This window comes from Eubalaena glacialis, chromosome 9 (assembly GCF_028564815.1).
Source record: "Eubalaena glacialis isolate mEubGla1 chromosome 9, mEubGla1.1.hap2.+ XY, whole genome shotgun sequence".
Classification (NCBI taxonomy): Eukaryota; Metazoa; Chordata; class Mammalia; order Artiodactyla; family Balaenidae; genus Eubalaena; species Eubalaena glacialis.
In genome coordinates this window covers 82,422,540-82,494,628 of record NC_083724.1, presented here as the reverse complement: position 1 = coordinate 82,494,628, position 72,089 = coordinate 82,422,540, and the positions used below count along the sequence as shown (strand labels likewise).

General features: G+C 41.7%; 1 protein-coding gene across 1 annotated transcript; it reads left to right on the top strand.

Moving 5' to 3' along the window:
* The first annotated feature begins 23,706 nt into the window (after positions 1-23,706).
* Positions 23,707-64,266, top strand: DCAF12 (DDB1 and CUL4 associated factor 12). Its single transcript, XM_061200507.1, has 9 exons — positions 23,707-24,097; positions 25,184-25,438; positions 46,540-46,746; positions 47,823-47,883; positions 56,845-57,038; positions 58,023-58,088; positions 59,480-59,642; positions 61,449-61,627; positions 62,153-64,266. The coding sequence occupies exons 1-9, from the start codon at positions 24,020-24,022 to the stop codon at positions 62,309-62,311; spliced, it is 1,362 nt and encodes a 453-aa protein (XP_061056490.1). The 5' UTR covers positions 23,707-24,019; the 3' UTR covers positions 62,312-64,266.
* Positions 64,267-72,089: the final 7,823 nt, after the last annotated feature.

The following is a 72,089-nucleotide window of genomic DNA, read 5'->3' as shown; positions in this document are numbered from 1 at the left end:
AGGGAGGAATAGATGAAGTTGAAAGGAGTTTGCTGCTCAATGGCAAAAAAAAAAGCAATAATTTAAACCAACTTTCTCCTCTTCCCAAACAGCCCACAATCAGTGTCATTCTAAATGGTAAATAGGAATCCGAAAAATTCATTTTTGCTCATGATTTTCATTATAGAGAATCAATTTTAACCAGATCAATATACTATCGTTTCTAGAATTCTGCTGTAATGTCATTAACCTGCATTTGAGTGTAGAAAAGATATTTCCTTGCTCACCCTGATGACTCAGGCTTCAACTTAAGTCAGGTCTGCAAAAGGGAGATAAAGAAGTCTCTGTGGAGAGAGGAGAAAAACACTCCTTCAGCCAGAGTAGGTTTCCACCCAGATGCAGCTCTTGGATATTGGTTGGTGGCCAAGAGTGGGAGGATGTCAAACGGTCCCCTGATGTTTGCCAATGCCCAGGGTATTGGGGCACAGCTGGATGGGAAGGATTTCTGCCTAGAGCTGCATCTCCCAGCCCGACTCTCTGACAAAAGTGATCCCATAGCCAGATGGTAGGGAATGGGGAGTAAGGAAGGCTGGAGAAGAGGAGGACTGGCCAGATTAGCAGGCAGTCCCTTCACCAGAGCAGGGGCTTATGTGTCAAAGCAGGGCACAGATGGTCTTCCAAGTAATTAGAGAAATGAAATCCCCAGCATTTTTTAATCCCTGTACAGCCAGACTGCTAAAAAGAAAAAGAAAAAGAAAAAGAAAGGAAGGAAAGGAATGAGGGAGGAAGGAAGGAAGGGAGAGAGGGAGGAGGGTGAAAGGCTCTTTGAATCACTTGGGCAAAAGGGTACATCTTGGCATTCCTTCCCAGAAGCACTAGGGTTTCTCATCTCCCTCTTTTACAATTTCCTGAATCATGTTTCATCGTTTGTCTCTTCCTCTAGCCCCCACCCTCTCCCATCCGGCTCATACAATTAGGAGAATTGGCTGAAATATAATCTCTTGGGTGAGGCCAGAAATTTCTCTCTTATAGGTTCTTGCTGATTGTTTCAGCTGAATTCCCATTAATAGTAGAAAAACTTCATTATCAACATCCTCAGTAATGTTACAACTTGACCTGAGAGCCTGGGATAGTGATTACTGCTTGATTTTGACCCCATCCTTAACTAGTCGTGAAGGATGAGTGAACCCTTTGTCACTAGCTCTGACTGCACATTGATGGTGACAGGTGTACAGGATCTAGTGTAAGAGGTACCTCTTGGCTCTGGCCAAGGAGAAGGGGCTTTACAAAGAACCAGAGGGACGGATGCCCTTAACAGAGCTACCTGTTCCTAGAATGAACTTCCTAGACTGTGATGGGGCTTTGTGAGTATTGCTCTCACCACTACAGAAGGTGAACAGTGTCCCTAACAGTGTGATACAGGGGAAAGACTGTTGGATTGGGTGGCAGTTGATATGGTTTTAGTCCTGCCTCTGCCATAATTCACTGTGTTGCTTCTGCAACTTGCTTTACCTCTCTGAGCCTCAAATTCCTCCTTTGTAGAATGGAGATGATATTGTCTATTTCTCAGGGTTTTTGAAAGGCTTAAGCAGAATGGTGCTGTGATAGTGTTTTGAAAAGCATAAAGAGTTATAAAATAGAATAGAATATTATTTTATCCATCTTTTCCCCTAATCATTCTTTTATATTTTAAATGTATGAATAGATCCCTCATCCCAGATACTTACTCCTGGGAGAACAAAGTTGAACTGAATGATTTCAGAAGTTACCAGGCATGGACCGAAATGGATTTGAAGAGATGTGGATCATTGGGCCATGATTTAGCAGGTTCACTGAGGGCGTGTGTTCGCTCATTCACACAACAAATGAGGCAGAAGTGAAGCTGTCCTTTTCTGCTGCCACAACAGCCTGTAAAAGCCTCTGGCCAACTATTTTATCTAACTACCATGCTGAACAGTCAGCTGGTACTAGGGCAGGAGAAAAGCAGTTGCTGCTCTGCTCTTTGTGCAGATTTTAGGATGCTGGTTTGGAAGATTTTTAAAAATATCTCCAGCTGCCTGGAAAGCACCATTCACAAGGCTAAAATGTAGCAATTAGCTGCTTTTTTCAGACTAGCAAATATTTTAAAAATTGATAATACTGAGTGTTGGCTGGGATGTGGGAAAATAACCACTCTCATAAGGAAAGTGTAAATAGCAGAATCTTTGGAGGATGATGTGGCCTTTCTACTCTACCCCAAATTTCACAACACAATCAGGCTATGGAAAAGAAGGATTCCCTAGATCCTGAAAGTCCACTTGATAATAATTCTTAACATGTTTAAAGCATTTTATAATTTATATATGTGATCTTACGTGATCCACAGTATAAGTCAATAACATGTATGTAATCATACATCAATTTGACAAATAAGGAGACCAAGGTTCAGATGTATTCCCTTGATTTGTTCAGAGTCTTACTGTTAGGAAGTGGTGGAGGTGGGATTAAAAACCCTAAATTCCAGTTGGTGCTCCTTTTCCTACACAGCAAAATGGACAGAACACAAAGGAGGGATCTTCTTACTAGAAGGGACCAACAATACTTTCTGGAATAGGATGGAACATAAGTAAATTTTTTAAAAAGAAACACCTGGTTAGGCATAACATCTGCCAAAGTGGCACTTAGACAGATGTTTTTGATATGCCCTGTGGATTGTCAAGACTTGTTTGGTCGCAAGTGACAGAAACTCTGCTTAAACTGCAGCAGGTTCCCAGACAAAGTTATCAGGCTTGGCTTTTATCCCTCGGTTCTGTTTTCCTCAGTTCTGTTTTCCTTGACTTTATTTTTAGTTAGCCTCCCCCCATGGCAAACTGATCCCAGCAGCTCCAGCCTTATACTCTTCTAGTGTAGTAACACCAGCATTATGAAAGCCTTTTTCCCAATACCTCCAGCTTTGACCAGAACTGGATTACGTATGCAATCCTAGGGTCAGATGACTGGGTCAGCCCCAGGCCAAACCCCATGACCTGAAATTGAAAGTAAAAACAGGATTCTGTTACCAAAAGCATGGATACTGAGAAGACCAAAACAATACTTACAATACTCTGTAAAGTAACATAGAGAAGTTAGACATTTTGATTGGAAAAGGGGAACATAAGACTTTTGTGATTCCCACATTGAAGACTTCCTCAAAACACCCTTTTACGGAAAAAGAGAAAGCTTCCCAGGAAAAATACGGTTCCTCTATTCCCTACGAATCGATTTGTACAAAGAAAGCAATACCCTCTGCCCACTGTGACCAAGAAGACGTCCTGTCCACTGCTTGTCCAGATGCCTACTGCCTCACTGTGCTCTTTGGGGAGCCTCTGAGGAAGGAAATGGTTTCCATACTTAGAGCTGTTTCACTGGTGGCTAGATTAAGCAGGAAGAACATAGACGATGTGAATCTGTTGATATGTCTAGAGCTAAAAATCTGGAACCAAGGGGATATGGAAGAGCAAATGTGTGTTTGTGTGTGTATATACATTTATGTATAACTGTAGGAAACAAAGGATAGATTAGAAGAGAGGAAGGGAAGGAAAAAAAAGAAAGAAGAAAGGAAAAAGTGAGAGTTTGTCTTTCTAAGTATGTTTCATATCCTCATTGCCTTTCTTCTCTTCTTCCTGCTTTTATTAGTTAGGATATTGACTAGATGGAGACAAAAATATCCATGGCTTAATCAAGGTAGAAGTTCTGTTTCTCTCCCAGGTAAAACTCTGAACTAGTAGACTGTGCAGGGCTGATCAGAAACACTGTTCCCCAAGGTCATCCTGGGACTCAGTTCTAGCCATCTTGTTACTCCACCCATGGGAATACACTCATCCACAGGGTCAATGTTGACTCACCATTATTATATCCCAAAGAGAGGATGAGAAAGGCATGCAGCTTCCTGTTAAAGGTATGACCTGGGGGTTGCCAGCATCGCTTTGGCTCACTTCCCTTTTGGCCAGAATGTAGTCACATTGTCATAGCCAGCTGTAAGAGAGGTTAAAAATGTATTATAGCTGACTGCCAAGCACCCAGCTAAACTTAGGGAGAATTCATTACTAACTAAAAGATGGGGGTATTGGGGAACAATTAGCAGTCACTCTCCTTCACCCCTCCAAACAAAGCCAGCTTCTACCCATCTGTCTCCCTACATCCTTCAAGAATTAGCTTATATGACCTCTTTTAAGAAGCCATTCCTGTTCCTCTCCCTCTGTTGAGCTCCCATGGTCCTTTCACACATCATACGGCCCTTAGACTGTCTGGCATTTTAGGTAGATGGATTCCTCTACTAGTCTATGAGTTCCTGGAGGACAGTGATGAAGTCCAAGTCAGATCTCTGCCATCCACCACACCCATCACACAGAAGGGCCTAAGAAATGATTACTAAATTAGCAAACCTGCTTCTCTTTTCTGAACCTCTTGAGAGTAAGTTGGAAATATCATTAGAATGTTGGAAAGTTAGAAACCCCAAAGTACTTGAGTGTTTATTTTCTAAAAGCAAGTAACTTCTTCTACATAACCATATTTCTTTATTGTGGTTTACAGGGAGATGTCCTTACATTCTTGGAGGAAAAGAAAGAAGGAAGACAAAACAAAGCAAAAAGGAAAAAAATATATCTCCAAGTCTTTGCAGTGATCTATGTTGGATCACTCCCATGCTTAGCCAGGATGTTTGCAACCCCAGCTTAACCTCCACTTTCTGCTCGCCCTGAGCCTATAGAAGAGCCAGAGGTGAAAATGTACGGTCATCTCAGTTCTCCTCTAAGCATGTGTCCTTCCCTTCGCATGTATATGGCTTTCTAGATTCTCCAATATATACAGGAAACTTTCAAAGCCCTTATTCCCTCCCGTCCCCAAATATCACCTCCGGGATTTTCCTCCCAGGATTTTGGTGTGTCTGTTGTTTGCCCCAACTATTATTTTTTGCCCACGCAGGTGCTAGTTTGTTCATTTGCCTTTCAATGTTTTTAGGGAAAGTCCTCTGTGTAGCTTCTCTGCCCTGATAGAGTTCCAGGTTAAGTGAAACAAAAGAAAGCCCTTTGCATCAGTCTTTGGGGAAACCCCAGTCAAGTCAAAAAGACAAACTCTATTCCTTTGGAACAAGGTCCACTCTGCTTCTTCCAGAAGCAGGCACCCACACCAGGAACATTGCCTGCCATCTTTAAGACTGCCGCTGTACCAGTGAGCAGGGAGGATGGTGGGGCAAGGGTAAGATAAAACATCACAAAGATCTGCTGTGTTTCCGTGGCCTTCCTCCTGGGTTAGCATTTATTTGCTAAACTTTTAACATTTAGTTGCTTTAAACTTTTGAATATCTCCCATTTAGTTGCTTTAAACTTTTGACTATCTCCCAAAGTTCTGGTGAGATTGAGACAGTTTTTGCCAAGTCTTTTCAGAGTTTCTGGAGACAGAACCCATACTTTGCCATTTTTTCACTGATGCCCCTTCTATCCTCCATGTCTTTTTACTATACCGTATCTTTTTGTGCCATCCTCTAGGTGAATTCCTCAGAACAATATTCCAATTCACTAAGTCTCCTTTGACTGTGTCTACTTAAAATTGTGTATCTTGTTTATTGAGGGTTCCCCCCACCTCCACAACTGTACTTTTCCATTTAAGGAAATCCTTTTAAGGATTTCTAATTGATTCATTTGTTTATATTTTTTAAACTTTCCGTTTTGAAATAATTTTATATTTACAGAAGAATTATGAGATCATATAGAGATTTCCTGTGTATTCTTCACCCCGCTCTGCCTAATGGTAACATCTTACATAACCATGATACATTTATCATGTCAGAATGTAAGAAACTAACATTGATACAATGTTATTAACTTTATTCAGATTTCCTCAGTTTTTTCACTAATGTCCTTCATATGTTCAGAATCCACTCCAAGATACCACATTACATCCAGTAGTCAAGTCCCCTTAGTCTCCTCCAGTCTGTGACAGTTTCTCCGTCTTTCCTTGTCTCTCACAACCTCAGCGCTTTTGAAGAGTACTGGACAGACTTGTAGTAGAATGTCCTTTAATTTAGTTTTTTCTGATGTTTTCTCATTATTAAACTAGGGTTATAGATTTTGGGGAAGAATACCATAGGCGTGAAGTGCTCATCTCATCACATCACATCAGGGAGTTTATAATATCAGTCTGTCAATATTATTGAATTTAACCCTGATCACTTGGCTAAGGTGATATTTGCCAAGTCCTTCTACTGTAAAGTTACTATTTTTCCCTTTCCATACTATGTGCCTCAGAAGTGAGCCACTAAGCCCAGCCTACACTCAAGAAGAAGGAAATTAAGGTCTACCTCCTGGAAGGAGAAGTGTCAAATAATTTGTGGACATTATTAAAACCACCACAGTACTTATTAATTAAATTGATTGATTTTATATATACCTGTTCATGTTTTATTTTTGCCTGTTTTAATTTCACAATATTTTATTCTTCTTTATGCTTTATTCAATTTCTTATTCTTTCTTTATTCCTTTGAGGATCCAAAGCATACTTACGGATCTTAAAGCATAGTTAAACTCTTTTCAAGATTGTTCTTGGGGCTTCCCTGGTGGCTTAGTGGTTAAGAATCCACCTGTCAATGCAGGGGACATGGGTTCGAGCCCTGGTCCAGGAAGATCCCACATGCCACGGAGCAACTAAGCCCGTGCGCCACAACTACTGAGCCTGCATGCCACAACTACTGAAGCCCGTGTGCCTAGAGCCCATGCTCCGCAACAAGAGAAGCCACCGCAATGAGAAGCTCATGCACCGCAACGAAGATTAGCCCCCGCTCGCTGCAACTAGAGAAAGCTGTGCGCAGCAACGAAGACCCAATGCAGCCAAAAAATAATAAATAAATTAATTTATTTATTTATTTAAAAAAAAAAAGATTGTTCTTTTTACTTTTTCCAGAGAAAAAGACAGATGAATTTATTGTTCCAAATTACAGGTCCTCCGCGTTGGATCAAAAGCTTATTAGGACATTTTCTTTTAAAGATAAGGTAACTCAAGATAATGGTGGTACAATTTCAACTAGTTACTGTCATAATTTAGGGCTCCTTGGAAGCCTCTAAGCTGGTAGAGAGGTGTTGTGATTCAGCCAGAAAGCAACAGCTTCTTTGTTGTATGTGTGTGTTATGTTTGTGTGTGTGAGTCTTGTGTATTGTGTGTACGTATGTGATGTGTGTCCTGTGTGTTGAGTGATGTGCTGTATGTCTTGTGTGTATTGTGTGTGGTGTGTATATGTTTCTTGTGTGTGTTGTGGGTATGTGGTGTGTGTCTTATGTGCTGTGTTTGTGTGTTGCTGTCTTGTGTGTTGGGTGTGTATGGTGAGTGTCTTGTGTCTTCTGTGTGTGTGTCTTTTTTAAGTACAATTGACTTACAATAATACATTAATTTCAGGTGTACAGCATGGTGATTCAATATTTTTATACATTATGAAATGATCACCATGAGAAATCATTACTATCTGTCACCATACAAAGTTATTACAATATTACTGACTATATTCTGTATGCTGTACATTACATCCCCATGACTTACTTATTTTATAACTGAAAGATTGTACCTCTTAATCTCCCTCACCTATTTCGCTCATTCCCCAACCCTCTTCCCCTCTGTCAACCACCTGTTTGTTCTCTGTATCTATGAGTCTGTTCCTGTATTGTTATGTTTGTTCATTGTTTTGTTTTTTAGATTCCACATGTAAGTGAAATCATACAATATTTTTCTTTGTCTGACTTATTTCACTTAGCGTAATACCCTCTGCGTCCGTCCATGTTGTCACAAATGGCAAGATTTTATTCTTTTTTGTGGCTGAGTACTATTCCATTGTGTGTGTGTGTGTGTGTGTGTACATACATCACATCTCTTTATCCATTCATCCATTGATGGATACCTAGGTTGCTTCCATATCTTGGCTATTGTAAATAATGCTGCAATGAACGTAAGATGCTAATATCTTTTAGAGTTAGTGTTTTTATTTTCTTTGGGAAAATACCCAAGTGGAATTCCTGGAATATATGGTGTTTCTATTTTTAAGTTTTTGAGGTACCTCCATACTGTTTTCCATAGTGGCTGTACCAATTTACATTCCCACTAACAGCACATGAGGGTTCTCTTTTCTCCACATCCTCACCAACACTTACTATTTATTATCTTTTTGACAATATCCATCTGACATATGTGAGGTAGTATCTCATTGTGGTTTTGATTTTCATTTCCCTGATGATTAGTGATGTTGACCATATTTTTATGTATCTGTTGACCATCCATATGTCTTCTTTGGAAAAAAAATGCCTATTCGGGTCCTCTGCCCATTTTTTAATCAGATTGTTTTTGTGATGTTGAGTGGTATGAATTCTTTGTATATTTTGGATATTAAACTGTTATCAGATATATTATTTACAAATATATTTTCCCATTTAGTAGGCTGCCTTTTTGCTTTGTTGATAGTTTCTTTCACTGGGCAAAAGCTTTCTAGCTTGATGTAGTCCATTTGTTTATTTTTTATTCTATTTCCCTTGCCTGAGGAGACATATCCAAAAAAACATTACTAAGACTGTTGTCAAAGAACATACTGCCTATGTTTTCCTCCAGAACTTTTATGGTTTCAGGTCTTACATTTAAGTCTTTAATCCACTTTGAATTTATTTTTGTTCATAGTGTGAGAGAGTAGTCCAGTTTGATTCTTTTCTACATAACTGTACAGTTTTCCCAACACTATTTACTGAAGAGGCTCTCTTTTTCCCATTGTACATTCCTGCCTCCTTTGTTGTAGATTAATTGCCCATAAAAGTATGGGTTCATTTCTGGGCTCTCTATTCTGTTCCATTGATCTATCTGTCTTTGTGTCAGTATCATACTGTTTTGATTACTGTGGGTTTGTTGTATAGTCTGAAGTCAGGGAGCATGATTCCTCTAGCTCTGTTCTTTCTCAAGATTGTTTTGGCTATCTGGAATCTTTTGTGTTTCCAAACAAATTTTAGAATTATTTGTTCTAGTTCTGTGAAAAATGCCATCAGTATTTCAATAAGGATTGCATTGAATCTGTAGATTGTCTTTGGTAATATGGTCATTATAACAATATTAATTCTTCCAATCCATGAGCATGGTGTATTTTTCCATTTGTTTGTGTCTTCTTTAATTTCCTTCATTAATGTCCTATCATTTTCTGAGTACAGGTCTTTTACTTCCTTAGTTAGATTTATTCCTAGGTATTTTATTCTTTTTGATGTGATAGTAAATGGAATTGTTTTCTTAATTTCTCTTTCTGGTAGTTTGTTGTTAGTGTATAGAAATGCAACTGATTTCTGTATATTAATTTTTTATGGTGCAACTTTACTGAATTCATGTATTCATTCTGATAGTTTTTTGGTGGTGTCTTTAGGATTTTCTATATAGAGTATCACATCATCTGCAAGCAGTGACAGTTTTACTTCTTCATTTCCATTTGGATTTATTTTCTTTCTTTGTCTTGTCTGATTGCTGTGGCTAGGACTTCCAATATTATGTTAAATGAAAGAGGCAAAAGTGGGCACTCTTGTCTTGTTTGTGACCTTAGAGGAAATGTTTTCAGCTTTTCACCATTGAGTATGCTACTAGCTGTAGGTTTGTCATATATGACCTTTATTATGTTGTGGTATATTCCCTCTATACCCCCTCTGTTGAGAGTTATTATCATAAATGGATGTTGAATTTTGTCAAAATCTTTTTCTGCCTCTATTGAGATAATCATATGATTTTGATTCTTCAGTTAGTTAATGTGATATATCATATTGACTGATTTGCAGATATTGACTGATTTGCAGATATCACATCCCTGGGATAAATCTCACTTGATTATGGTGCATGATCCTTTCAATGTATTGTTGAATTCAATTTGCTGATTTTTATTGAGGATTTTTGCATCTGTGTTCATGAGTGACATTAGCCTGAAATTATCTTTTTGTGTAGTGTCTTTAGTTTTGATACCAGGTGATGCTGGCCTCATAGAATGAGTTCAGAAGCGTTCTTTCATCTTCAGTTTTTTTAGAATAATTTGAGAAGAATAGGTGTTAACTCTTCTTTAAATGTTTGGTAGAATTCACTTGTGAAGCCATCTGGTCCTGTTCTTTTGTTTGTTGGGAGGGTTTTGGGTTTTTTTTCTGATTCAATTTCATTACTGGTAATTGGTCTGTTTATATTTTGTATTTCTTCCTGATTCAATCTTGGAAGACTGTTTCTAGGAATTTATCCATTTCTCCTAGGTTGTCCATTTTATTGGCTTATAATTGTAGTAATCTCTTATGATCCTCTGTATTTATATGGTGTCAGTTGTAACTTCTCTTTCATTTCAATTTTACTGATTTGGGTCCAGTCTGGCTAGAGGTTTATCAATTTTGTTTATCTCTTCAAAGAACCAGTTCCTAGCTTTTTAATCTTTTCTATTATTTTTTTTGTCTCTATGTCATTTATTTCTGCTCTGATATTTATGGTTTCTTTCCTTCTACTTTGGGTTTTATTTGTTCTTCTCTTTCTAGGTCCTTTAGGTGTAAGGTTATATTGTTTATTTGAGATTTTTCTTGTTTCCTGAGGTAAGCTAGTATCACTATAAACTTCCCTCTTAGAATTGCTTTTGCTGCCTCCCATAGATTTTGGCTCATCTATTTTCATTTGTTTCCAGGTATTTTTAAATTTCTTCTTTGATTTCTTCAGTGACCTATTGGTTGTTTAGTAGTATATTGTTTAGCCTCCATGTTATTGTGTTTTTTGCAGTTTCTTTATTACAGTTGACTTCTATTTTCATACTATTGGGTCAGAAAAGATCCTTGATATGATTTCTATCTTTTTAAATTTATTGAGACTTGTTTTGTGGCTTGGCATGTGATCAACTCTGGAAAATGTTCCATGTTCACTTGAAAAGAATGTGCTGTGCTTTCTGCTGCTTTTGGATGGAATGGTCTATATATATGTCTATATAATATATTAAGTCCATCTGGTTTAATGTGTCATTTAAGGCCAAAAAATCTTATTGATTTTCTGTCTGGATAATCTGTCCATTGATATAAGTGGGGTGTTGAAGTCCCCTACTCTTGGGACTTCCCTGGTGGCTCAGTGGATAAGACTCCCTGCTCCCAATGCAGGGGACCCAGGTTTGATCCCTGGTCAGGGAACTAGCTCCCACACGCATGCCACAACTAAGGAGCCCGAGTGCCGCAACTAGGGAGCCTGTGAGCCGCAACTAAAGAGCCCTGGAGCCACAACTAAGGAGCCCTGGAGCCTCAACTAAGGAGGCTGACTGCCACAACTAAGACCCGGTGCAACCAAATAAATAAATACTTGAAAGAAAAAATTTATTTATTTTATTTATTTATTTTTGGCTGCATTGGGTCTTCGTTGCTGCATGCATGCTTTCTCTAGTTGCGGACACCAGGGGCTACTCTTTGTTGTGGTGTGTGGGCTTCTCATTGCAGTGGCTTCTCTTGTCGCAGAGCAAGGTCTCTAGGCATGTGGGCTTCAGTAGTCGCGGCACGCAGGCTCAGTAGTTGTGGCTCGCGGGCTCTAGGGTGCAGGCTCAGTAGTTGTGGTGCACAGGCTTAGTTGCTCCGCGGCATGTGGGATCTTCCCAGACCAGGGCTCGAACCCGTGTCCTCTGCATTGGCGGGCGGATTCTCAATCACTGCACCACCACCAAAGCCCAATAAATACTTTTTTTAAAAAGTCCCCTACTATTTTTGTGTTACTGTCAATTTCTCCCTTTACTTCTGTTAATATTTGCTTTATGTATTTAGGTGGCCCTATGTTAGGTGCAAAAGTTATGGCCATAGTATGTGATAAGTGCTCAGTTAAGATGGAAAAGGCATTAAATATGTACAATAAGATATTTTGAGAGAGACCACATTCACATAACTTTTATTATAGTATGTTGTTATAATTGTTATATTTTATTATTATTCTTGTTTATCACTTCCTGTGCCTAATTTATAAATTAAACTTTAGCATAAGTATGGATGTACAGGAAAAAAACATAGTATATATAGGGTTCAGTACTATCCACAGTTTCAGCCTTCCTCTGGGGGTCTTGGAACATATACCCTGTGGATAAGGGGAGACTGCTCTATATCCATAAATGTTTTATTATCCATTTCTTTTTTTAAAAAACCCAGAATACTATTATCAATAACACTTGAAAATAAAAATAAATTGTTAATATTATGAAAAATTCATACTATGTTAAAACTTTGAGTAGGGCACTTTTAATCCATGTTACCCTACATGAACAGATTTCCTACCTGCCTTTTCTGCTTCCAGACCCTTAAGTTTGGTGTTTTAAAACTCTATGATCAGAACTTCCCTGGCAATCCAGTGGTTAAACCTCTGTGCTCCTGCTGCAGGGGGCACAGATTTGATCCCTGGTCAGGGAACTAACATCCCGCATGCTGCTGTGTGATACAGCAAAACAAACAAACAACAACAAAAACAAACAAACATCAATGATCAATTAGGCAGATATATAGAAATGAGAATAGACACAAGGATCCTTGTTCCAGTTCCAATTCCCTGTTCATTCCGTTCTGCAAGATACACTTGAACTGCCTACTTCATCACAAACTAGTTTTTTTCACCTATAAATGGGTCTTTCCAATCACAAAGCTAGCTTTTGTATGATCATTTTTTTTTATTGGCCACCAGCAAACAGAATGAGTGCTGCCTGCTCTAATGAGGTTGGAGGTGATGATATTCAGTAGAGGGTAAGGTAGCTTCGGAAATTTCTTTATCATAATTTCAGCAATTTTCCAACAAGTGCAGCAATTTTCCTGCCAGAAAGACCTTGCCGGTCTTTCTCTATCAATGTACTATACCTAAAAAAATCTGGCCCATGTTGGCTATAAGATTTTTGATTTACCTCCTCAACAGAAAGCTCTTCTGAGAACAGTTTATCCAAAGTAGTTGACAATGATAATATGCAGTAGCAGTAATGATAACAATGCTTTGAAATAGATAATACTCATGCTGCTAAAGGGTACAAACTCTGACATGAACTTTCTGAAGGGCAGTGGGACATAATCTATCAAGAGCCTTAAAAATGCTTATACCCATTGACTTAGTACTCTTACTTCTAGGAATTTATCCCATGAAATCAGAGATATGCACAAAGATTTCTCCAGGAGCCTGCATATTCTCTAAATCAGCATCTAATATTTAGTGCTGTTTCTTCAATATCCAATATTCATAGGTCCAGGAATCAAGGGGTGAAAATAGGAGTGGCACCCTCACTGTTATACCTAGTAATCTACTAGCAAAATGTTTGCTTTCTGTCCCCATGACCTAATGCTCTGCTTGTCTAGAAATCTTAGTTCCAAAGGGAAGAATGCATCTGCTGGGAGATACAACGATTCCATTGAACCAAAGTTAAGACTGCCACCTGGCTAATTTGAGCTCCTCATGCCTCCAATCAACAGGCAAAGAAGGGAGTTACTATACTGGCTGGGGTGATTGATCCTGATTACCAAGGGAAAGTTGGTCTGCTACTATACAGTGGAGTTATGGAAGATTACATTTGGAATACAGGTGATCTCTTAGGGAGTCTCTTAGTATTACCAGGCCCTGTAATTAAAGCCTATGGAAAACTACAACAACCCAATTCAGGCAGGACTACTTATGACTCAGACTCTTCAGGAATCAAGGTCTAACTCCTCCTACCACAAAATACCACAACCCGCTGAGGTGCTTGCTGAGGGCAAAGGGAGCATGGAATGGGTATTGGAAGAAGCTATTAGCTATGACCACATGACCAGTTGCAGAACCAAGGAGAAGACTGTAAGTTTATGCATAATTCTTCCCTTTTTTGTTCTGAATATGTTTGTGATGTGTATCAAATATCTTTGTTTCTTCCCTCTCTTATCCTTCTATCATATAACATAAGATGCGTTAATAAAGTTACCTTTACACCAAAGTATTTCAGTTACAGGATATCAAAGAGAAGAGTGAACATCACCCAGAGATTTTGTGTCCTCTTCTGGGGAAAGAGTTGGTGTATTTTTGGTTGTATGCAGGATAGTTGTATTATGTTAGGCAAAAGTATGATTTTGTTATTGTCCTTATCTGGAGATTAAGTATAGCTTAAGGAGTTAAGTATAGGTGTCAAGTTGACAAGGGGTGGACTGGGATGATTAGTTTTATGTGTCAACTTGGCTAGGCTGTAGTACAGTTATTTAATCAAACATTAGTCTAGGTGTTGCTGTGGAGATATTTTGTAGATATGGCCAATATTCTACTCAGTTAACAATACTGTGTTGTACAGTTGAAAGTTACTAAGATAGTAAATCTTAAAAGTTCTGATCACACATAAAGAAAGGTAACTATGTGAGGTGATGGATGTGTTAGTTAGCCTTAATTTAATTGTGGTAATCTGTAAAGAAAACTGCAGTCTTCCTCCTGTGTTTTTTTTTTCCTAACAAGCAATTAACTCAATTCTGACACTATAGTGTCAGATCCCACAGGTTAAGGGCTCAGTCCCTCAAACTGCCCCCTACTTCAGATGCGAATCACAAGTAGTAGGTCACCAGGTTACCCACAACTTCTGTTCGACTTGGATACAAATTGGGGGTTCCCATGGCCTCCACTGCCTTGGATTTGATTATTTGCTGGAACAGCTCTCAGAACTCAGGGTAATGCTTACACTTACAATTATTATATAACAAAGGATATGATAAAGAATACAGATAAACAGCCAGATGAAGAGATACATCAAGGTGGTATGGGAGAGGCCTGAGCACAAGAGCTTCTGTCCCTGTAGAGTTGGGAGTGTGTCGCCCTCCCAGTGTATGGATGTGTTCACCAACCTGAAGTCCCCTGAACACTATACTATTGGGATTTTTATGGCAGCCTCATCATGGTAAGCATGATCAATTATTAGCTTCATTCCCTCCTCTGGAGAATTGGAGGTGGTAATGAGAATTCCATGCTTCTAATCATGGCTTGGTCTTTCTGGTGACTAGCCTCCCCCCAGGAACCAACCAAGAGTCGCCTCATTAAAACAAAAGACATTGCTATCACCCAGAAAATTCCAAGGGATTTAGGAAACAGGATCAAAGACTAACTATTAGAACAGAAGATGCTCCTAGTACTCTTATCACTTAGGAAATTACAGGGTTTTAGGAGCTCTGTGCCAGGAACTAGAGGCAGAGATCAATATATATTTTTCCTATTTTTCACATAATCATTTTGCAATATTTATGTATATCAAGTTATCATGTTGTATACCTTAAACTTACCATAAGGTTATATGTCAATTATGTTTCAATAAAACCGGAAAAAATTTTTTTCAATTCTACAATCAGTTGATTTTAAGTAATGAAGCTTACCCTTGATAATGTGGGTGGGCCTCATTCAGTCAGTTGAAAGCCCTTAAGAGGAAAACAGATTTCCCTGAGGAAGAATTTCTGCCTCCAGACTGCCATAACAACTCTCGCCTGAGCGTTTCCAGCTTGCCCTGCAGATTTCGGACTTGCCAGCCTCCACAGTCACGTAAGCCAATTCTCTGAAATAAATCCCTCTCTAATATCTCTCTCTCCCTCTTTCTCTCCTTCTGAGATATATATGTATATATACATATATAATATTAATATCCTTATATTATATATAAATATATACATATATCCTCTGTTTCTTTTTCTCTAGAGAACCCTGCCAGATACACAGCCTAAAATCCAACAATAGGGAATTCCTTGGCCGTCCAGTGGTTAGGACTCCACGCTTTCACTGCATGGGGCACGATTTGATCCCTGGTCAGGGAACTAAGATCCTGAAAGCCACGTGGCCAAAAATAATAATAATAATAAATAAAATAAAATCCAACAATTAAGGAGTTAAAGTATGATATATTCTTTCATTGAATTATTTTTCAGCATTAAAAACGATGTTTTCAGAAAATATATAAATAACACGGGGAAGTTCTCATAATATTATGTTAAATTTGAAGAATAGGAGATGGGACTTCCCTGGCGGTCCAGTGGTTAAGACTCCTCACTTCCAGTGCAGGGGGCACAGGTTTGATCCCTGGTTGGGGAACCAAGATCCCACATGCACCGTGTTGCAGCCAAAAAGTTTTTAAAAAAAGAAGAAGAAGAAGAATAAATAAAGAAAGAATAGGGGAAATTTATGTCTGCAATTTTATTTCAAAAAATAAACACACCCATAGATGGAAGGAAATAAAAAAATATTTATTGCATTTATTTCTTGGTAATGATTTTTTTTTTAATCATTTTAATTTTTGGCTGCGTTGGGTCGTCGTTGCTGTGTGCAGGCTTTCTCTAGTTGTGGCGAGTGGGGGGGCTACTCTTCGTTGGGGTGCTTGGGCTTCTCATTGCTGTGGCTTCTCTTGTTGCGGAGCACGGGCTCTAGGCTCGCGGGCTCTAGAGTGCAGGCTCAGTAGTTGTGGCGCACGAACTTAGTTGCTCCGGGGCATGTGGGATCTTCCCGGATCAGGGTTCGAACCCGCGTCCTCTGCATTGGCAGGCGGACTCTTAACCACTGCACCACCAGGGAAGCCCTTGGTAATTATTTTTTAATTATTTTCTGGAAATTTGCTGTTTTTGTTATCAGAACAAAAATGTTATTATGTAATTGCCTAATGATAAGAGAATCCTTGCTCCACTTTGTAAGTCATTTTACTTTTCCTTTTTTTTTAAAAATAAATTTACTTATTTTATTTATTTATTTTTGGCTGTATTGGGTGTTCACTGCTGCACGTGGGCTTTCTCTAGTTGCAGCAAGCGGGGTCTATTCTTTGTTGCAGTGCGTGGGTTTATTGCAGTGGCTTCTCATTGCAGAGCACGGGCTCTAGGCGCGCGGGCTTCAGTAGTTGTGGCTCACAGGCTCTAGAGCACAGGCTCAGTAGTTGTGGCGCACGGGCTTAGTTGCTCCGCGGCAGGTGGGATCTTCCCGGCCCGGGGCTCGAACCCATGTCCCCTGCATTGGAAGGTGGATTCTCAACCACTGTGCTACCAGGGAAGCCCTACTTTTCTATCATTAACTGGTGCCTACGTGTTTGTTTTTATGCCAAGATTTCCTTGAATTTGAGACAACAGATATAGCTGGTAAAAGATACTTCAATAAAATTGTACATAATATTCTTTTTAAATTCTTACATTTATATTTAACTCCCAATTAGGCATTTGGGAAAAGTATAAAGGAGGTAGAATGACACTGTGAAATGTATTTTTTAATGAGACATTTTTTGCTTATCTTTTTCCAAATAAATTACTGAGTTTTTAAGTGGAAAAGTTTCATCTCTTCTTTGTCTTTCTTATCTTATTGAGATTACAAATAAAAGTGAGATTGTTTAAGGGTAAAGAGGAAGAGAAAACAAGGAACCTGGATAATTTAAACGCTATTTCAATTCCTAAATGGTTAGAAATTGTCTGTATTTACAAATTCTATCAGTGTGTGTCAAATTATACATAAAATGCAGAAACAGAATTTCTGGTCTCAAAGTAGTTGATATTCTGGCTAAAATATTTCAGGTTCTGAATAAAGAGAAAACATAAGAATACTAGGAAAATACTAAAATAAATACCAATTACAAGTTCAACTGGGCCCAGATATTTAACATGACCGAGTTGAAAAAATGGCAGAGATCCTGGGTTCCATTTCTCACTCATGGGCTATCTGCCTACGTGACTTGACTTTTTTGGCTTCAGTTTTCTATAAAAGTATGAGTTTAATGAGATGAGCTATCTTTATAATATCTTCCACCTTTAATAATCTATGCCCCAGGATCTGAAAAAATTTCCACAGGGGTGAAATAATTACCATTCACATGCCTTGGAGACTTCTAACATTTTTACATCACAAAAGAGCAGTTATTAAGCACTTACCATCTGTGGCAGTTCATGTTCCTATGTCTTCCAGGTCTCTTTTTTTACTATGTTTTATTATGGTTTGTATGAATTAAAATTCCAAGTACTTTTCCTAACAGAAATGCTTTCCTCCTGAGCCATTTGCCAGCAAGGATAGTTAATTAGCTCGAACACATTAAGGGAAATGTGTCGTAGCAACATCTGCTTTGTTTGTTCCAAGGAATCTATGCAAATAAACAAGAGGAATTACTGTTACTAAGCGTATATAACACAATTCAATTTGTCCAAAGTATTTTATAGTATTTCTTGTTATTTATTCTTCCCGGCAAGACCAAGACAAAGAGAAGGTAAGAGGTTAGCAGGTGCTGGGTCCCCCGCTCATTGATGGGCTTCCTACAGCATATTGCATTGTGATGGAATGGTTACAGGACTGCTTTGGAGGGGTTGAAGTGAAGGAGATGGGAATTGTTTAGTTTTTTATTTAAGTATATAAAATAGTATAGTTTGAAATAATCTTTTAAAAGAACTATATATGGATATATAGACACAGATACAGTTACATACAAAAAAAGAATTGGAAGATCACACATCAAGATGTAAACAGTTGTTATCTGGAGGCTGGAATTATGGGCAATTTATTTTTTTTTCCTTTCTTGCTTTCCAAGTTTATACTTTGAGCACATATTATTTTTTAATTAGGAAAAAAAGCTACCTGAAATAAGTAAATAGATTTACCCAAGATTCTGGAAGCGAGTTATTGCAGCATTACTCTCATCACAGTCTCTTCCTTATGCCTACTATTAACACCACCATGAACATACCTAGAGCATTTTGTAAAACATACATTTGACTTACTCTTCATTCAATCATTCAACATCTAGGGAATACATCAAATATGCTAGGTGCCTTCCCACGCACTACGGATGTGGAGGTGAATAAGGGTGTCCTTTGCTTGAGTAGCTCTCAAGCTAGTGGGAGAGACAGACATAGTGGGAGAGAAAACAGACCATTACAATACAGTGTGACAAATTAACCATGAAAATTTTCTGTGAGGGCACAGAAGAAGAGTATCTTAGCCAGGTTGAAAGGTGAGTGATGGTAGGAGGGGACCTGTTACGGAAAAGGTGATGCTCAACTCCAAGAAATTATTTACTAAGAATGAATGATTCTTATTAGATGTGGGAATGAGTGGACAAACCAGAGACACTTTTCTTAATCTTGGGAGGAAGTTTCAAATTGCATTCATTCATTAATTTATCCATTTATTCAACAAATATTTGTTGAGTGCTAGCATGTGCTAGGCACTAGAGATATAATGGTAGCAAAAATAACCATAGTCCCTGTTCTTGAGGAGCTTATATGCTAGCGGAGGAGACAGACATTAATCAAATAATCATACAAATAAATGTAAAATTTTAATTGTGCTAAGTGCTACAAAGGAGAAGTGTATGGTGCTATGAAACTGATAATGGGGAGGGGAAGGATTACTAGTCAAGGATGCCAGAGAACACTTTCCTGAGGAAGTAATGTTTAAACTGAGATCCAAAGAATGACTAAGTATTACAACAGCAAAGAGGCAAAAAGAGTGAACCAAATAGAGGTAAAGCTGTGCACAGGCCCTGTGGCAGGAGGGAGCATTTTGGTTAGGAAGGATTGAAAGAGGGCCAGTATGGCCGGACCTGAGGAAGGGGGAAGACTATGGTATGAGATGTGGCTGGAGTCAAGTTAGGAACCAGGTCATACAGGGTCTTATAGGCCAGATTAAGGATTTTATCTTTATCCAAAGAGCAAGAGAAAGACATTGAAGAAAGTTAACCTGGAGGTGAGAATGGGGATGACTTGTTCAAATTTGCATTAAAGAAGATAAGTATCTGCAGAATGCAGAACAGAATAACAAAAGAGGTCAGAGTGGATGCTAGTAGTTCTTCTAGGAGACCTTCACAAATGGTGGGACCAATAGGTGACAGACTTGGACTAGGGTAATGGAGAGATGTGAATTGACTCAAGATACTAATAAGGTAAAATAATTAGGACTTGGTGATGGAATAGATGTGTGAGTGTGTGAAAGAAGAGGGTACAAGAATTGGGAGAGGACTTCCCTGGTGGCACAGTGGTTAGGAATCTGCCTGCCAATGCAGAGGACACAGGTTTGAGCCCTGGTCTGGGAAGATCCCACATGCCACGGAGCAACTAAGCCCGTGCGCCACAACTACTGAGCCTGCGCTCTAGAGCCCGCGAGCCACAACTACTGAAGCCTTCGTGCCTAGAGCCCGTGCTCCTCAACAAGAGAAGCCACCGCAATGAGAAGCCTGCGCACCACAATGAAGAGTAGCCCCCACTCGCCCCAACTAGAGAAAGCCCGTGCACAGCAACAAAGACCCAAAAGAGCCAAAAATAAATAAATAAAATAAATAAATTTAAAAATAACAATAATAAAAGTTTTAAAAAAAAGAATTGGGAGAGATAAAGGTGATTCCCAGGTTTTCGTATGTCTGGAGAGTATTTTTGTTTTGTTTGTAGAGCTGAGGGCAAAGTGATGAATTCAATGTCCTCTCAGGTTCATTTCAGCCTACAGTATGGTTTTAAAATTTTTCCCCCTCCTAGCCTGATTGTCTCTTATAAAGTACAGAGGAGGAACCCAGGTGAAAGAATTTAGAATGTTTAATTTTTTTTTAATTAATTAATTTATTTTTAAAATTTATTTTATTTTTGGCTGCGTTGGGTCTTCATTACTGCGAGCGGGCTTTTGCGGTGAGTGGGCTTCTCATTGCGGGGGTGTCTCTTGTTGCGGAGCACCGGCTCTAGGTGTGCGGACTTCAGTAGTTGTGGCTCGCAGGCTCTAGAGCGCAGCCTCAGTAGTTGTGGCGCACGGGCTTAGTTGCTCCACGGCATGTGGGATCTTCCCAGACCAGGGATCGAACCCGTGTCCCTTGCATTGGCAGGCGGATTCTTAACCACTGAGCCACCAGGGAAGCCCCTAGAATGTTTATTTATTTATTTATTTATTTATTTATTGGCCGTTCTTTGCGGCATGCAGGATCTTAGTTTCCCGACTAGGGATCGAACCTGTGCCCCCTACAGTGGAAGCAGGGAGCCCTAACCACTGAACCACCAGGGAATTCCCATAGAATGTTTATTTCTTTATATTGAGGTATAATTACATAAACTGCACAAATCTTAAATGTACAGCTTGATGAAATTTTACATATGTATACACTAGTATAATCACCACCAAGGTCAAGATACAGAAATTTCCAGCACACCAGAAGCCTCCTTGGGTTCTCTTCTCAGCTAGTAACCACCAAGAATAATGACTATTCTGACTTCTATTACTGTGATATTGTGATATTAGAAATATATACATTTGATCATGACACAAGAGCTCCTAAAACTCTTTTCCCAAGTGATAATGGTTAGAGGAGCAGCTCTTATTATTCGTAATAAGTCCCTTTCAACCATACTTGAGTTTATGTTAATGGGGTGACTCAAGATGGGCCCCTAGGTAACTTTAGGATGGCGGCTCTTTGCCAGGGGAACCAACCTTGTGATTAGAGCATTGGAACTTTCAGCCCCACCCTCTCAACCACCAGGAAGGGGAGAGGGACAGGGGATTGAGTTAATCAATGGCTAATGATTTAATCAATCATGCCTATATAATGGAACCTCCATATAAACCCTAAACTATAGGGTTTGGAGAGCTTCCAAGTTGGTGGACATATCCACGTGCCACGACAGTAGCACACCCTAAACTTCATGGGGACAGAAGTTCCCATGCTCAGGACCCTTCCAGACCTCACCCTATGTACCTCTTCATCTGGCTGTTTATTTGTATCCTTTTTAAAATCCTTTATAATAAACCAGTAATAGTATTTATGTCCCTGAGTTCAGTGACCAATTATGGCAAATTATCGCACCTGAAGAGGTCATGGGAACCCCAGTTTATCTTTTTTACCATTGATTGACATTTGAACTATTTCCAGTTTAGGGCTATTATGAATAAAGTTGCTATGAATATTCTTGTAAATGCCTTTTGGTGGACATAAACACTCATTTCTGTTGGGTTTACAACAAGAAGTAGAACTGCTCCATCACAAGGTACACGTGTTTAGCTTTGGTAGGTACTGCCATAGATTTCTTCCAAATTGTTTGTACCAATTTACACACCCACTAGCAATGTATGAGTTCCAGTCATTCTACCTCCTCACCAATAGTTCATATTATCAGTCTTTTAAAAACAGTTGTAAACTTTTAAACTTTCAAATAAATCTTCATTCTATTTTATTTCCACAGAAATGGTGAGCTCTGCTGGAAGGTGCATTCGGGGATAGTTCCTGGGATGTCAAGAGGAAGTGCACCAACCTCGAGGATGAACTTACAGCCTGTGACACTGGCAGAGGAGACCAAGATCCAAGCGCAGCCCAACAAAAACCTAGAGATTCTCAAAGGAATTCCAGACTCTTGTCCAGTGAGCTCCTGGGTCATCCAGGGCATTGTGAGGCAAGACAGAATTGGAACAACAGGCTCAATAAAGGAAGCTGACCCACTACTGACCCACTCACTGCATGTATGTCTCTGAAGGGATAGGCCTCACCAAGTAAGACGGGGCTGCCTTTCCCAAGGTGGCATTAGGGGTTAGTGGCAGTGCTGACTTGGGATGGTGGAGGACACTGTCTCAATCTGGTCTTTGGTTCGGCTTGGAAAACAAATCCAAATCTCCTCGTAGGCAGAACTTCAGATGGGCCAACAGAGCTCCCTGGAGGTATGAGGCCTGACACCTGAAGGGATCAGCGGGTAACTGGGCACTACAGCCTGAGGGCCGTCAGCCCCAAGGAAAAGCTTCCTGCTTCCTCAAAGGATTTCTTTGCCCGAGGAAAGGTGGGAGCTGGCACACAAATCCGTACAGAATCTTCTGAAAATGGAGGCAAGGGTGATCCTGAAGAAGCCCCCTTGTCTGGTGACAGCCCTAATTGGACTGACAAGTTAAAGGCTCCTCTCTTTGTGGTTCAGAATTTCACCCAGTCTGCCCTGATGGAGACGTAACCTGGGCCCCAAGGAAGAGGCAGGCAGTAGCAGTCCCCTGTTCTAGTCCGCACCTTAGGACTGCATGGAAGACGTAAGAAACATAAATTACGGAGGGAGGCCTATTTCACAGAGCACAAAAGACAGTGTGGCCGGCAGGTCACGGGACTCTAAAGGGAGGCGAGGTCCCACGCAGCAGCTAAGGAAGAGGTGACTGAGGGGCTGCTGCGATTAGGGCAGCACAGAGGGTCAGGTGGGGGGAGGAGGCCAGCGGAGGGAGAAGACTGAGTGGAAAATGAAGCCTGAGAGCTCCCCAGGAGTGGGGAGAGGGTGGCCTGAGGCCCTGGGGCTGGTGTTGGGGGGACCTGGGCTGACTGTGCTGGGCAGGGCAGGTTCTCTAAAGTGTGAAAGTCTGGACATGCTGGCGTGGATTTCGAGTCGGACACCACCTTGCGGGTTGGGAAAAGGAAGTTAATGCCTCCTCTCACAGTGTTCAGCCCTTGGCGCCAGGGCTCGGTTTCATAGGTTTGGGGAAACGTGCAGTGATCAAAGGGAGATAACCAGCGGTGACTGCGGGGTAAAGGCGTGTTGGGAGGGATTCCTTCCCCGAGCGAGGGTAATCGCCCTCACTTCCGGGTGCCTGCCGATGGGCGGGTGGGGCTCCGAGGTCGGGGGCCAGAACCCAGATTCCTTTGCCCCCAGGTCGCCCACCTCCAGCGGCAGTCAGAGGGCCGTTGAAAAAGGGCTGGCGGCCGCTGAGCAACTGCCGCGAACTCTACAGCGAGCCCTAAACCCTGCCCTTCTCTCCGCGCTGCATCTCCGTGGTGACGCGCTACGAAGTGCGGCTGCGCGAGGATGACGGAGAGCGGGCTAAAGGGAGAGGGTGTTTTGGTTCCAGCGGCTCGCCGTCCTTTCCAGACTTGGTCGTCGGAAAGCTTCGGGTTCCTGTCTCCCTTTCCCCTTCCCCTTCCCTTTCCCGCCCCAGTCCTCCCTCCCTCCCTCCTTCCCTTCTGCTTGCCTCCCTTTTTTTCTACTGCCTCCCGGGGTCCGGGCCATTTTCCGGACCGGGCGCACTACGGTGCGCGGCCCCGGGGCCCAGTATATGACCTGCCGTCTTGCTCCCGCTCGCTTCCCCCGCCCCATGTGGCTGCGGGGCCGCGGCGGCGCTGCCCACTATGGCCCGGAAAGCAGTTAGCAGGAAGCGGAAAGCGCCCGCCTCGCCGGGAGCTGGGAGCGACGCTCAGGGCCCACAGGTGAGGGCTGAGAGGCCGGGCCCCGGGTGATAAGGCCGAGGCATCCAGAGGATAGGGTTAGCAAATCAGGGAACCGGAACGAGGGCCAAGGTCTTGGGGGGACGGGGGACGGGTGAAGAGCGGAGCCCTGGTCAATAGGATCCGGGCTGGGCCCGCAGGAGTTCACTGGAAAGCAGATAGGGCGCAGGGGTGAGGAGCTAAAGGGGCACGTGAAAACGAGACATATTCCGGGGAGGCCTGCAGCCGGGAACGGGGCTTGAGGAGAAAACAAACTGGGTTTCTGAGGAAGGGAAACCGAAGTCGAGGAGAATCGGGAACAAAACCTCCCATAAGATACCGGGAGAGACAGTGAAGTCTGCCTTCCTGTGGCCCGGGGAGGGGGAAATGATTGCGTCTCTCATATAGGAATGAGCCTCCCTTTGGATACCCAAGCTCTGAGCTGGGCCTTTTGGCACTTGGACCCCTAGATGAAACAGCAGTTTCCAGGTATCACTCCTGTCCTGCTCTCTGGGTCTCTTCAGACTCAGATTTCCCGTGCCTCCCACCCCGTTGGTGTTTGATTTTTGGAATTCTGTAACTGCTTGGAGCGCGGACCTGGTGACAGGAAGGCGGCCACTGATAGGGCATCCCTGAAAGACCTGGGACCCCAGTTGGGCTCCTTGGGTTGCACCGTCCATGCTCCGCGGGGAGCACAGGCTGAGAGGGAGAAGGGGGCCCATTAGAGATGCAGCCCAGGTCTGTATGTTAATCTCTCGGCCCTTCACTCCCTTCTCTATCAAGGATAGCTTTAAGGTACCTGAATCCTTCACTTATAAAAGGCCTTAGTAAACCTTTCATACTCTTTTCTGCTTTCACTCCTTTCTCTTTCAGCCCTTGTTTTCCATAGGTATCACTATGAGCAGCATCTTTTCAATGTTGGAAGAGTTAAACTGGACTTCTAGATTGACTTTACTGTTCCATTGTATTTGTGTTTCTGTTGTATGTAAATCCTGCAGGATGAGTTCTTAGTGATTTCTCTAATACAGTAGGATCCCTTATTCTGACAAAGGTAGCCAAAGCAGTGATTTCTAATTTTGCTTTCCACAGTTTGGCTGGGATCACTCACTTCACAAAAGGAAAAGACTCCCCCCAGTGAAGAGATCCTTAGTGCACTACCTGAAGAACCGAGAAGTCAGGCTACAGAATGAAACCAACTACTCTCGAGTGTTGCATGGTTATGCAGCACAGCAACTTCCCAGCCTCCTGAAGGAGAGAGAGTTTCACCTGGGGACCCTTAATAAAGTGTTTGCATCTCAGTGGCTGAATCATAGGCAAGTGGTGTGTGGCACAAAATGCAACACGGTAAGTTTCTGGGTGGATGTGAACTTTCTCCTAGTTCTGTATATATGGCTCCACATGCCCTAGAATCTCTCACTGCTGGTCTTCCCCATTAGTTCTTTGGGGGAGGAGATTGCCTTATTCTCCTTTCCATTCCCTCCTATCTGTTCATGACTTCTTCTCTTTTCTATTCCTTTTCCCACTTCCACATTTCTTTTCTGGTAAATCTTCAGAGGAGTCTATTTCTTTAGGCCTCTTGCCATATGGATATGCCACTGCTTCTTGATTTCCTCCCCCCCCGCCCCCCCCCCCCCCCGTTTTTATGTTGTCTTTTAAGTCAGAGGGCTCAGAGGAAAGAATGATGGTCTGGGCATCATTCAGGATACAGGATAGTGAAAACCTAGGTGTTGTCTGCTAGGCTAAGGGCATATGTAGAAGTATTTAAACTCGTACTTGGCTAAAGATAGGAATAAGACAAACACTCTCTTTTCAGAGGATAGAATCTAAAGATATATTTTCTATAAGAAAGGGCAGGGACGTATGTTTGGTGGTATATTTCAGGATGTATTGGGTTGGCCAAAACGTTCATTCGGGTTTTTCCATAAGATTTTATGAAAGACCCGAACAGACGTTTTGGCCAACCCAATAAATGTTTGGTCTTTGCAAAGTAGCCTTCTGAAAAGGATTCAGTAGCAAGAAAAATTGAATATGACATGAGTAGGAGAGTATTTTTACGTAGAATGACTTAGAAGATAGTTATAAGTGAATGAAGGGGAAATTTTATCAGTAAATTTAACCAGAACAATTAAAGGCATGGATAAAATGTCAATCCATGATTGGATATTGTGGATATGATTGGAACAGAAGAGCACAAATAGCGTGATGTCAGAGGAATGGCAAGTGAGAAAAGACAGGGCCTGCAGGTGGAAAGTGATCTTTTTTTTTCTTGTAATAAATTTATTTATTTATTTATTTTTGGCTGCTTTGGGTCTTTGTTGCTGTGCGCGGGCTTTCTCTAGTTGCGGCAAGTGGGGGCTACTCTTTCATTGTAGTGCGCAGGCTTCTCATTGCAGTGGCTTCTCTTGTTGCGGAGCACGGGCTATAGGCACGTGGGCTTTAGTAGTTGTGGCACACGGGCTCAGTAGTTGTGGCTCACGGGATTAGTTGCTCTGCGGCATGTGGGATCTTCCCAGACCAGAGCTTGAACCCGTGTCCCCTGCATTGGCAGGTGGATTCTTAACCACTGCACCACCAGGGAAGCCCTGGGAAGTGATTCTGATTAACATGTGAGAAAAGATCAGATGTAGTTCCAGCTGCTCTCTGTTTTCACCTCACCCTGGGTGAAAAGACAAGAAATGTCATAATGGCTGGGTGCATTTACCCTGGACAGAAACACATCTTGGATTAATTGAAAGAGAAGATGGCTCTAGATCAAGAAAGTCTTAAGTACTAGGAGAAGTATTTGTTTATAAAGGACATAGGCAAAGATTTAAACATGAGTTTTAAGGAACGATATAATACCATGGTGGTTGAGGCCAAGCTTTCATTTCCTCTTTTGTTGACGGTTGCTTGTTATAAAGAAGCCTTTCAAAACTAAATAGTGGTGGCAAGCTCCTACAAAACTTCCTTTTCCTAGTCTCTCAGGTCACTACTCTTGGTTTAAGAGAACTGTCATCGTTGTCACTTGGAGTAGAAAGAGTCTTCCATTTAGAGGAATTCATTTCACACCCCATACCCATACAAACCATCATAGTGTTTTGCCCAGCAAATGTTGCTGAATTTTGAACTGAATTTATCATCGTAGTCTCCTGCTTCTTGAATTTATTGACCCTCTTTTGAAGGTGAGAATAATGTTGAGTAATAATTTAACCTACTCTTGATATGTGCCTCTTTCTGTCTTCCTGTTTCCTCATGACTTAAAGTGTTTAAGTGGAGTCTTGCTTTCTTTTCTTTTTATAATTAGTGTTTTTCTTTGCTTAGCTTTCAGAACCAAAATTGGGAGCCAAAAACAGTGTTCTTCTCTGAACTTTGTAATATTTGGCAAATGATTCTCTTATCTGTGCCTTTGTTTTCCCATCTGTAAAATGCAAGTGCTGCGAAGGTAGTTGTATACATCTCGGGAAATATTTCAAGTTAGCAATATCTTACTTCTTCAGAAATAGTAGTGGTGATAATGAATCCAAAGCCTTTTCCAGTGCTCTTGGCACTCCCTGGGACTTCCCTCAGTTTAAAAGGAAAATTACTTAAATAGTTAGCACTATCTTTGGATAATATCTGAAGGGTTTGGGGAGGGAGGAGTTCATGTTGGATTCTCAATAGTAAATTAAGTTTTGATGTATTGAAATTTTACCATCAGTGAAATGATTTAAATGTATTCAGTAGGAAAGGTATACCACAACTATTTATATTCTAAAATAATCTTTTAATATGTATCTGCGGGTTAGAAGCACTTTTTGTCTTGGCTGCTGTTGGTATTCATGAGCGTTTAACTAAGTGTACACAGATGCTAAAAAGTTAGGCCATTTCCAAGTTAACTGACTTGGGGCTATAGTATAGAAACATTTGCTGAGGCAGTGGGTCATCCTCTGTGAAAAAAGCAGTAGAGGTTTTGTAAATTATTCTGTAGCTTGATTGGTGGGGTGGGAATTTCCCTGTGCTATGGGCTAACACTCAAACTAGGGGCAGTCCATTCAACCTCTCTGAATTCCCTGGGCCTAATAAGCACAGGAATAGGATTGCTAGCCTATGTTTTTTTGCTTTTTTTTTTTGCCACACCACACAGCTTGCAGGATCTTAGTTCCCCGACCAGGGATCGAACCCATGCCCCCTGCACTGGAAGCTCGGAGTCCTAACCACTGAACTGCCAGGGAATTCCCCAGCCTATGTTTTAATCATTAACAACATTACAACACTCATATTTTTACTAAATTATTTAAAGAAGGAGAGGTAGTATAACCTTAATTGAAGTATGGGTTTGGGAACCAGGATGGGTAGGTATATTTTCCCGGTTTAGTGTTACAAACTCAGGTTATGTACAGAGCCATACAGAAAAGCTAAATAAGAGAAGCTTGCCAGAAGAACGTTTGAAACAAAAAAACATTTGAAGAGAAAATGTTTAGTTTTGTGCTTTCAATCAGTTGACGTTTGAGAGGGGGTAAAGATAGAAGTTAGTGGTTTAGGATTCACATATGTATAAGGGATTATTAAAATTGTTCTATTACCATGGAGAGAGGGTAGAGAAGTCACTCTCGGGTTCCATAAACCTTCCCTAAAATTGCAAAAATATCATTAGATGTATATTTTCTGAGCATGATGTGGGAGGGTGGTGTAGGGGAGCAGTCCATAGATTTCATTACATTTTCGGAGGGAGTATTGTGAGCCAAAAATGGGTAAGAACCATTGATATTGACAGAGAGGTTAAGAACAGAACCTTGGAGAACACCTACATTTATGGTGCAGGAAGATCTGCTACAGGGGGAGCAGAGAGGTCAGAGGAAAACCAGGAGAGTACCAAAAACAATTCAAGAAAGTGGATATTTTGAGAGGGGTTGGTTTGGGAAGGATGGTGATAGGCAGAGTGATAATGTGTGCAGAGTCGAGGTTTTTAATTTTCGACATGAACTCTTATTTCCCATTTTTTGACTTTCAGGGACTCACTCACCTATAATAGATAAAATTGCTCCTTGCAGCTAGGGTGAACCTCCACCACAGGGAACCATGAAGCCACTCAGTAAGAGGGTGTTAGAAAGTATTTACAAGGGTGATTTGGGGAAAGGCTTAAGTAAATAGGATTTTCACAGGAAAATCTCCTGTGGAATTATTTTCAGCAAGACCCCAAAGCCTAAGTGATAGTACCAGGCTAACTCCTGTTGCCAGAGCTGCTTTAATCTTTCTCACCGACTCCCAAAGTAATGGTCAGAGGTATACTGCTGACTTCACAGGTAGGCTTGGTAGATCACAATGAAGCAGACAAGATGAGGCTTGGGCTGCAGTTTGCTGCCAGATGAGAGGAAGAAGCACTTGGAGAAGCCTAATTTTGGGGGTGGGGTGGAATAGTAGTTACCAGGGTTGAGAAAATAGCTATAATATTATAAACTTGAGTTTACATATTCAAATTCCTGAAATCATAAAAGCAGAATATGAAACTCAATTTGAGACACACGGAAACAAACAGGAAAAATGTGGGAGTTTTTTTCTGACTGGATTTTTTTTTTTTTTTTTTTTTTTTTATTTATGGCTGTGTTGGGTCTTCGTTTCTGTGCGAGGGCTTTCTCTAGTTGTGGCAATCGGGGGCCACTCTTCATCGCGGTGCGCGGGCCTCTCACTATCGCAGCCTCTCTTGTTGCGGAGCACGGGCTCCAGACGCGCAGGCTCAGTAATTGTGGCTCACGGGCCTAGTTGCTCCGCGGCATGTGGGATCTTCCCAGACCAGGGCTCGAACCCGTGTCCCCTGCATTGGCAGGCGGATTCTTAACCACTGCGCCACCAGGGAAGCCCCTGACTGGATTTTTTATTCATTCCTCCTTGTATTACTATTTTATTTTCCCAGTGGGGTTACAGCCCTTTAGAAAATGCTTTAAAATGCTTGCAGAATTCCTTGGGTTTGGCCAAGTGTACATCTCAGGTTAACAGCATTCTTTTTTTTTTTTTGTATTTCATTTTATTTTTTATACAGCAGGTTCTTATTAGTTCTCTACTTTATACATATTGGTGTATACATGTCAGTCCCAATCTCCCAACTCATCTCAGCACATCCCCCCCACCCCACCCCACCCCGCTTTCCCCCCTTGGTGTCCATACGATTGTTCTCTACATCTGTGTCTCTATTTCTGCCTTGCAAACCGGTTCACCTGTACCATTTTTCTAGGTTCCACATATATGCGTTAATATACCATATTTGTTTTTCTCTTTCTGACTTATTTCACTCTCTATGACAGTCTCTAGATCCATCCACGTCTCTACAAATGACCCAATTTCGTTCCTTCTTATGGCTGAGTAATATTCCATTGTATATATGTACCACATCTTCTTTATCCATTCGTCCATCGATGGGCATTTAGGTTGCTTCCATGAGCTGGCTCTTGTAAATAGTGCTGCAGTGAACATTGGGGTGCATGTGTCTTTTTGAATTATTATGGTTTTCTCTGGGTATATGCCCAGTAGTGGGATTGCTGGGTCATATGGTAATTCTATTTTTAGTTTTTTAAGGAACGTCCATACAGTTCTCCATAGTGGCTGTATCAATTTACATTCCCACCAACAGTGCAAGAGGGTTCCCTTTTCTCCACACCCTCTCCAGCTTTTGCTGTTTGTAGATTTTCTGATGATGTCCATTCTAACTGGTGTGAGGTGATACCTCATTGCAGTTTTGATTTGCATTTCTCTAATAATTAGTGATGTTGAGCAGCTTTTCATGTATTTGTTGGCCATCTGTATGTCTTCTTTGGAGAAATGGCTATTTAGGTCTTCTGCCCTTTTTTTTAATATAAATTTATTTTATTTATTTATTTTTATTTTTGGCTGCGTTGGGTCTTCGTTGCTGTGCTCCGGCTTTCTCTAGTTGTGGTGAGCAGGGGCTACTCTTTATTGTGGTGTGCGGGCTTCTCATTGTGGTGGCTTCTCTTGTTGTGGAGCACAGGCTCTAGGCACTCGGGCTTCAGTAGTTGTGGCTCGAGGGCTCTAGAGTGCAGGCTCAGTAGTTGCGGTGCATGGGCTTAGTTGCTCCACGGCATGTGGGATCTTCCTGGACCAGGTCTGAAACCCATGTCCCCTGTATTGGCAGGCAGGTTCTTAACCATTGTGCTACCAGGGAAGCCCTCTGTCCATTTTTTGACAGGGTTGTTTGTTTTTTTAATATTGAGCTGCATAAGCTGTTTATATATTTTAGAGATTAATCCTTTGTCAACAGCATTCTTATCTGTATGATCCTTCTATATTTTGTAGTTAGGATATTAACCTGCTAATTAGGTTTTAGTTTTTTAAATGGCATATGGTTATTCTTTGTCTAGTAAGAAATGTTCACAGTTATCCCAGAATTAGTCTTTATCTTATTTTGAGAATATTTGACTCTTTTGAGAGGAAGATTTTAGATGTGGAAGTGATAGAATTGCTATCTTGGCAAGTTCATTCTGCTGGGCACATGTGCAGAAGTGTTTGTAGATTGAAAATCATTGTGTAAATGCTTCAAAAAGTCTAAAGTACTATGTCAAGTTAATTGATGTTATAAGGCTTTAGGAAGAGGAGCAGTAGGAATAAGTTTATGCCTCTTATATGTGATGGTGCTAGAGTTGGCTGCCCTTTTCTGACTTGTCTTCATCTTGAGAAGGCCTTGCTTGGATTAACGCAGATATGGGCTCCAGGAATCCTGTTTCATGTAGTGTGTTGCAGACTTTAGTCACCCTCTGTATGTGAGGGAATTAATGGTCAAGAATGTTAGGGCATGACCCATGTACTTATCAGTTAATCTATAGCAAGAGAGACAGGAATATACAATGGACAAAGAACAGTCTCTTCAATGAAAATTGGTGCTGGGAAAACTGGACAGCTACTTGTAAAAGAATGACATTAGAACATTTTCTCATACCATATACAAAAATAAACTCAAAATGGATTAAAGTCCTAAGTTTAAGATTGGAAACCATCAAACACCTAGAAGAAAATATAGGCAGAAAACTCTGACATAAATCATAGCAGTATTTTTTGGGTATATCTCCTAAGGGAAAAGAAAAAAAGCATAATAAGCAAATGGGACCCAATTAAAAGCTTTTGCACAGCAAAGGAAAGCATCCACAAAATGAGAAGACAACATACTGAATGAGAGAAAATATTCGCAAGTGATATAAACAATAAGGGGTTAATACCCCAAATATGTAAACAGTTTATACAACTCAATATCAGAAGAACAAACAACCTGATTAAAAATTGGGTAGGGGGCTTCTCTGGTGGCGCAGTGGTTAAGAATCCGCCTGCCAATGCAGGGGACACGGGTTCGAGCCCTGGTCCGGGAAGATCCCACATGCAGCAGAGCAGCTAAGCCCATGCACCACAGCTACTGAGCCTGCACTCTAGAGCCTGCGAGCCACAACTACTGAGCCCGTGTGCCACAACTACTGAAGCCCGCGCACCTGGAGCTCGTGCTCCACAACAAGAGAAGCCACCGCAATGAGAAGCCCACGCACTGCAATGAAGAGTAGGCCCCGGTCGCCGCAACTAGAGAAAGCCCGTGCACAGCAACGAAGATCCAACGCAGCCAAAAACAAAATAAATAAAATAAATAAATAAATTTATTAAAAAAAAAAATTGGGCAGAAGGCCTGAATAGACATTTTTTCAAAGAAGACATACACATGACCAACAGGCACATGAAAAAATGCTCAGTATCCCTAGTCATCAGAGAAATGCAAATCAAAACCATAGTGAGGTATCACTTCACACCTCTTAGAATGGCTATTATCAAAAAGACCACAAACAACAAATGTTGGTGAGGATGTGGAGAAAAGAGACCCCTTGTATGCTGTTGGTGGGGATGTAAATTGGTGCAGCCACTATGGAAAACAGCATGGAGGTTCCTCAAAAAACTAAAAATAGAACTACTATATGATCCAGCAATTCCACTCCTGGGTATATATCCAAAGAAAAAGAAAGCAAAAACTCTAATTCAAAAAGATAACGTGCACCCTAATGTTCATAGCAGCATTATTTACAATTGCCAAGATATGGAAGCAACCTAAGTGTCTTAACAACAGATGAACAGATAAGATGTGAGATATACACACACACACACAGACACACACACATACATACATACACTTGCAGACAACAATGGAATACTCCTCAACCGTAAAAAATGAAATTTTGCCATTTGTGACAACATGGGTGGACCTGGAGGGTATTATGCTTAGTGTAATAAGTTAGAGAAAGACAAATACTGTATGTTATCACTTATATGTAGAATCTAAAAAATAAAACGAATGTATATACAAAACGGAAACTGACTCACAGATACAAAGAATAAACTACTGGTTTCCAGTGGGGAGAGGGAAGGGGGGAGGGGCAGGATAGAGGTAGGGGATTAAGAGATACCAACTACTATGTATAAAATAAATAAGCTACAAGGATATATTGTACAACACAGGGAATATAGCCAATATTTTATAACAACTTTAAATGGAGTATAAGCCATAAAAATTTTGAATCAGTATGTTGTACATAAATGAAATGAATATGAAATAATGAAATGAATATAATATTGTAAATTAGCTATATACTTCGATAAAAATTGAAAAATTAAAAAAAAAGGTTAGGGCCTGAACAGCTGTCCTGTGGAAGGATTCAAGAATTTTAGGGCAGCTTTTCTCAACAAGAATGTTGATGGTGTTTTGGTGGTTTCTTCCTTCTCTGGGACTTTACCTCATATTGCTGGAGATATCATGTTCTTGGCTTCTGCTCCATAGATGCCAGCAGTCCCCCTCTACCCTGCACCCTCAGTTATTGTGACAATCAGGCACATGCACGTGTACACGCAGGCACACATGCATGCATTTTCAAACATTGTGCCCTCAGTTGACAACCACCTCAGAGCTTGAGGCGGGCAGTTTTTCTCTTAAGTGATCTGAGCCCTTTATTTCAGGTATAGTCTGTTGGAAGCTTGGGACGTTGGAGAATGAACATAGGAGTAACATAGTGACTCTTGCGCTCCAGGCTTTTTTTTCTAGCTGGATCCTTGACAGACATTACAGTCAGAGAAAAAGGTCTTCTCAAGCTGACACATGGACGTTTTTTCTTTTGGAATGGGAGCAGTGCCCGGCTCTGGTTCAAGATGAATGAGAGTTTTTCCTGGTGATACCTAGGAGTATTGCTTTTTAGCTTGACCTTAAGCAGGATTCTTCATATATTTCCTGGTCTAGGAGATAAAAGGAAGACACTGACCCAAAATTGGCAACTGGGTTCAATCCAGGATTATGGTTGGACTGCAACAGTCGGCTTCTTTTTTTTTTTTAATTAATTAATTTATTTCTGGCTGCGTTGGGTCTTCGTTGCTGCGCGTGGGCTTTCTCTAGTTGTGGGAAGTGGGGGCTACTCTTCATTGCGGTGCATGGGCTTCTCATTGCGGTGGCTTCTCTTGTTGCAGAGCACGGGCTCTAGGCACACGGGCTCAGTAGCTGTGGCTCGCGGGCTCTAGAGTGCAGGCTCAGTAGTTGTGGCGCACGGGCTTAGTTGGTCCGCAGCATGTGGGATCTTCTCGGACCAGGGCTCGAACCCATGTCCCCTGCATTGGCAGGTGGATTCTTAACCACTGCACCACCAGGGAAGTCCCAACATTCAGCTTCTTAAACTGCTGATTCCACTTGAATGCCCTTATATGCCTTTGGATCCTTGGAGGCCATCAGTCCCTCTCACATGTTAGGTGGGGATGTTTTCATCAGGACAGTTTTCGAATGTGAGAAGAAATGGAGTAATATTTCTGCATTTCATTGGCTAGAATGTAGTGGGACAACTTTGTGGTTTGTGTCTGCTTTTACTAAATTTATAACCATTTATTGAGTTTCTCCCATGTATGGCAAGACACTGCTTCATGTGGGGTTGCAGTGATATAGAAGCAAATCTCAGACAGAGCTGGAAGGGACTGTGACCGCTGGCCTCCACTTTTTCTTTTAGAGTTGAAGAAACAGACCCAAAGGGAGAAAAGTTATTTGCCTGAGATTCTATAATGAGTTAAGTTTGGGTCCTAATTTTCCTTATTCCTTGTCAGAATTCTTTATGTTATGCCAAGTACTCCTCAAACTTTCACTACAATAACCCTAATGGCAGAGGACTGCCTGACCTCTGCTTAGCTTGGTTGGGATACAATACATGGCTGCGTGCAAAGTTAATAACAACATAGATGCCTCATTAGAAGCGCCAACCAGGAGTGCTCCCAGGAGGAAGTCATTCCTAGCTAGGGTATTCAGAGAGGATTTCCTAGAGGAGGAAGAGGCTTCAACGATGGGAAGGAAGCAAGGATGTCCATTCCATAGCAGAGTCAGGAATATACAAGGAATGTTGAGCGACTCTGGATAGACCCATTTGGCTGATGCTGGGCAGAAACAAGGGAGAGTGACTCAAGTCGCTGGGGATTTGGTTGACAAGACTAACTGAATCTCCTGTGGATAACTTTTTTTTTTCTTTTCCTTCTGACTCATGTCTAGCCTTTAATAATGAATAATCCTGTTGATCACCTTTCTCATCTGGAGAATTGAGTCACATGCTTCACAGCATGGCCCCTGGTGAATTTATGGCCTGTTCCTGCAGCCCTGTAGACTTGGAGGATGCGGATACCTGGGTAGCTGAGAGCAGAGGTTTGCTGGGAGGTGCCTGGCAGGCTAACTACCTGCTGAAAGTTAGTAATGAGTTAGTCTGGTTACTTGATTTGGTTCCTGTTTTCCTTGGACTCTTCCTTTAGTCGTCTTTTGCCAGTCCACCTTCTTCTCAATTGATGTATATTTGATTTCTGATTGCTTAGGCCTTTGTTTCCTAAGCATGACTCAGGAACTGTCTGCATCACAATCACTTGAGGTATGTGTTTAAAATGCAAGTTTCCTGGTCCCCACTCCAGTACTGATTTAGGATTTTTCCTTCCGTGAAACCTAGGAATTGGAATTTTAAACAAGCTCTCAGGCAATTTTTAGATGAACCACTGGCTTAGACTTTATGCTGTATAGCAATAATTTTTTTGTCGCCTTATTAAATCTAGACCATTCATTTGAATCCTCCTTGTATTTTCTAAACCACACTCAGGGCATAGGTGGGACATCATTTTTAATGGATCTGGAAGAATTTCCTTGTAGGCATCTTGGTTAATATCTGTTCAGCAACCAATAGTATGTAATCAAATCTTATTTCTGCACGTTGAGGAAGCCCTTGACAAATAATTATTTTCCTTATATGCCAGTTCTGGTCTCAACAGACAAAGCAAGAAATTTGCCCATTCTTTTTTTTGTGTGTGTGGCTGTGTTGGGTTTTCATTGCTGCGCGTGGGCTTTCTCTAGTAGCAGCGAGCGGGGGCTACTCTTCATTGCGGTGTGCGGGCTTCTCATTGTGGTGGCTTCCCTTGTTGTGGAGCACAGGCTCTAGGCGCTCAGGCTTCAGTAGTTGTGACATGCGGGCTTCAGTAGTGTGGCTTGCGGGCTCTAGAACGCAGACTCAGTAGTTGTGGTGCACGGGCTTAGTTGCTCCACAGCATGTGGGATCTTCCCAGCCCAGGGCTCGAACCCCTGTCCCCTGTATTGGCAGGCAGATTCTTAACCACTGCGCCACCAGGGAAGCCCCTGCCCATTCTTTTTTTAGGTCAGAACTTAGCTTAAGTCATTACTTTCCAATTTTTTGGTCTCTTTACTAGAAAAGTTATAGTAAACTTAAGTCAGAAATATCAACAAGCTTAAGTCATTTTGTATTGTGTATTTGGATTCAGAGATTCATGGGTTGAATCTGGGCTCCATTTCTTACTAGCTTTGTACCGTTGGACAAGCCAGGTAATTTCTCCTTAGCCTTTCTTTCACCTTTAAAATAAATGGAGTGGGGACTTCCCTGGTGGTCCAGTGGTTAAGACTCCACACTCCCAATGCAGGGGGCCCGGGTTTGATCCCTCGTCAGGGAGCTAGATCCCACATGAATGCCGCAACTAAGAGTCCGCATGCCACAATGAAGATCCTACATGTGGCAACGAAGATCCCACGTGCCTCAACTAAGACCCAGTGCAGCCAAATAAGTAAATAAATACATATTAAAAAAAAAATAATAATAATGGAGTGAGTAGTATCTGCCTAGCTCAGTCATGAAGAAGATTAAATTAGATGTTGGTTAGCTCGGTGCCTAGAACATGTACCTAGTAAATTGTTGATGTAATTAATGGCGGTAGAGGAGGAAGTGGTAACAGTAGTTTGATGGTTCTAGCCTTTAGGTGTATTTCTGGTCAAATTCAGATACATAAGATAAGAAGTGACCATTTTTCTACCCTGTAAATTGGTTATTTTCTGTATGTCAGTCACATCCCAAGGAGCTTAAACATTTAAAAATAATTCATTTAGATATAATTTATATAAGAAAAAATACAATTAGGAAATTATAGTTAATTTCATCATAAAAGGGATATAAATAAAAGCAAAATATTTTTCTGTATACAAATTAAAGTGTTAACCAGTTCTGATAAGGATGTGGTGGAACAGGTCATATATTTATTGCCGCTAAAACCCTTTTTTGAAAGTAATTTGGCATTATGTTTCAAAGACCTGGGGTGTATTGTTTGTTGAATGAAGAGCCTAATAAGTATTATACCCTTTGACCTAATATTTTCATACTTTGGAAATTATCCAGAGGAAGAGAGAAGTCTTTTTTAACAAAATAATTATTGGAAGCTATTTTATCAAAATGTTAACAATAGAATACTTAAGTAATTTATGGTAAATCAAATCTGCATGATATTATGGAGGTATTGACATAATTGTGAAGACTGTAATAACATGCAGAGCTTTTGATATGTTAAATGTAATGAGATACAGAATTCTCTCTCTGCTGATTATAGCTATGCACCATTATACATGCATGTGATTAAGGACTGAACAGGAACTTGACAAATGAAAAACAGACTTGAAAAGAGGGATAGGATTTTTTTTTTTTTTGGCTGCGTCGTGTCTTAGTTGCGGCACACAAGATCTTTCGTTGTGGTGTGCGGGCTCTTTGTTGCAGCACGTGGGCTTCTCTCTAGTTGTGACGCAGGGGCCCCAGGGCGCGTGGGCTCTGTAGTTGTGGCACACGGGCTCAGTAGTTGCAGCGTGCGAGCTTAGTTGCCCCGCGGCATGTGGAATCTTAGTTCCCTGACCAGGGATGGAACCAGAGTCCCCTGTATTAGAAGGTGGATTCTTAATCACTGGACCACCAGGGAAGTCCCGAGGGATAGGATTCTGAGCAATCTTTCTTGCATTTTTTATTTCCAGTATTGTAGATAAAGTATTGTCAATAAACTCTATAATTTAAAAAAAAAAATGTTACTTCAGCTAGATGTTTTTTCTTAGCCTAAAGCAATGGTGAAAGTGGCCTTGCCAGGTTGCCATTCAATGCTTGTCTTGTTTGCTGACAAAGGTTGAGCAGTCACGTAGTATACCTCCTCTCTAGGGAAAGGGTGTAAAGAAAGAGCTTGGAAATACAGTGGTAGGATATACGGCAAAAGGAGTTTCCCCTCTCAAGTCACAGAAGTTTTTTGGAGTTCCAGATAACACCTGGAGAGAGTTCTTGCTTTTCAGTGGGCAGATACATAATCATATTATCATTAAGTCTTTGTGCTGTAAGGCTCAGGAAGTAAGAATGAGAGAATAGGGATTATGTTATTGTTTTAATACTGTTATTATTAAAAGTTTATAATCTCTTAATATACTAGATAATTAATTAGTGTGTAATGACAATCTGCTCTCCAGTAGTTTGCAGTTTAGAGATAAGGCTTCCTGTTAATTCTGAGTAGGTCTTATGCCTTGAAATGCTCTGGGGAACAAAAAGCTGAGAATATCTTGTTTTCTTCTGAATAATCTATACATTAACTATTAGTATCCTTCAGTACTATAGGAATTAATTTTCATCTTCCATAGGAAGAAATGAGGATCTGTGTAAAATCAGGCTAGTTGACCAATTCTTTTGTTTATCCTTCTGTTCTCTGATTGGATGGTATATCACTTGGAAGTAGGACATGGGCTTTGTATTTAGATAAAGGCAACACCCAGTTGAGTTCTGATTTTACAACCTAAGAGAAATTTTTTACCAAATGTTTGTCAAGGTGATTGAGGTAGTTAAACCTCTGTGGTGTACTGTCAGAGGCTCTTCACTTGGTGACTTTGGCAGATACCAGGCAAAATCTTAGGTGTCTTGCCAAAGCTGACTCTCAGGACTTATTCCATTTTCAACAGAGCCCTCCAAAATCGGGTTAAGAATCAGTTTACTGGACTTGTTAACTATAACGCTTGTAAAGAATTATGTTACTGGGAATTCCCTGGTGATCCAGTGGTTAGGACTCCATGCTTTAATTGCCGAGGACCTGGGCTCAGTCGCTGGTTGGGGAACTAAGATCCTGCAAGCTGCGTGCCCCCCCCAAAAAAAAAGAATTATTATGTTACTTAAATTCAGGATAATTGTAAATCCTAATATGGTCCTCCTCCCACAAAATCATGATTCTAGTGGGAAAATATCAGAACTCAGGACCTAACACGAAGTACCATTGCTGATTTCAGCAAGCCAGCCCTATAGCCATCTTTTGGAGGAGCAGCTTAGATTCACAATTGAAAGAGTAAGAGATCTTAGCATAGCACAGGCACCTGGATTTAGATACAAGAATGTTCACTGCAGTGCGTTTTGCATTACAGAAAATTTGGATACAGCATAAATGTTCGATAACAGGGAATGTGTTCGATAAATTCTAGCATACCCATGCAGCGAATCACCTTAAAGCCATTAAAAATTATTTAAAGGTATATAGATTAATTTGAAAAGGTGTTAAAAGATATAAAATAATATGTATGAGGTCACATTTTTATAAATGGAGAAAAATATGTATGCATGTGACTGGGTATATAGTGAAGGACCTGAAAAAAATACACCAAGTGGTAGTAGGTAGTGGTGGTGTTCATTTTCTAATTTCTCCTTTTCTATGTTTTACAAGTTTATGATGTGTTACTTTTGTAATTTGGACCCCAAAAATGTTATTTTACTTTAAACAACCACATGGGTCTTTCCTTTAATAGACTTGCAATAGAAACAGTGACTCAACTTTCTAGATGTGACAACTCTTCTAGCTCCTGAACAGTCTAAAATATTTATAGCTATAGAGTCTTGATATTGTTCAAGCAGCTTATTGATCTCGGCCATACCCCTGTCTCCTGCACAGCAGGATGCAGGTGAGTAGGCAGCAAGCTTTTAGAGATGGGCTGGACAGAATGCCTGATTCTCCTGGACATCATTGGAGTCCTGAGTAAGTGCAGCTCATTTCAGGGCCTGTGGTCCTTTTCTTTTATCTTTTAATTATGCACATCATATGTGTTCCCTGAGGAAAAAAAATCAACATTCCTGGATGCATTTTTATTTTTATTTTTTATTATTATTTTTTAATATTTATTTGGTTGCACTGGGTTTTAGTTGTGGCAGGCGGGCTCCTTAGTTGCGGCACATGGGCTCCTTAGTTGCAGCAGGCAGGCTCCTTAGTTGTGGCTCACAGGCTCCTTGTTGCAGCTCGCCGGCTCCGTGGCATGCGAACTCTTAGTTGAGGCATGCATGTGGGATCTAGTTCCCTGACCAGGGATCGAACCTAGGCCCCCTGCATTGGGAATCTTCACCACTGAGCCACCAGGGAAGTCCCTGGACTCATGTTTTTAAAAGGGAGGGTATTCATTTAATACCATAGCACGACCAACTTTCCATGTTAATAAATATCCTCTACTCCATCATTCTTAAAGGCTGTATAATAATCCACTGTGTGGATATTTCCAATCCCCTGTGGTGTTTCACTAGTTTAAAATTCACTGTAATTTGGGACTTCCCTTGCAGTCCAGTAGTTAAGACTCTGCTTCCGTTATAGGGGGCACCGGTTCAGTCCCTGGTCAGGGAACTAAGATCCCGCGTGCTGCACAGCGGGGCCAAATAAATAAATAAATAAATTAATTAATTAATTAAATTCACTGTAATTAAAATTGTTCACCTGTCATTATTTCCTTATCATAAATTTCTAAAATTGAAATTGCAGAGTTTACACATTTTTAATTTTTGATACATTTTGTCTAACCATTTTCTGTTGTGTTTCTGCATCTTGGCTCTCTCCTTTGCTCCTCCCCATCTCCGTTTGGGAGAGAAAATGTATTCCTCTGCTTGATTTCAATTATCCTCCCTTTCCCATACTTAAGCTGCCCTCTTGCCTTTTACCATCTGACTTGGTATAGTCATCCTGTCTGTGCGACCTATGTGGATTTGCTTTCCTTTCTCCATTAACCTCCATCTAAAACACTCTTTGATACTTTGTGAATCTCCCCTCCCCCCATTTTATTAAGCCACCTTGACTTTCTATACACACAATTGCATATGTCTATATGCAAATACATGCATTTACAGGTGTACTCACTTATCTTACAATCTTCCTGATTGTAAGGCCTTTGCTTTCTTTTTTCCCTCTGTCCTAACTTGTAAGTTGCAGGGAGCCATTAAGCCTCAAGCTTACCTTGCCTGCTGCTGGTTTCTGGCAGGGATCCCAGTAGGTTAATGTGGAGCAGCCTCATTCTGGGAAATGTTACAGGAGCTGTATGAAGCCTTGACCCTTTGTCAGACAGCTTGGGGAGATAGTCTGTGGCACTCCATCCACATCCCTGTTCCTTCCTTTGAAAAAGCAAAAAGGCTGTATCCTTCACATGGTGCTTAGTCATTCCTCTGCAAGGATGAGGGTGAGGTTAGGGGTAAACTCTTGGTTTCCTGGGCCTCTACAGAGCCAGCTGTTCGCATTTCCCTTGTATGAAATCTTTTTCATCTAGTGTAGAAGCCTTTCTTATAACCTACTGAATGAAACAAACATTAGAATAGAATGTTACTATTAGCTAGTACTTGTTAAACACCTATTCTGTGCTGAGCCCTGTGCTAGATACTTTACATTTTATTAGACCTCCTTGCAACCCTATTAGATAAATAATATTATTCAAGTTTTATAGATAAGAAACAAGATTCAGAAAGGTGAAAGTGACTTGATCAAGATCACATAGCTACTAAGTAACCAATGGAATTCAAACCTAGGTCTCTCCCAAGTCCAAAACTGGAGAGGTTGGGCTTAAGACTTTCTTGGACATGAATAGATGAAGCCTTTTCTCTTCACCTTTTCTGGGTGGCAGAAATGGAGCCCTGTTTTAAGGCATAGGGTTGTGTCTTATCAAATGCATCATCCTTAGTGTACAGAGTAGATTCTCTCTACATCAGTGCTTCTCAAACTTCAGTGTACTTGGAGATCTTGAGAAACTCCAGATGCTGATTTAATAGGTCTAGGGTGAAGGCCTGAGATTCTTTGTTTCTAACAAGCTTCCAGATACTCCTCTGAATAGCAAGGCTCTAGATCAGTGATTGTTAAACCTGGGCAGTCATTAGATTCACCTGGAGATCCTTGAAAAAAAATTCACTTTTACTGGCCCCAAACTCAGAACTTTCTAATTGGAGGAGTTTTAGGGTAGGGCCTGGGAATTGTTTTTAAATATTTATTTATTATTTATTTGGCTGTGCCGGCTCTTAGTTGCGGCATGCGGGCTCTTAGTTGTGACATGCAGGATCTAGTTCCCTGACCAGGGATCGAACCCGGGCCCCCTGCATTGGGAGCACGGAGTCTTAACCACAGGACCATCAGGGAAGTCCCTGGGAGTTGTGCTTGTTTTGTAGTATTTTTAAAAAAAGAAAATTCCCCAGGTTATTGTATTATATTATATTGTATTATAATCAGTTGGAGAATCACTGATCTAGAAGCTAATATAGTATGGTTGCATTGTCCCACACAACACAAAAGTGTAACTGGGCAGTACATTTTGCTTTATTAAACATTTGAGGGGCTGTGTTGGTTAGAGATCGTTTGTTTGAAAGGGTAAGAAATCCACTCACATTTATTGGAAGGGCTAGCTTGCAAACCTGAAGAGCAGGAAGTATCCCTGGATCTCAGAAAAACAACTAGGAGTTGGAAAGCCCCTAGGAACCAGGGATGTCCATGCTTCCTGTCTTCTGTTTCCTTTTCTCTGGGGACTGGCTTTGGTAGAAAATGGCCACCCAGACAGTTTGGTTTAGTGCCAGCAGCCAGTTCCATATTGCTGAGAGAATTTGAATGACCCAGTCCAGTCTAGCCTCTGGACTGGTTCTCCTTGAGTCAGGAGGCCACCCCAGGACAGTGCTGTGATCTGGAAATCTGGGCTGTATCAAACTCAGCTACAGGCCCCCATTCTGAGTGCAGGGATGTGGGAGCCCCCTAACATCATTGGGCAGGCCCCCTGAAAGGTGGTTACTGTAAGCGCTTACTATGTAGCTCTGCATGGTTGGGGCAGGAGAATAGAACCAAATAGGGTAAAACCCCTGCTCTTGGAATTGGAAGGACATTATTAGCTTAATGGAGAAGAGAGACAAGTAAAGAATTTTTTTTTTTTAATTTATTTATTTTGACTGTGTTGGGTCTTTGTTGCGGTGCACGGGCTTCTCATTGAGGTGGCTTCTCTTGTTGCAAAGCATGGGCTCTAGGCATGCAGGCTTCAGTAGTTGCAGCACTTGGGCCCAGTAGTTGTGGCTTGCAGGCTCTAGAGCACAGGCTCAGTAGTTGTGGCACACAGGCTTAGTTGTTCCGCGGCGTGTGGGATCTTCTCGGACGAGGGCTTGAACCCGTGACCCCTGCATTGGCAGGCGGATTCTTAACCATTGAGCCACCAGGGAAGCCCGAGACAAGTAAAGATTTTGAAACTGTGATAAGTTCTAAGTATTGTGGGTAGAGGGCTGTCTTGGGAGCCTACAAGAGAGGAACTTAACCAGCCTGGACATTAAGGAATATTCATAGAGGACGTGTCTGAACTGAATCATGAAAGGTAAGGACATGATGGCCAGGTAAAGAAAAGAGTAGGAGAAAGCATTTCTGGCATTGTGAACAGCATGAGCATGAAACAAAATAATTATATTTCATTGAAGAGTTTTGTGTGAATAATAATTAATAAGCAGTTCTTTCTAGAGTATAAGGTCCATGGCAGGATTTGAAGCTAGAGAGATAGGTAGGGGCCACATTGAGAAGAGTCTTGATGCCGTGCTAAGGGGCTTGAATTTAGGTAAAGGGGAACCATTAGATATTTTTTAATTGACATGGGAGGATTTCCATTTTTATGAAGATGAATGATTATAGTATGGAGAATAGTTTTGATGGTGACTTTGCCTGAAAGCACAAAGACCAGTTTCAGTTGTCTAGAGGAGAGAGGATGGAGAGGAAGGAGCCAACTGTAAGAATATTTAGGAGATAGTTTGGCAGGACTAGCTGTGATGATGGGAATGAGGGAGGAGAAGGAGTCTAGGATGAATCCCAGGCTTGTGTGACCAGGCAGATTTTGGTGGCATTAGATGAAATGAGCAATTTGGGGAGGAAGAGTATTTGTTTTAGACTCATTGAGTTTAAAAATGCCTGTCAAAAAAAATAAAAAATAAAATAAAAATGCCTGTCAGACACATCAGTGACTGTGCCTGTTAGGCAGGGGGTCTGCCTTAAGTAGTTGTCAGGGCTTACAGATTCGGGAGTGGTTCCCCTCTCTCCACCTTCCCTTTTAAAATTTTTCCTCAGTCTCTACCTGGCGGTCTTGCTCTAGCTACTCTTCCTTTCCTTTTTCTATTTTAAATTTAAGGCTTATATACTTTCTCCTTTCGTAGATCTTCCTGTGCAAGCAGTAGGTTACTTTATACAAAGATATGACATGATTTGGCTTCACTCTGAGAATTGATGATAAGATTTTAAATGAACTACCTAGACTATAAGGTATATGAGAACAGAGATCATTCCTAGTAGTTATATTTCTAGCACCTAGAACAATTCTTGGCATTTAGTTGGTGCTGAATCAGTGAGTGAATAAATGAATCATTGAATCACATAAAGAGTTTAATAATAATAGACTCCAGGGACTTCCCTGGTGGCACAGTGGTTAAGACTATGCACTCCCAATGCAGGGGGCCCGGGTTCAATCCCTGGTAAGGGAACTAGATCCCACATGCATGCCGCAACTAAGAGTTCATGTGCCACAACTAAGGAGCCCGCCTGCCACAACTAAGGAGCTCATGTGCCACAACTAAGGAGCCTGCGAGCCACAACTAAGGAGACTGCCTGCCACAACTAAGACGCAGCGCACCCTAAATAAATAAATAAATATTAAAAAAAAAAAAGAGAGACTCCACTGGGAATGCCCTTTGTCTAAGACTGATCTTTTCCATAAAGTTTTTCTCTGAGTTGAATTTTGGAGAGTGAAAGGGGGTTAGTTTGGTACAGAAGTGGATAAGAGCATTTCAGGCAGAAGCAGCAGCATGAGCAAAGGCATGGTGGCACAAAACAGAATGTGTGTGTGATAGATAAGCCGTGAGATATGAATATCTCTTACCTTGTCATGTCTCAGGTCACTCTTGCAAATGTGGTAATGTTTATAGGTATGTCTAATAGTGGTTGTGATGTGTTTTGTTTATAAGTTTCTATGCATGGTTAGATAAGAATTAGTTATATAGGGACTTCCCTGGTGGTCCAGTGGTAAAGAATCCACCTTCTCCACCGCAATGAGAAGCCTGCGCACCACAACGAAGAGCCCCCGCTCACCGCAACTAGAGAAAGCCCGCATTCAGCAAGGAAGACCCAATGCAGTCAAAAATAAAATAAATAAAATACATAAATTTTTAAAAAAATCTTTAAAAAACAAAACAGAAAAAGAATCCGCCTTCTAATGCAGGGGACACAGGTTCGATCCCTGGTCGGGAAACTAAGATCCCGCATGCCACAGGGCAACTAAGCCTGCGTGCCACAACTAGCGAGCTCACGCGCCTCAACGAGAGAGCCCACGTGCCACAAACTACAGAGCCCACGCGCTCTGGAGCCCGCTCACCACAACTAGAGAGAAACCCGATCAGACCACGCTCCATAACGAACAGATCTGGCTTGCCTCAGCAATGATCCTGTGTGCCGCAACTAATACCCAATGCAGCCAAAAAAAATAAGGAAAATAAAGAAATAGAATAAATAGTAAAAAAAAAAAAAAAAAGTTATATAAAATATGCTTGAATTGGTAGAAAATCTTTCATCAGGTTCATTAGATCCATAATCCTCTTTGAAGCCATCTTTGAATCCCAGGCAGAATTTACTTCTTCCTCTTCTGTGTTTATGTAGCATATTATATCTATCTCTGTTATATTTTCTTATTTACGTGTTTCATTTGACTAGTGTTGCCCTGACCATGCGTTTAATAATGCCCAGGGTCTAACGTAGTAGACATTAATTAAATGTTTGATGGGTAACTGAGTGAATGAATGGATGTTTGTACCCAGCGTTAGCCACACTGAAGAGAAACTCCGTTCAGCTTCTTTATCCCTTTTCTCTTGTAGCTGTTTGTAGTGGATGTCCAGACAAGCCAGATCACCAAGATCCCCATTCTGAAGGACCGGGAGCCTGGCGGTGTGACACAGCAGGGCTGTGGTATCCATGCTATCGAGCTGAATCCCTCTAGAACACTGTTAGCCACCGGAGGAGACAACCCCAACAGCCTTGCCATCTACCGGCTGCCTACACTAGATCCTGTGTGTGTGGGAGATGTAAGTCTCCCCAATAATTGTAGTTAGAGGTAGCCTTGTTTTTTAACAGAGCCCAGTCCTCATCCCACAAGCCCCCCAGGAAGGGACAGTTTTCTGTAGACTTCTGCGGACTTGGGTTGGGGGTGCGTAATGGTGAGGTATGGGGATGGAGATTTGAGAGTTGGTATTCCACTCACCACAGGAAGTATCAGATATGTTGACAGAGGGTATGTTTGATAAAGAGGCGAGCAGTACACCTCAGAGGCCATCAGCGGTGGGTTGGTGTTTGAGTCCACACCACAGTGTTTACACATCTCCTACTGCCCATAGTCAGAAGGGTTTATTAAGTTATTCATTCAGCAACTATTTTTTGACCCTTCTATGGCCGGTCATTGTTTCCGACACTGGGGACATAGCAGTGAATAAAACAGACAAAGCCCCTACCCTCTTGAAGCCTGCACTCAGGTGAAGGGAGGCATATAAACCAACAAAAATATACCAGCAGTATGTCAGAGTGTGATGAGTGCCATGGAGAAGAGTAAAGGCAGGCTAAAGGGAGAGAGCATGGTGGAGAATGCTATTTCAGAGGATAGTTGGGAGGGCCTCTTTGATAAGAATGACATTTGAGCAGGGAGACTTAAAGGAAATGAGGGTGTAAGCCATACTGATGTCTGGAGGAAGAGAGTGCCAGACAGATGGAACAGCATAGAGGTCAGTTGTAGCTGTAGTCCCAGGAAGCAAGGGGAGAGTGCCAGGAGGTGTGTTGGAGGGATGAGAGGTGGGTAATTGTGCATAGGAGCCACAAGTAGAACATCCAGCGAGAGAATGCTAGAGCTGTGTGTCCACCGGCCATGTTTATTGTCCACAAGAATGCCAGTTTCATTCCAGCTTTGAGGTTCTCAAGACAGAAGTTAAAAATTGTGGGATCATGCCATTTGGGTTGAAATCACCAGAGATCAGAATTGTAATTTTTACAAAGATATTTTCAGTCAGACTCGTAAGCTTTTCAGGGGTGTACATTGTAATCCTTATTTTACTGATTTCTTTTTTTCCTTTTTTTTCTCTCTCTCTGTACCTGTCACTCCCTCCTCTTGAAGGATGGACACAAGGACTGGATCTTTTCCATTGCATGGATCAGTGACACTATGGCGGTGTCTGGTAAAATTGCCCTTTTGTAGGGAGTTCTGGTGTGGCAGGGAGGGAGGGAAGCTAGAAGTTGAAGAAGGAGAGTAGTGTGATTGGAAATAGCCCAGTAAACAGACCATCAGCCAGGGGCCAGGAAACCTTGTTTCTAATACTCTTTCTCCTGACTTACCATGTGACCTTGGATAAATCATTCCCCTTATATATTCCTGATCTGGAAAGTGGAAGTACTAGCACACTTATTATTCATACTCTGCCTTGTTCCAAAGAGCCTGTGTATTGGCATGTTAGCCTCAACATTTTTGTGGGGCTTCACTGAGACAATAGTTGTGAAAGTGCTTTTGGAAAAGTTGGTGTGCTCTGCAAAGTATTAGGAGCAACTATCATTTTCTGTACAACTACATAGTGTTGATAAAGCTATATAGGATTGGGGGAATTTCTCTCCCAGTGGTAGAACAGTCAGAAAAAATACATGGAAATGAGTGTAGAGAAGATAACCTAGAGATACTCAGATGCTTTCTGAATACCCACAGCAGCCTAGAAAGTAAGCTCAGAGTGCCAACCAGTTTTGCTGGGTACCTATATGTAAAAATATAATCCCCCATTCCAGATTCCCAAATTTAAAAAAAAATCGTAAGAGTTGCTAAATTAAGTATTTCATGTGTGTTATCTCATAGAATCCTCAGAACAGTCCTAGAAGGTTTGCATTATTAGCCTCATTTCACAAATGAGAAAATGTAGATTCTGAGAAGTTATAATTTGCCAAAGGCTACACAGATGGTGAGAGGTGGACTCAGGATCTGAATCCAGCTCTGAGTTCAAAGCCCATGCTTAGAACTGCTACGAACAAAGCTAAGGGAACATAAATGTTTCTTCTTTGGATTCTTTGCAAGCCAATAGAAAGCAGCCAGGAGGGAAAATAAATCTAATGGACAAGCGTAGTCACAGTTCAAAATTATTCAGTAGTGGTTCAGAAGCTTTTGGATTCCCTGTCGTTTGTGTCCCCAAGAAATGAGAGCTCCTTGAAGGCAAAGGCTGAATCATGTCACCTCTGTAGGGACTATCTGTATGACAGTAACTTGCACTAAGTGTGGTTGTTAGGAGCCAGGACGTGACTTTTTCTGGGAGCTTCCCTTTTCTTTTTTCATATAGGCTGTGAGTATTCTATGTTTTCAGGCTGATAGCTTCCAAGTCTACATTTTGTGAACAGTATAGCAGGTTTTAAGAATATTGTCTCTAAAACAGGAACAGACTCACAGATATAGAATACAACGCTGTGGTTACCGAAGGGGAGAGGGAGGGGGGAGGGGCAAATTAGGAGTATGGGATTAACCAATATAAACTACTGTATGTAAAATAGATTAGCAGCATGGATATACTGTATAGCAGGGGTCACCAACCCCCAGACTGCAGACCGCTACCGGTCCGTGGCCTGTTAGGAACTGGGCCACACAGCAGGAGGTGAGCTGTGGGTGAGCGAGCAGAGCTTCATCTGCCGTTCCCCATCGCTCTCCAATGCTCGCATTACTGCCTGAACCATTTCCACTCCCCCACCCCCCCACGCCCCGGTCCATGGCAAAATTGTCTTCCGTGAAACCGGTCCCTAGTCCCAGCAGTTGGGGACTGCTGCACAGGGAATTATACCCAGTATCTTGTAATAACCTATAATGGAATATAATCTGCAAAAATACTGAGTCACTTTGCTGTACACCTGAAACTAATATAATATTGTAAATCAGCTATATTTCAATTTAAAAAGGAAAAAGAATATTGGCTCTGAGTGAAAGACCTATATTCTGAAAACTGTAAAACATTTATGAAGGAAATTGTAGATGATACAAAGGAATGGAAAGATATCCCATGTTCTTGGATTGGAGGAATTAATATTGTTAAAATGTCTGTATTTCCCTAAGCAATCTACAGATTTAATGCCATCCTTATCAAAATACACATGACGTTTTTCATAGAACTAGAACAAACAATCCTAAAATTTATATGGAATCACAAAAGACCCCAAATTGCCAGAGCAATCTTGAGGAAAAAAAGAACAAAGCTAGAGATAGCATGCTCCCTGACTTCAGACTAAACTACAAAGCTTTGGTCATCAAAACAGCATGGTAAGACTTCCCTGGTGGCACAGTGGTTAAGAATCCATCTGCCAATGCAAGGGACATGGGTTCGAGCCCTGGTCCGGGAAGATCCCACATGCTGCGGAGCAACTAGGCCCATGTGCCACAACTGCCGAGCCTGCACTCTAGAGCCCGCGTGCCAAGAGCCCATGTTCGGCAACAAGAGAAGCCACCGCAATGAGGTGCCCATGTACCGCAGCGAAGAGCAGCCTCTGCTCACCGCAACTAGAGAAAGCCCGTGTGCGGCAACGAAGACCCAACGCAGCCATAAATTAATTAATTAATTAATTAATTTTTAAAAAAACAGCATGGTACTGGAACAAAAAGAGACACATAGATCCATGGGACAGAACAGAGAGCCCAGAAGTAAACCCAAACACTTCTGGTCAATAAATCTATGACAAAGAATATACTATGGAGAAAAACCAGTCTCCAATGAAGAGCGGTGCTGGAAAAACTGGACAGCTACATGTAAAAGAGTGAAATTAGAACATTTTCTCACACCAATATGCAAAACTAACAAAATGGTTTAAAGACCTAAATGGAAGACTGGAAACCATAAAACTCCTAGAAGAAAACATAGGCAGAACACTCTTTGACATAAATTGTAGCAATATTTTTCATTATCTCTCTCCTAAGGCAAAAGAAACAGGAGCAAAATTAAGCAAATGGGACCTAATTAAACTTAAAAGCTTTTGCATAGCAAAGGAAACCATCGACAGAACAGAAAGACAACCTATGGAATGGGAGAAAATGTTTGCAAATGATATGACCAGTAAGGGTTATCCAAAATATATAAACAGCTCATACAACTCAATATAAAAAAATAAACAACCCAATTAAAAATTGGGCAGAAAACCTGGATAGACATTTTTCCAAAGAAGATATACAGTGGCCAACAGGCACATGAGGAGATGCTCAAAATTGCTAATCATCAGAGAAATGCAAATGAAAACCACAGTGAGATAGTAATCACTTCACACCTGTCAGAATGGCTGTCATCAAAAAGTCTTCAAATGTTGGTGAGGATGTGGAGAAAAGGGAACCCTAGTACACTGCTGGTAGGAATGTAAATTGGTGTGGCCATTATGAAAAACAGTATAAACGTTCCTCAAAAAACTAAAAATAGGGACTTCCCTGGTGGTCCGGTAGTTAAGAATCTGCCTTTGTTAAGAATCTGCCTTCCAATGCAGGGGACATGGGTTCAATCCCTGGTCAGGGAACTAAGATCCCACATGCCTCAGGGCGCTAAGCCCGCATGCCACAACTACTGAGCCCTCACACTGTAGAGCCTGTGCACCAAACTAGAGAGCCTGCACGCCACAACTACTGAGCCCATGCGCCACAACTAGAGAGAGTCCCGTGTGCCACAACGAAAGATCCTGCATGCCGCACCGAAGATCCCATGTGCTGCAACTAAGACCCAACGCAGCCAAATAAATAAATTTTTTTTTAATTTAAAAAAACTGAAAAAAAACCCTAAAAATAGGACTACTATATGATCCAGCAATTCTACAGCTAGATATATATCTAAAGAAAATGAAAACCCTAATTCGAAAAAATACACGTACCCCAATATTCTTAGTAGCATCGTATGTAATAGTCAAGATATGGAAGCAACCTACATGTCTTATCAACAGATGAATGGATAAAGAAGATGTGGTACATATATACAATGGAATATTACTCAGCCATTAAAAAGAATGAAATAATGCCATTTGCAGCAACATGAATGGACCTGGAGATTATCATCCTAAGTGAAGTAAGTCAGACAGAGAAAGACAAATATCATATGATATTGCTTACATGTGGAATCTAAAAACAACAACAACAACAACAAAAGTTCATACAAATGAACTTACTTACAAAACAGAAACAGACTCACAAACTTAGAGAATAAACTTATGGTTACCGGGGGGAAGGGTGGGGGGGAGGGATAGATTGGGGGTTTGGGATTGACATATACACACTGCTATGTTTAGAATAGATAACCAGGGAATTCTCTGGTGGTCCAGTTGTTAGGACTCTGTGGTTTCACTGCAGAGGGCGCAGGTTCAATCCCTGGTCAGGGAACTAAGATCCCACAAGCCATGGGGCGTGGCCTAAAAAAAATAAAATAGAAAAATAAAATAGATAACCAACAAGGCCCTACTGTATAGCACAGGGAACTCTGCTCAACATTCTGTAATAACCTAAATGGGAAAATAATTTGAAAGAGAATAGATACATGTATATGTACAACTGAATCACTTTGCTGTACACCTGAAACTAACACTATTGTTAGTCAACTATACTCCAATATAAAATAAAAATTTTTTTAAAAGATGTGGTATATACACACAATGGACTATTACTCAGCCATTAAGAAAGAATGAATTTCTGCCATTTGCAACAACGTGGATGGACCTAGAGGGTATTATTTTTAGTGAAATAAGTCAGAGAAAGACAAACACTTTACTACTTATATATGGAATCAAAAAAAATAATAAAATGAATGTATATAACAAAACAGAAACAGATTCACAGATAAAGAGAACAAACTAGTGGTTATCAGGGGGGAGAGGGAGGGGGCAAGATAGAAGTATGGAATTAAGAGATACAAAGTACTGTGTATAAAATAAGCAACAGGGCCTCCCTGGTGGCGCGGTGGTTAAGCATCCGCCTGCCAATGCAGGGGACACGGGTTCAAGCCCTGGTCCGGGAAGATCCCACATGCGGAGCAACTAAGCCCGTGCGCCACAACTACTGAGCCTGCGCTCTAGAACCTGTAAGCCACAACTACTGAAGCCTGTGCACCTAGAGCCTATGCTCTGCAACGAGAAGCCACCGCAATGAGAAGCCTGCGCACTGCAACGAAGAGTAGCGCCCGCTTGCCGCAACTAGAGAAAGCCCGCGTGCAGCAATGAAGACCCAACGCAGCCAAAAATAAAATAAATAAAATAAATAAATTTATAAAAAATAAAATAAGCAACAAGGATATATTGTACGGCATAGGGAAATATGGTCATTATTTTATAATAACCTTAAATAGAGTATAATCTATAAAAATAATGAATCACTGCGCTGTACACCTGAAACTAATATTATATTGTAAGTGAACTATACTTTAATGAAAAATTAAAATCTAAATGTTCGTGATATTCTCATCTTCTACTGAGACTTTAATTATGATATAGAATACACCTTATAAACTGTAGAATCACTATAAATCAACATATACAACAAAAATCCTTCCATCAATGTTCCTAATATATAATTTTGCCATCTAAATTGAGGAACTATAGCTTTGTAAAAGTACTACTCTTCAAATGCTTTGTTCTCCAAATTGTTAACATGTTGAAAGAAGCTGTGTTTCAGTTTCCTAATCATCAAAGTAAGTTAGTACACTTCCCTACCTTAGTGATGGAGTTGCTGTTTGACATACTGTTGACATATTACATGGTACACAACACCACATACAATTATGGAAGATAGAGAGTAAAAACACAGTATGCATTTTATTTATTTATTTTAAAAAAATCCTCCCAGCTCAACCTTCCCATTTGTTCAAAGGCAGAACAACCACAGTGAAAGAAGCCCAGGAAGTGTGAGCTACTGATCTGTGCTTTTTTTTTTTTTAATATTTATTTATTGGCTGTGTCGGATCTTAGTTGAGGCACACGGGATCTTTCGTTGGCGCGCGGGCCTCTCAGCAGTTACAGCACGCAGTTACAGTGGCGCGAGAGCTCTAGAGCGCCCGGGTTTAGTTGCCCTGAGGCATGTGGGATCTTAGTTCCCCGACCAGGGATCGAACCCGCGTCCCCTGCATTGGAAGGCAGATTCTTAACCACTGGCTCACGAAGGAAGTCCCCAGTATACATTTTAAAACTAATATGTGCAGAGACAATTAACGAGGAGCCCAATTTGGAGGAGTGTTATACTATACAAAGATTGAGAAACTGCCTCAAAATTTTGCAGTAAGCAGCTCAGTTGGAAATAGTTCTAACGTTCAGCTGTGCAGGAGGGCAGGGAACAATGTTTCTCTTGGGGAGTTCCCTGGTGGTCCAGTGGTTAGGACTCCATGCTTCCACTGTAGGGGGCCTGGGTTCAATCCCCGGTCAGGGAACTAAGATCCCGCAAGCTGCATGGTGCGGCCAAAAAAAAAAAAAAAGTTTCTTTTGAATTTTCAGTTACGCTTTGTTCACATCCAAATCAGGAATTTCATACTCTGAGAGGTCACATCAGCAAGAAAGTCCAAATAGTTTTAAGTCAATGTAGATGTCTTGTTAAATTGGATATAAACAAGGTTTTATTATTTATAAAAAAGAATGTTTGATGTACCATTAACATTAGTTTTTGCTGCATTAAAAAAAAAAAAGTATTGGCTCTGATAATAAAGATCTGAATTTGAATCCTGGTCTTACCACTTATTAGCACAGAGGGCAAGTTATTTAAGGCTTTTGAGACTTGGATTTCCTCATCTGTAACATGGATAATGATTATATATACTTCACAGGGTCATTGGGAAGATCAGATGAGATAGTGCTTAGTGGCTGCCATATTGAAAATGCTCAGTACTTGTTAACCAGTGTTAATGTTCAGACTTGATGATGAGCATCAACCCCTGAACATTCCCCTCACATTCAGTGTATTCAAACTCATCATCTCCCTTCCAGGACCTCACCTCCCCCTGCCATTGACATATATTGGTAAATTCTCCTACCTTCCACCTAGGTGCACAGCCAGAGAACTAAGACTCTTCAGTCTCCTTAGATTACCAAGCCATGTTGATTCTGTTTTCTAAAACATCTCTTATATCCATCAATTTCTTTTCTATCTTGTCTACTTGAGTGCTCATCGTCTATCTTTTGAATTACCCCAATGTCCTTCCATATTTTCTCTCTGCCTCTAGTCTTGTCTCCTCCAATCTGATCTTCATGTTGCTGCCAGATTAGTTCTTAAAACAATTTTTTCTTTACTGTAAAAGTAATACATGTTTATTGTAAGAATTTTTTTTAATTCAAATAAACAAAAAAGGAAAGAATTACCTACACAATTTGTGCCCAGAGATAGTCACTGTTAACAATTTGAAATCGATCTTGCTAGTCTTTTTTCAGTACATATTTCAGTTGTTAAAATGGGATTATCAGTAGGTTAAAATGGGATCATACAGAGGGATGGATATATGTATAGATATATGATATGCCAAGTATAAGAAAATGTTGATGGTAGACTATAGGTGTAAGTATACAATTCATTGTAAAATTCGTTCAACATTTCAATATGCTTGAAATTTTTCATAATAAAACTTGTATAGTTTTATTTTTTATATTTGCATTATAAACCGTACGTAGTTCTCTAGATGTGCCCTTCTCTCTCTGGCCTTTTCTAGATTTCACACATGATGAGCCCTCTGCTTTGAACCTTTGTCCACAAACCTTATGATACAAACAAGTTGGATGATATTTCTCCCATGTTAGACAATTTTTACTGTGAAGTATTCAGGAGATTTGCAATGTGAGAAGGGCACCTTCTGGTCTCAAAGGAGTGTTGGCAGATAATGCTACTGGAAAGGAATTTGAAAACATTTTTTTTATTGGTTCTTTTATTTTATTTTATTTTTTTATTTATTTTTGGCTGAGTTGGGTCTTTGTTGCTGGGCGTGGGCTTTCTCTAGTTGTGGCGAAGCGGGGGCTTCTCATTGTGGTGGCTTCTCTTGTTGTGGAGCACGGGCTCTAGGCTTGCGGGCTTCAGTAGTTGAGGCTCACGGGCTCTAGAGCACAGGCTCAGTAGATCTGGCGCGCGGGCTTAGTTACTCCGCGGCATGTGGGATCTTCCCAGACCAGGGTTGAAACCCGTGTCCTCTGCATTGGCAGGCGGATTCTTAACCGCTGCACCACCAGGGAAGCCCTTTTTATTGGTTCTTGATATACTGTTTTATGACTATACCACAGACTTGTTTTTAAGTACTTCATTATGTTCCCTAAGGAAAACTATTTATGTTTTTAAGCATTCATCTTAATGTAGAACAGTCATTCTTAAGGCATTTTTAAAAAATTTATTTTTGGCTGTATTGGGTCTTCGTTGCGGTGCACGGGCTTCTCACTGCGGTGGCTTCTCTTGTTGAGGCGCACGGGCTTCAGTAGTTGCAGTACGCGGGCTCCATAGTTGTGGCTCTCGGGCTCTAGAGTGCAGGCTCAGTAGTTGTGGCGCACGGGCTTAGTTGCTCCGCGGCATGTGGGATCTTCCTGGACCAGGGCTCGAACCCGTGTCCCCTGCTTTGACAGGCAGATTCTTAACCACTGCACCACCAGGGAAGCCCAGAACAGTCATTCTTAATTCAGGGATTATGGTTCCTTCAAGAGGCCCATGAAGCTCCCTGAAATTGAGTGTGCAAGGTAGGCTTTTTGTGTATTTTTCTAGAGAATGGGGTCTTTAACATTCCTAAGTCTGTCAGAGGGATACATGACTCAGAAAATATTAAGCACCACTGATCTAGAGTGGAAGTTCCCAAACCCTATTGCCTAGTAGAAATCACCTGTGCACGCATGCCCAAGTGACCTAAGCATTTGGCTTGGAAAATTACTGAGCTTTATCAAATGTATTATGCTCTCTTTTCAAAAGTCCCACCAACTACGTTATACTTAAAGGTTATATTTTAACACCTACACCTCAGTTGAATCATCCTCTTAGTGTGGCTATTAAAATACATACCGCTTTCTGTTTTGGTGTGGGCCACCTGGCCAAGCTTCAGCACATGTGAGCATGGTGCACAAAGAGCTAGACTAAGAAATCCCGTTTGGCTTCTGTGGGACTGTCTCATGGAGAGTTGGATATGTCTGACATCTGTGGTTTCCTTGCGCTACAGGCTCACGCGATGGTTCTATGGGACTCTGGGAGGTGACAGATGATGTGTTGACCAAAAGTGACGCAAGGCACAATGTGTCACGGGTCCCTGTGTATGCTCACATCACTCACAAGGCCTTAAAGGACATCCCCAAGGAGGACACAAACCCTGACAACTGCAAGGTCCGAGCTCTGGCCTTCAACAACAAGAACAAGGTATGAGCTTGCCAAAGGTTCCCTGAAGCCTGTTCCTCTGGCTTCAGCTTCTTGGCTTATGTCTTGGGAGGTGCACTCTTCTTCTCCTTCTCCTTCCCCAAGTCAGAGCTTACTACATAACTCAGTTCTGAGCCCACAGAGCATCTCTTGAAGGCTGAGGGATGCTTAGTTATAATCTCTCTCTGAGAAAGATTATAACTGAAATTATGAAAGCCACCCCTTGCATTGAGTATTCTCTGGATGGTTCATATCTGTTAGCCTCTCAGAGTTTCCCCAGGGCCACTCTGATTTGACTGTCTCTCATTTGCACACGATCTTGCCGGTGCTCTATTTTGGGTGTGATTGTCCTACATGCAGTCACTTTCTTCTCTCTTGTATTCAGTTTCTTTTCATTCTTTACTGCCTCTTCTCAACACTGCCATCAAGTCTTAACTTAATCATTTGAGTCAGATCTGAAACTGCTGGGCTATTAAGTAGAGTGTTAGTATGGAGACCCAGAGCCAGAAGAGAAGAAAGGCTCTTTTCCCAAAATTTGAATCAGGCCACAATTTGAGGGGTAGTTCCCTTAGCCGCCTCCTATCTCTCATCCATATTTATGGGTTAGGGGTAGACTTATCTCTCCCAGCTTAGACCCTCTACTTATAGAAGCTCTCACACTGAGACTTACAAAACTGCCTTCATGTGCATGCTCTGCTCTAACTATCAAACAGGATGTCATGTGTATGATTGTATAGTATGGGCTTTTTTAACCATGGTTGTCTATGTTCAAACCAGGACTTGCTTCTTGGGTTCTCTCAAGAAGCAGCCTTGCTTTAATATGCTGTACAGCTGCATTTTGTAGGGTAAGATGATGGGCTGATAATCCCTGGCACCATCATAGGATAGGAGTGAGTAATGGGAGGACCCCAACCTGCAGGGTCTTCCCCTGCTTACTGTAATATATTAGTTGCTGTGAGTATAACCTGTTTTTCATTGCTCTTGCAGGAATTGGGAGCAGTATCTCTGGATGGCTACTTTCATCTCTGGAAGGCTGAAAATACACTGTCTAAGGTGTGGTGAACATGACTTAGTAGTTTCACCTTATAGTTAAAATACTTTAATCCTCCCTAAACTTTTTCATTCTTGTCTAAAGCACGAATTCTCCAAGGGTCTGGGCATGTGATTGCACAGTGCGTGAAATTCTGAGTCTGGCCTGCCCCTCTTAAAAGTCTTTTAAAGAAGTCAGAGGGAACCCAGCAGAAACTATGTTATCAGTTGATTGGAGTAACACGTGCAGGATAATCTATGCATTTCCATTACCCAACAATAAGAGATCTATCTATTTCCTGTGAAATAATTAATTTAGAACAACTTACAGCAATTTTATGACAGGGATACTGGCAAACTGAGTAAATTTTTATGCTCTTCAGAGAAGGTGAAAATGACTGATTAAACTAATGTCCAGAACTGGGGGGGAAAAAAAAAAAAAGTCAGAGGGGGTGATTCTTTCACATTGCAAAGACTTGCTGAGAGACTCCTTTAACTAGCAATCTTCCAATCCACAATGCATTTAAGTATTTGCTTATGGATTACTGACTATTTGCAATATTGTGAGGGCAGGAAAAACCTAAATGTTAGGAGCCATTGGCAACCGAAGATCAATTAAACTAAGATTAATCATCTCTGAAATAATCATGTAACGTATGGATTTAATTTACAATATTTGCAAGCACCTTTTGCCTAAAGTTAAACCTACCCGTGGATCGTTTGTCCTCTTCTTGTCCCAGAGGCCTTTGCTGCTTATAACTTCTATGATAGACTCTTTTTCAAGAGGAAGCAGAGCTCCAGGAATTATTGATTTCCTTCATGTCACAGCAGCCTTTGAGCTCCACTGACCTTGCTTGGTGCCTTACGTGCAGTAGCCACTGAGGATTGGCTAAATGACAAGGATCCAGGGTTAAGGCTAATTGGGGTTACCTGGGGTTGAGCAGTCCCACGAGTGTGCTTTCTATAGTGTACAACTCCCATACAGTTGGGGAGTTAGGCTGAGGGTAGCCAGAAATCAGCCCCTTTACCTGAAGATCAATGAGAAGGGTAGTGGCTCTTCCCGGCAGAGAACAGAGTGGGACCGTGGCTTTAGTGCCCTGGGGTTATCCCTGGAAACAGCCTGTGGCTTTTGGCCTTTCTCTCTGCTTCTGATTATTTAATTCAAGCTTGACCTTTTTCCCTAACTGGCCCTCTTCAGTACCTAGATATTGTTTATTATCATCATTCTTTCTTTCTCTTACATACGTAGGGGTGGAACAGGATGTTATTTCGTTAATTGGGACATGTCTTTTTGTCTGTGACTTTGTTTGTCTGGTATATGAGGAAAGCCCACAGAGGTGGGCATCTAAGAACAATGCCCTGCCCTGTGCTTTCCGGTAATGCCATAGGTGCATCTCTTCTCTCTCCGTTTTCAGCTCCTCTCCACCAAACTGCCATATTGCCGTGAGAATGTGTGCCTGGCCTATGGTAGTGAGTGGTCAGTGTATGCAGTGGGCTCCCAAGCTCATGTCTCCTTCTTGGATCCACGGCAGCCATCATACAACGTCAAGTCTGTCTGCTCCAGGGAGCGAGGCAGTGGTAAGAGGCCCCCGTGTGCCCCTCAGGCTTACAGCTGCGTTGTGAATGGGTTTTGACCTTCAGTTTCAATATTGGTTTCCAAACAAATGTAGTGATCTTTATGGAACCTGGTGGAGGTGTTTGGTGACACAGAGGGGAGATTGAATACCTGCATACGGCAGCAAAGCTTCAAACACCGCACACAAATGTGTGGCCACAGAAGCCTTTGATGGAAACCAATAGTCAGCGTATTGGTGGTTTCCGTTTTCTTCCACGGAGCCCTACTCCTTGTGGTAGTTTTTTGCTGGGACCCTACCTGAACTATAAAATTGTTTTATGCTAAGGGATGATGTGGTGGGGTGAGGAGGATTTTACAGAGGGGCATGTGGAAACTTTTGGGTGTGATAAATATGTTATTTTGATTGTGGTGGTGGTGTCATGGATATATACATATGTTAAAACTTCCAATTGTATACCTTGAGTATGTGCAGTGTATTCTATGTCAATTATACCTCAATAAAGCTGAAGAAAATATTCAGTTTAGTTCTTACCCACTGGGTGAATTAGGCTTCAGGCCCCCCCGCCTCCCAATCTTTAATAGCATATTCTCTCTGAGGACACCCTCATTCTTCATTGAGGAATAAAAAGAGAGACTTACGTTTGTAATGTACTTTAAGATTTCAGAATACCTTTGTCTGACATCTCATTTCATCTTACCAAGAACCCTGTGGGAAGCAGTTTACACCCCATTTTATAGATGAGGAGACTGAGACCCAGATTGGTTAAATAACTTGCCAAACACCACACAGGTTGGTGGGGGAACAGCCAGGGACCAGAATCCAGATTGTCCAACTAACAAAGTGTGTTTTCTTCTTCATCTGACATTGTCCCCCTTCTCATGCAAAAATGTGGCCACGTTATCCTGAGAGTCCTAAAAGGCACAGTATCTTCTCTCTTTCAAGTAGTATTTATTTTCGTGTAGATGCTGCAGTTTTGGCCATTGTTTTAGATCTGTTTTCAGTTATTCTTGAAATACATTTCAGAACAGAGAGAATAATGTGTGTAAGGAAAGTAGTAAGGGAAAGAATAAATAGTCTTGGCCGGAATGATGTCTGCAATGAAGTTTTAAGAGATTTTGGTTACTGTTACAGGAGTAGCTTTCAAACCTAATAAGGAAATATTGATTTCACAAATATTAGTGAGCACCTCTTTTGTACTTAGAGACATCTTCACATCCCATGCACTTATCTGATCCACAGATGCAGCAGATGTATTTTCCCTGTGACCCAAAGTGATTAGGTGACTTGTCTTAAATTCACAGGTGAGAGACAGTGCTCCTTTGAGTGCTTCAGTTCTAGGCTGTTTGCCACTCTCATAACACACTTAATACCAGATAAAGACCTCTTGCAGTGCCATGGTAGTGGTTTTAGGTCAAATACAAGAAAGTCCTTGTTAATGTAATGATTTGTAAATATGCAGATTACCCTCAGTTTCAGTATGGGTTGGAAACATATAATGGAGAAGAACTTAGAGTTATGAAAGGTGACTTCAGAGTGAGTCGAGGGGAGGTAAGCAGGTTCAGGACATACTTACGGTCTTGGGCCCAAAGCATCTTGGGCGTCATCAGGCATTTGGTACTTCTGAGGCTTATGGGAAGGTTCCTGTTAGTGTGTGGATGGGCAGTGTGGCATCAGGGTTCTCTGGCTTGTGCGTGAGCTAGGTCTGCCTTGGGAAAGGCGCTGTGGTATTTAGGGGTGCCATGTGAACTCAGTGTCAGAGAAGTTCAGGCTAGCAGACCTGATTGCCCTTTACTTTTCTCTCTCTCAGGTATCCGGTCAGTGAGCTTCTATGAGCACATCATCACTGTGGGCACAGGGCAGGGCTCCCTGCTATTCTATGACATCCGAGCTCAGAGGTTCCTGGAAGAGAGGCGCTCAGCTTGTTATGGGTCCAAGCCCAGACTAGCAGGGGAGAATCTGAAACTAACGACTGGCAGAGGCTGGCTGGTGAGTAAGCCCATACCTCACATGGTTACTGGACAGTGACAGAAAAGTTGTATTCACTCTACCCACCCGCTCCCACCCCCACTGACATACCACCTACCACATAGTTTTTCACTAGTAAGAGACACTCCTTGGAGCAGAGAAAGGCACTTTCCCTTGGTTTTGTTTCTGTGTCTGCATGTCTGTGGGAAAACAGGCCCAGTAAGACACACCGGTTGGCCCAGGGTAACCCCCGGGTGAAAATAGAGCTGGAAGGAGAGGAACCTCCCACTGAGGCTGCCAGTGAATTATTAAAGCATTTGGTTCCAGCAGTCCTGAGAAGACCTTAGGTTTGCGTAGCAATTCTTCAGCCTGCTTGGCTCCTCCCTAATGTTCATTTGGAAAAATGGGGCTCCAACTCCCATGAGCACCAGTCTCCTGTATAGATACAGGACCCTCTCCTCTTAAGGAGTCTAGAAAGCATTCTTGTCCCTTCTGTCCCTTTTCTGCCCCACGGCGAGTGCTCACAGAGTCTCTTATTTCCCACAGAATCATGACGAAACCTGGAGGAGTTACTTTTCGGACACTGATTCCTTCCCCAACGCTGTCTACACGCACTGCTACGACTCGTCCGGAACGAAGCTCTTCGTGGCAGGAGGACCCCTCCCTTCAGGGCTCCATGGAAACTACGCTGGGCTCTGGAGTTAACGGCAACTAAGTCTCTCCCAGAATGCACAGAAATTCACTAACTTCCATCCTCAGTTTCCATTTCTTCTTTTGATTTTTTTCCAGTTGTGTGAGTTCTTCATATTTTAGTGGGAACACCAGAGTTTGCCTATGGTTTAGGCACTTGACAGGAAGAACCTCTGTACAGAAATCTAAAGGGTTTTCTTTTTTTTTTTTTTTCCTTTTTTCCCTTTTGGTAAGCAGAATTTTACTTTACTCTTTTTTCTTTCTGGCTTCTCAACCAGACATTGTTGTTAATTCCTGTTTATATTTTTTCTTTAAGCGACACACAGTCTCCCCTCTCTGGCTTCTTTAGGTTGACATAGTCATTCTCACCCTTACTTCACTCTTGAGAGGTAGGGCTCCTTTATAATTATATGGTTGCTGTCAGACTTTCTGTGAAAGTTTGGGGGCTGTGTGTGTGTGTGTGTGTGTGTGTGTGTGTGTGTGTGAACTTGTGTGCCTGCAAGTACCGTTTGTCACTGAAATTATCTGGAGTGAGGATTACTGTAATTAAAATATTTATAAAAGAAACAACTATATTCACAGAGTCCAGCTTTGGGACTAGTTTTTATCTTGTTTTGTAAAGTCTAACAACACTGATTATAGGAAGTAAAAATAGAAAGGAAAACAAATCACCAGTAGGAAACCCTTTGAGTTAGATTGAAAGCTTCCTGGGGACTCATGCCAGGACTCCAAAGTAATCCATCTCCCACCTGCCTTCCCATCTGTGTGTCCCCCAGGTGAGAACATTTCTGTGTATGTGTCACTTCCACTTCAGTTTCCCATCTGGTTAAATCAATGGCCACTCCCCCAAAAGATCAGGGTCTCCATCCAAGGTACAGCTCTGGAGGCTACAGAAGCCTTGGTAGGACTTGGTAAAAAGAATCTCCATCCAAACCTCCCTCTCCCTCCTCTCAAATAAGACCTGATCTGGTTTCTCAGGGGCCTGGAGCTGAGGGCCTCAAGTCTGCTAAAATTCACATACTCGGTCCCCTTGGCTTTGGGGAGAAACTTCTTTGCCTTTCTTCTAATCTCCCCAGTGGGTTTTGCTTTTGTCTTCTAAATTGGGTTCAGTTCTGGAGGGTGGGGATGAACAGGGGATTTATCTGTGTGTAGTGAGTGCTTCATGTGTGTAATGTTTGTTTTTCTTAATACAGTGGAGCCACTCTGTTGGCTCAGCCCTGGGATGGTGATGGGGTGGCCTACAGCCAACAGTGGTGTGCATGTAAAAGCATCTATGTGATTAGTAATTTGTTCTTCGCTTGAACTGTCTGTTTAGTCTGAGGTTTTTAAACTTGCAGGCAACTGACCGTGATGTCCAGTTACTCCTTGCTTTTTATGCATCATGTTGCAGATAATAGCTGTTCCCACCCACAAACTCCTCCACCATTCTAAACACATACTCTGCTTCTGTCAGCAGCCCATTCTGGGGAAAGGAAGTCATATTCCTGCACTCTAATTTCTAAGTTGCTTTCCCAGTTATCCCCCTCTGCTCTGGGAGTAAGTGGGGAGATTGAAAAAAAAAGAGTGTCTTCTCCTTGGTGATGGGGGCTGGTGGGGAGGGGAGACAGCAGGTCCACCCTATCTTGCTGTGGTACAAGGCATACACCACAGGTTCTAGAATTCTTATCTTCTAACCTAGAGAAATAGGTGCTATAAAACAGGGAATTAAGCAAAATGCTGGATGCTACAGATCTTTTAATTGTCTTAATTTTTTTCTATTATTAAACTACAAGCTGTAGATTTCTTAGTTCTCACAGAACTCATTTTAAACCTACTTGTATAAAAAATCTTAAGTAGGATGTTTTGTACTGTTGCCAGACCCTCTTCTGTGATGGGTAATGCGTTTGATTGTTTGAGATTTTGTTTTTAAAAATGTGGCACTTGACTTTTTGCCAAGTAAAAAAAATAAATAAATATTATTCCAATGCAAAGTTTGAGTATGTATAGCCAAGAGACAGCAGGGAAAAGGCCCCAAATGACTGGTTGGAAGTGGGGTGCAGCTTGGGGTGCTTGGATTGCTTGGAGCAGAAGAACACAGGAGTTCCCTCAAGGGTAAAGGCAGGTCAAGGGCAAACACACAAACACTAAGACCTACTTGCTCCTTGTCCCCAGCCCTGGCCCAAGATCAGTTGCTCTGGAGTCCAGTTGAGAGTGGGTATGCCCGGGGGAAGTAGTGTGGTACTTGGAGAGAAAACCAGACTGACGATGAGGGGGCGTGCTGGTCCTTTTGCTCTGAGTGACTGTGGATGTGAGCAACGTGACCAGCTCCTCTTACGTAAAACAGGGTTGGTGACAGGCCCCGTCTGCTTCAGTGGAGGGGCCCTGAGAATGACTGAAAGTGCCCTGGGAACAGTATCAGTTTTTTGAAGTTGGAACCATAGATCCTAGCTTTAAGAGGAGGATGCAGTGTCCGTAGTGAGTGATGCTCTTCCCGGAAGCTGTTTGGGGCTGTAGCTGAGAGAAAGGCAGACTGCTGAACCCCACCACTCTCCTCAGTCATCTCTGGGAGACCCATCAGGGCTGGGCCACATAGCCAGGTAAGCTGAATACAGCTGCCCTTAGAGACTGATTCAGAACGTGACTCATACAGGCACCTACCTATATGATCAAAGGCTGCAAAACAGGAAGGGGGAGGTGAATGAGTTGAAGCAAGTGAGAGAGCTTCCTAGAGGAGAAGAGTTACATTTGGAAAAGGACTGGAATTGGCCTTTCCCAAAATGAGATTTTCAGAATCCCCAATCCATGGAACAGTAATTGGTGTTTGCAAAATGCTCCATGGTCAAATTATTTTTGGGAAATGCAGATTAAAACAGACATGCTTCTCACAACCTGAGGTTTGGGGTTACCATGGGACTCATGTGCATGAAACATGCTCAGAGAAAGGTGACACGGGATGTGGGGAGGGCCTGGCCTGGACCTCTGGCCTCTGTGGAATCTTGGCCCTGCTCTCACTTTCCAACCAGACTTTGCAGCAAAGTGTGTATCACAGAAGGGCCTTGTGGACTTTATGTGGTCCCTCCCTTTCCTGCCAGCAGTCCTTACTCCCAGGCCATGAAAGAACTTCCTTGTTCTCAGGCGCATGCCTCATTCCAAATGGGCTGCTGGCTCCTCCCATCATCCTTTGGGTCCTTTTGCAGAAGTCTTTGGAACCTCATTTATGCCCCAGTTTCCCTCATGCCTGCCACTTCCGAAGTTGATTAGTATTAATCTGGTCCATTAAATTAATTAACTAGGGCTTCCCTGGTCGTGCAGTGGTTAGGAATCTGCCTGCCAATGCAGGGGACACAGGTTCGAGCCCTGGTCTGAGAAGATCCCACATGCCATGGAGCAGCTAAGCCCGTGTGCCACAACTACTGAGCCTGCACTCTAGAGCCCGTGCTCCACAGCAAGAGAAGCTACCGCAACGAGAAGCCCGCGCACCACAAGGAAGAGTAGCCCCCACTCGCCGCAACTAGAGAAAGCCCACATGCAGCAACGAAGACCCAATGCAGTCAAAAATAATAAATTTATTTTTTTAATTAATTAACTATTAATTTTCTATTAAATTTATTAGTGTTCCTAATAAAGCTAAAGATTGCCAGTCCAGGGCTCTCTGATCCCATACATTTCCTAGAACAGGTACCCAGGAAAAGTAAGTCAGGGTGTCAAGACCCGTGGCTTAGGATTGGGGGGGTCAATCTTGTAAGATCCTATGACCCAAGTGTTTTTTTCCTTCCTTTTCAGTTGGCTGGTGTCTGGGAGACAACAATGTGGAGGGGAAAGGGGAGAAGAGGAACACTCAATGTTTCTTGCTTTTAGCCACATTTCATTTCATGCTATTGTGCTGAAATGGCTGGAAGCTTTGGGAAGGTAGAAACGTGGGCTTCTAATTCTGGAATTACTGATGAAGACAGAAGAAAGTTCGGGTTTGTTAGCTTGGTTCTCCTGCCCTCATTTCAGCTCCTCCAAAGAATAATCTAGAGAAACACATGTGAGAAATTTGTTTCTAAACTACCACTAGAGAGAGAGAGAGGTGTGAACTGAACTCAAGATGGGACTGTAAACTCATGATTCAGCTCTCCAAGACAGGTATGAGCTGTCCTCTTAAATTCCCCCTGGGTTGAGCCTCACATCTGAACACTCCTCTTGATTAGTGTGTAATTGCCGAAATCAGAATTTTTAAAAGATAATAATACTCATTAACTGAGCTCAGAGTGACATGTTTACTGCGTTTCTTGTTAAGCAGTATTCAGAGCTGTAATTAACATCCCTAGTGCTAAGAACAGGAAGAAAACAAATGATCAACTCCCATCTTAAAGAAAATAAACTTCCCTTACTTGTAGCTACTTTTTTCTTAGCTGGTGACAGCCTGGACAGAGGACTGGAAAAAATAATGCAGCTTCTTTTGTCTCCAGGGTCAAGGCCGTTTGCTGATGCATAGAACACTGTGCTGGGTACGTTGGCCTGAGGAGTGGCCGTGTGGGCCGTGTAATGTGTTGCTTGCCCAAGAAACATCCTTAACTACCACCACCGCAGCTCTCTGCTCCCAGGCCCTTCTGCTAGAAGCACAGAATTATTGCGCCAATCACCATGCTTAAGTTCCCACCATTAGACCTTTCTTTTTTCTTGAGGAAGGGGGATGTTATATTACCTAATTAAAGATACTAAAAAAAAAAAGAGAGAGAGACTTTCCTGGCAGTCCAGTGGTTAAGACTCTGCGCTCCCAGTGCAGGGGGCCCAGGGGTTCGATCCCTGGATCCCTGGTTGGGGAACCCCCATGCCGCACGGCACGGCCCAAAAAAAAAAAAAAAGTAGATACTATTGCTCTTCCCTGGAGGAGGTAAATTCATGCCACCCCCAAATGCCAATTGCTCAAGGTAAGTGTGGACTGAAAGGGGAGGATATGGGTTCAGTTATAGATCTACTGCTGCTGCTCATGGGCATGACTTTAAACAAGTCTTTTCCCCTCTCTGGACATCATTTTTTTTTTTTATCTTATATGATGAGGACAGGAGTTCAAATTCGACGTTAGATTTCCTGGATCCACAACAACTGTTCTAATGGTGCAGGGAAGGCTAAGAAGAATAGGCAGTGATCCTCAAGCAGTTTGTCCTCAAAGCAGGTAAATATAGCAGGTTTGTTAAGTGAATCTTATTTTCCTAACGGTTTCCAGTAAAACATTGGGAATTGTAGGTTGAATAGTGTCCCCCCAAAATTCAAGTCTACCAGAAGAACCTCAATGTGACTTTAATTGGAAATAAGGTCTTTGCAGATGTAATTAGGGGAAGGGTTAAGATGGGCTCATACTGGGTTAGGCTAGGCCCTAACTCCAATGAGAGTGTCCTTATGAGACAGAAAAGGATGTACGGGGACACACAGAGAAGATGACCTGAAGACAGAAGGAGATGGAGTGATGCATTTATAAGCCAAAGAATGCCAGGAGCCACCAGAAGCTGGAAGAGTCAAGGAAAGAGTCTCCCTTAGAGCCTTGCGAAGGATTGTGGCCCTGTTGACACCTTGATTTTGGATTTCTGACCTCCAAAACTGTGAGAGAATGAATTTCTGTTGTTTTAAAACCACCAAGTTCGTGGTAATTTGTTTCAGCAGCCCTAGCAAATTAATACTAGGGGTATTCTAAGGAATTTTCAGATACCAATTTTTATGAAATCACATTTGAGATTTAAGAAAAACTTTTTTCTTTTATGATGATACAAAGAGGAAATGTACTTATATAGTAGTGCTAAGACTTGTAAACGCAAAAATTAAAGTTCAGAACCATACTTTAATTGATTCTGCCTGAAAAACCTGTTCCTTCCAGGACCGAGGCAGTAATCCCCAAAACTGCCTACCTCTGGTTGCTTTTTCCTAACTATGTCAAACTGCCTCAACATTTTTAACTTTTACCCTAGGTCATCTTTTCACAGTGTAGACAGTAGAGTCTCAGGATGCTTTCCCATCCTGAATTTATTAGCCAATAACATGGACAGCTCTCTGCAGTCCCCCTTGACAACAGGAGAAAATAGAAGATCTAGCTAAGGCCTAACATACCTAAACTAGCTTTACAATAGGATCTGCCCTGTGCCTGCCTGTGCAGACCTGGACCTGCTAGTCAGAATGAGAAGGATGCCCAAGTCAGCAGAAAAAGTCAGCACTGACTTTACTGTTCCTGGGCTACTGGTTTATTTTATTTACTGTGGTCTTTATTAGGAAGGCTTAGCCTATCAAAATGGTATTTATTGCACTGAAAAGTTATTGATTATATCCATTGACCCAGACTTCTGGGAATTTTAGGAAATATTCTAGGCAAGCATGCAAAGACAGATGTATAAGAATGGTTGTCGTAGCATTAATTAGCAAAAACAAAAACAAAAAACTGGAAGTATCCTAAGTCTATTAATAAGGAAATGGTTAAATAAAAATTTTAAATATTCTCTGGTCAATCTTAATAGAGAGAGAGACCACTACATACTATGTTCCTCCTGATGGGTTACAATAGGAAGTTAACAGCATTACCTAAGAAGTATTCTTGCCAGAAAATCAAACTTGATCTGAGTAAGCTTTTAGATCTATCAGTTCTCAGAAAATACAGTGGATGGAAGAACATATTAATGGTAGAGCAGGGATGCAAACAACCAAATGCTGAACGTAAGGAAAATGATCTACTTTTTTCAGTAAACAACTAGCATGAAAAAAGAGAACTATTGTATATTAAGGGAGACTTGAGACAGGCATAGAAAACAAATGTAATGTGTAGAGGGTGTTTACATCCTAATTCAAAACAATGTAACTGAAAAATATAATCAGGGAGGGAATTCCTGGCAGTCCAGTGGTTAGGACTCGGTGCTTTCACTGCCGGCCCGCGTTCAATCCCTGGTCGACCCCACAAGCCACACGATGCGGCCAAGAAAAAAAAATACTATTAAAAAAAAAAAAGGTAATCAGGGAAAACTTAACACTGACTGGATATTAGATAATAGCAAAGAATTACTGTTACTTTTTCTAGGTATAACAATGATATCTTGATTATGTTTGTTTGTTTTTTTTTTTTTACTGATTATGTTTTTTTTAATCTTACCTCTTAGAGATATTTTATTTACAGATGAAATTACATGATGTCAAGGTTATGTTTTAAAATAATCCAGAGGGGGACTTCCCTGGCAGTCCAATGCTTAAGAATCTGCACTTCCACTGCAGAAAGCACGGGTTCAATCCCTGGCTGGGGAACTAAGATCCCACATGCCGTGCAGTGTGGCCAAAAAAATAATAAATAAATAAATAAATAAATAATCCAGAGGGTTAGATTATTTTTTTTCTTTGGCTGCGTTGGGTCTTCATTGCTGCGCACGGGCTTTCTCTAGTTGCGGCGAGTGGGGCTACTCTGTTGCGGTGCGCGGGCTTCTCACTGCGGTGGATTCTCTTGTTGTGGAGCGCAGGCTCTAGGCCCACAAGCTCAGTATTGTGGCTCACAGGCTCTAGAGCGCAGGCTCAGTAGTTGTGGCGCACGGGCTTAGTTGCTCCGCGGCATGTGGGATCTTCATGGACCAGGGATCGAACCCATGTCCCCTGCATTGGCAGGCGGATTCTTAACCACTGTGCCACCAGGGAAGTCCCTAGATTATTTTAGAGAGGTATGTTGATAATTGTTGAAGCTGCAAGATGGGTATATGGGGGCTTATGATGCTTGTATTTCTAATTATGTAATGTTAGAATTTTTTTATAATAAAAAGTTTTAAAAGTGATATATAACAGGTAAATCTATATGTAGTGACATAGGATGATTATAACATAGAATATATTATTAATTAACAAAGTTATAAGCCAGCTTCTAATGCAGGATCTCTTGTAAAATTCATACATATCTACATTTAGGTACAGGAAGAATCTAAAATGTTATCACTAGAATGTCAGTAGTGGGTCTCTTGGCAGCAGAGTTTCAATGATTTTTTTAAATTAATTAATTAATTTATTTTTGGCTGCATTGGGTCTTCGTTGCTGCGTGTGGGCTTTCTCTAGTTGTGGGGAGCAGGGGCTACTCTTTGTTGTGGTGCACGGGCTTCTCATTGCGGTGGCTTCTCTTGTTGAGGAGCATGAGCTCTAGGCACATGGCCTTCAGTAGTTGGGGCACGTGGGCTCAGTAGTTGTGGTGCACAGGATTAGTTGCTCCACGGCATGTGGGATCTTCCCAGACCAGGGCTTGAACCCATGTCCCCTGCAATGGCAGGCGGATTCCTAACCACTGCGCCGCCAGGGAAGTCCCTCAATGATATTTTTTTTATTCCTTTGCTTATCTGTATTTTCTAGTAGTGTCACTTAAAATACACCCCTCCCAGTTTTTCTTCAACATGTGCTAGTTGTGAATAAGAAGTTAGTAATAAAGGAGGAGAGAGAATATTGATTGCTCCTTTGCTCAAAAAGCCTAGAACGAAAATTCCTCAGTTCCCTTTCCTGGGGCACAAACATTCTGCTTAGGCCAGCCAGCTCATCCAATCCTCTCAATTCACATAGCACTTCCCTTCTCAAAATTGCTCACCACCAACTCCTCCTGTCAAAATCTTTCAAGGTGTAGTTGAGGGCCTAACTCTTTTAGAAAGTCTTCTATGATCACACCCTTCCTCAGGGAGCCCTGTTTTTCGGGGTCTTTCCAAGCACAGGCAGGAACATGATCGTCCCTAGAGCCCCAGAATCTTCTGGGGAGACTGAGTAAATTCCTTTGGGCCAATGAATTCATCATGAGCCCAGTAGGGGGAGCCAGAACTTACTTCCCAACCTCTGGAGGCACCACCCCTGTATAAACAAACTCCATATGGAGTGTGATCAAAGATATGCACAAAACATTTTTTTAAGAAGGGAGGGAGGAGAGGTAGGCAGGGCTGTAATGTAATGTAAGTCTTAAAGGAGGTCTTTTTGTTTTGTTCTCTATAATGAACTTTTCAGTCCTTGAACCAAGCTCCCCTATGCATTTATGTACAGATTTGACTTACAAAAATATATGCACACAATTTCTCAAAAGTATGTGTGTGTGTACTGTTTAAAGCCAGATAGACCTTGCTGTTCAAGGAACAACAGGATGTTGCCAGGGCATCTCCAAATTCAATAAACTGAGCATTGGTTGGAGGAATTAGGTAGGAGGCAGCTTGGAGAAAGAGCACTGGATCTGAGGCTGATGTTCCTAGTTGTATCCTGTCTCTAATCATTAACCAGCTGTTTGACTGTAGGCTGTTTGAGTCTCTCTGGGCTGATTGTGAACTTCTGCGATAAGGGATGTGAAGGTGCTTTGAAATAGGGCACAGCTGTGAAGCGTTCGTAGGACTCCCAACAAGCTGAGCCGTCTGCTGAGATTTCACAGTCCCTGGAAGATGGCCAACTTCCCTCACGTAAACTCAGTCCAAATAATTGTGACTATGGGACAGCCAGGAGCATGGGAACTAGCTGGAGTTAACTTGGACAAAAGGATCCAAGCCTTCAAGCATCCAGCCAGGCCTTTACCCAAGCTAGAACTAGGGGCCCCTTTACACTTCCTGGTTGCATCCTCCCCTTTTAACCACAGAGAGGTGAGAGGCTTAGCCAGGCTGCCCCTGCCGGAGGGAGCCATGTGTGGCTTTTCCCTAGGACACAGGGGACCTGAACAACCCTAGAGAGAGAAGCTGAAAGCTGGGCTCCTTGAGTCATTGTTGGGATGCAGCTTCTCTAAGAACTCTGCTAGAAGCTGAGCTGGTAGAACTGGAGCAAAACCTCAAGGAAAGGGCTTCCCTGGTGGCACAGTGGTTGAGAATCT

What these genes read in the sequence shown, in the direction of transcription:
- DCAF12 (XM_061200507.1), top strand. Translation starts at nt 24,020, where the DNA reads ATGGCCCGGAAAGCAGTTAGCAGGAAGCGGAAAGCGCCCGCCTCGCCG. An exon ending in TGACACTATGGCGGTGTCTG is followed by an intron (nt 47,884 to 56,844) that starts GTAAAATTGCCC and finishes CTTGCGCTACAG; the next exon opens with GCTCACGCGATGGTTCTATG. An exon ending in CGACTGGCAGAGGCTGGCTG is followed by an intron (nt 61,628 to 62,152) that starts GTGAGTAAGCCC and finishes TATTTCCCACAG; the next exon opens with AATCATGACGAAACCTGGAG.